Genomic DNA, 72,089 nt, shown 5'->3' on the forward strand with positions numbered 1-72,089 from the left:
GATTTAGCCATATAATTGCTTTTTTTTTTTTTCAAGGATAAGTGGTATATCTTAACTATACCACTCTGGGAACATATAATGGGTTAAAATATTTTGGAAGAAGGGGATGAAAAATATTAGCAGTCATAGGTTTCATAACAACATGAATGACCGCTGTGCCCCATACTTACAGATATCAACCTTTCAACTACCAAAATCATGACATTTAAAACATGGGAACAGCCTCGAAAAAAGCATGAAGTGTCTGCAAACACCCACTTCTATACTTTGGTATATGGTATTGTCTTGACAAAGTTGTACTGGGGGCACAAATTATTAGGTGAGTATTTTGACCACATAATTTTAATGCAGATTTTCCAACACCAAATTGTATAATCTTGAATACTTACTAGATTAAGCATCAGGGGATGGGTATCTGTGTAATGAGGGGGGTGAGATGTAAGAATATAATCACCCTCAATCAAGTTGTGCCGAATTATTAGGTAGCTAGGTTTTCTCAGGCAAAATGGGTCAAAAAATAGATTTAACTGACTCTGAAAAGAAAAAAAAAATTGTTAAAAGTCTTGCAAAGGGAAGTAGCACTTATGAAATTGCTGTAATATTTTCGAGCGTGATCACAGAACCACAGAACATGTTTAGAATAAAAGACACACGCCAAAGACAACGCCCAAAGATTTGAGAACCACGGCCGCCCCCTTCCAACCACCTCTGCAGGAGGACACCGAGGTCTAAGATTAACCTGAGGAGTGGGAATGTGAACACCGCCTTTTACCGAATAAGGGTTCATTCCCATGACCGTTCCGTATTTGTGGACCACAAAACACGGTCCTTTTTTTCACGGATGCAACCGTGTGGCATCCGGGTGACATCCGTGTGCCTTCCATTTTTTTTTTTTGCGGACCGCAAAACACGGAAGCAGCTAGATAGATAAATAGATGGATAGATAGATATAGATAGATAGATAGATAGATAGATAGATAGATAGAGGGATAGATAGAGGGATAGACAGAGAGATAGAGGGATAAATAGAGGAATGAATGAATAGAGGGATAGATAGAGGGATAGCTAGAGGGATAGATAATAGATGAGAAAGACATATAATGTCCTACTCTCCTGCATTTTGTAATCTTGCACCCTTTAGTGCCTTTCATGTGGCACTCAGCGGTGCTTAGCCTTGTATTTAGCCAAAAAAATAAATAAACAATTAAAAAAAAACACGTGAGGTCACCCTATTTTTTGTAGCCAGCTCGGGTAAAGCAGACGGCTGCAGCCTGCAGACCACAGCTGGCAGCTTCACCTTGGCTGGTAATCCATAACAGAGGCCACCCAACACTGTTATTTTAAATTAAAAAATTAAATAAATAACTTAAAGCAAAAAACGTGGGGTCTCCCCCAAATTGGAACACCAGCCAAGGTAAAGCGGGCAGCTGTGCTCTGGTATTCTCAGACTAGGGAGGTCCGCGGTTCTTGGACCCTCCCCAGCCTAAGAACAGCAGGCTGCAGCCGCCCCAGAAATGGCGCATCCATTAGATGTGCCAATCCTGGTGCTTTTCCCCAGCTCGTCTGGTGTCCTGGTGCGGTGGCAAACGGGGTAATATATGGGATTGATACCAGATGTGTAATGTCACCTGGCATCAAGCCCTGGGGTTATTGATGTCACGGCATCTATCAGATACCCGACATCAGTAACCCAGTCAGTAATTAAAAAAAAATAGACGACAAACAAATTTTTATTTGAAAAAAAACTCCCCTGAGCTAACATCATGAGTTCAGCTCAGGTCACTGCAAGTTATGACCAGTGCTGACTTTAGGAGGTTAGCAAGGTACATTACCTGCGGTGATGGAAACCGCTGCACTCCTGACATCAGCGCTCGTCACTATGCTGACACACTGCGGGCTCATTGACATCACCGTTCCGTTTGTCCTGTTCAGTTCATGTTTTTTTGCGGACCCACGGACAGGACCATCTTTTCAATGTGTTCTGTGTAGGAACCCACATCGTTTTTTTAATTATTTATTTTTTTGGCTAAATAAAAGGCTAAGCACCCTTTAGTGCCACATGAAAGGCACTAAATGGTGCAAGATTACAAAATACTGGGGACTGGGACATTATATGTCATTCTCATCTATTATCTATCTATCTCACCATTTATTCATTCATCCCTCTATTTATCCCTCTATCTCTCCCTCCATCTATCTATCTATCCCTTTATCTATCTATATCAAGCTATCCATCTATTTATCTATCTAGCTGCTTCCGTGTTTTGCGGTCTGCAAAAAAAAGGAAGGCACACGGATGTCACATGGATGCCACACGGTTGCATCCGTGAAAAAAACGGACCGTGTTTTGCAGACCGCAAAAACGGAACGGTCATGGGAATGAGCCCTAAGCCTTAGAAACTATAGTACAATAAGCCGGTCTAATGGAGGACACTTACACACCCGGTCCGTCTTCCTCCTTATAGACCATATTTCAGATGGAATAGCGCTCGGAAAAACCGACAATTACCTTACACTCAGGAAAAGGCTTGGGGCTAAATCGAAACCCAAAATCCTGAGGAGTGGGAGGTTATCCCTTCTTTGACCCGAAAGATTTTTAGCCGGCAAAGAGGAAAAATTGGAGGAAATGTGTACACCCTGGTCACTCTCCTCCAAACGACCAGGTGACTGCAGCTTCTGAGGAGACCAGACCTGTTTGAGGTGGGATGGACAAACCCCAATAAAATGGCCCGCTTGACCACAATAAAAACAGGTCTACATCCCACGGTAAACAGCGGGAAGCACAGCACAAGAGGAGACACTTCCAACCTGCATGGATTCATCCTTCGCTACCTGTGGGAGCTCCACCTCAGGAAGGGTTAACGGGCACCTGGTCTTGATGGATCTCTCCCTGAGGCATCTATCCACTGTGATGGCAAGGGACATAACGGACTCTAGCGACGTAGCACAGAGTACTGGAGTAGGGAATCCCTGAGCCGACCAGGCAACCCCTGGACGAACTGACTTTTGAGAGCCAGATTGTTCTATAGGGTGTCTGTGGCCCATCTCCGAACAGTTCTCTTCAGCCAGCAGTGCCCACTGCTAGAGATTGCGGAGCTGGGATTCCATCAGGTTCACCATAAGCCAGAGACAGAGCCTCAAAAAACTCATCTACCGACTGTAATGTCTCAGAATCGGTTGGTAGACAAAGGGTCCAGGACTGGGGATCTCCTCACAAAAGGGAGACAATGATCCCCACTAGCTGCTCCACGTTCCCCAAAGCATGAGGATGGAGCATAAAATACAACCTGCAAGCTCCTTCAAAGACCTTGAACTTATCGCGACCCCCAGAGAACCTATCCGAGAGCCCGACCCACCTTAGGTTCAGGGTAAGACTGGGCCAAAGCTAATTGGCCCGTGATGTGCTACAGCTATTGCACCACCTGAGTGCGCAGATCTCCAACCTCTTGCGAGACCGTCTGCAACAGGTGTGCCAATCCTGCAGCCTGAGCTGTTTGGGCACGAAAAAAAACCCCAAAGCAGTAAGGCCGGTTATTATGTCATGACTGTGACGGAAAGGGGGTGACTCTTAAGTTTGAGTCTGAGCTCCCAACGTCTCACTATCTTATGTCCTTAGCCCTGATGTTAAGACCCCCTCCACAACCCACCACCCAAGGGGACGGACCAGGACAGAAGTAAAGAAAAAAAGCCCCACCGACAAATACAGACAGAATGAAGTAACAACAAGTCTCATGCACACCTATAACCAACACCAGGGGATGACAAAAGGTATGCAGGGAGGCTTAACAAGGAAAGGAGAAAGTATGTAACTAAATGGACTACTTTCACACTCCAAAGCAGCAGACAGCAACTCCAACCACCTCCTCACAGCTCCAGACCTAGCTCTAGACTGAACAGAATAACCAGCGCCCTCTGCAGGGAGCAGAGGGTTTTTATCAGGTAGAGACTGAGCCGAGGGTCATTAGCATATTGCATCCGATGCCATACGCTAGTGGGAGCAACGCCTTAGACAATATTTAGCATCGAGTATGAGCTGTGCCGCCCCTGGAGCAGGCGAACTGCTCGGATCCGGGGTTGCTGTGGCTTTAGGGTCTCTGGACTGTGGGGCTTGCGGCCACTTCAAATGTAAAGGTGGGGGGGTTATTTACAAGGGATAGTTCGTGACACCACCTGTGGTTCGCAGTAAGGGGAGTACCGCCGCTGCCGATGGGAGTACCCAGGGAAGATGGAGTGGGGCAGCCAGATGGTGATCCCTTCACGGGTAGGGGAGACCCTGGAGATAGGTGGCGGATAGCGTTGTGCAGGCTATGCGGGCAGGCAGGATGCGCAGTGTACTCACTCAGGCTGTGTGGACATTGGTGCAATCATTAAGCAGACTCTGACACAGAAGTAAACCAAGTCTCTGGGTGCCGCTGCCACTCGGGGGAGCTCATCCGGGTATCCGTCCCCACTGGTACTGCTTAGTGGTCCGGAACCTGCCTCCATGCACAATTGTGTAGATGTTCCTAAGTGACCCTTCGGCCTGAAGCTGTCAGGGTCCCGCTCCCTATGTTGAAATAGTGGAGCTGTGCTCTCGATGGCTGACCAAAGTTACTACGGGTCGATCTCCTCAGCTCTGGACCCTCTTCTAACCCCAGTAGTGTGGCAACGTCTGCTGCGAGTTCCTCACTATTGGTGACAGGTGTTGCCGGTAGGACTCTACGTGTTCGTGGTAAGGGTATGGGTGCTACTCTAGGCGCTGAGGTGAGTGCAGTGTCATTAAGCCTTTCCTGTTCTGGTTCCTCCACGGGTTGCGGGAATGTTATTACAGGAACTATAGCGGGGTTTACACATTACGATATCGTTAATGAATTATGGTCGGGGTCATGGTGTTTGTGACGCACATCCGGCTTCATTAACGAGATCGCAGGGTGTGACACTTATGAGCGACCTTAAACGATCACAAAAGCGGTCAAAATCGTTTGCCATGGAGAGGTCGTCCTGAAACAAAAAATCGTTTAAGGCTTATTAGCGATGTTGTTCCTCGTTCCTGCGGCACCACACATTGCTGTGTGTGACACTGCAGGAGCGACGAACATCTTCTTACCTGCTTCCACCGGCAATGCGGAAGGAAGGAGGTGGGCGCGATGTTACGTCCCGCTCATCTCCGCCCCTCTGCTTCTATTGGACGCCTGCCGTGTGACGTCGCTGAGACACCGCACGAACCGCCCCCTTAGAAAGGAGGTGGTTCGCCGGCAGGAGCGACGTCGCAGAGCAGGTATGTGCGTGTGATGCTGCCGTAGCGATAATGTTTGGGCTCAGGCTGTGTGGACGTTGGTGCAATCATTAAGCAGACTCTGACACAGACGTAAACCAAGTCTCTGGGTGCCACTGCCACTCGGGGGAGCTCGTCCAGGTATCCGTCCCCACTGGTACTGCTTAGTGGTCCGGAGCCTGCCTCCAATTGTGTAGATGTTCCTAAGTGACCCTTCGGCCTGAAGCTGTCAGGGTTCCGCTCCCTATGTTGAAATAGTGGAGCTGTGCTCTCGATGGCTGACACTTGGGATTTCAGTGGGCCGCATAAGCTGAAAAGCCCTATCTCGTTGTCTCGTTGTGTTGGTGCCTTCGAGCTCTGAGCTCTTGGGGAAAGTTCATAAAGAGACTATCCTCCACAGGTGAATTATCAGGTTGTGTGAAGCTACTCCCTGATCTAGGGTCCTGTACCCCGCCGTGCTCGGTACCGGTCCGCTTACTGGACTTTCCGGTGCCGACGGATCTTCAAAACTAAGTCAGTACACCCTTTTCCAATACCCTACGACCGGGTCTCTGACTCCTCTGGTCCCAGACCACCGTCTGCGACCCAACCAAGGTCACACAGGGAGCTACAAGTCCCTCAGCTCCTCACTCTCTGAGGGCTACTACTGTTCTGACTTTCTCCTTCCCACCAGTCTGCAGACCCCTAGGCAAGTGGCCCTTTTCCAGCTAGATCACCCAATGGTGTGCCTGACAGGGTGTGGTGTGAGGTGTTGTTATGATTTGAGTGCTGATGGAAGCAATACCAGTGTGTAGGAACCCAGAACCATGGAGGGTGAGTTCTGCACCATGAGAGACAGGGGTGCAGTTCCCAGTGACACCCTGATAGAGTCAAGGGCGTCACATGAGCCATTTTAATTTGGCGCATTTTCAGACTCCCTTGTCTAAACTGACTTGTATAGGTCCACTGTAATGTATCACTACACAGTAGAATCCTGGAACAAGGTGCATCCCAATGCTATGGGTACACTGCATTTTTTATGGTGGTTTTTTTCTGAGTGGCTCCACTCCTAAAATGGCTGGAAAAAGTGCTCACAAAACGCTGACTTAATTCATATTCATTTCTATAGAAAACATACTTGCTTGTCACAGGTTTAGTCTTTTAAACATCTTTTAACCACTTTAAGTTCCCAAAGTCGCCAAGCAGTTACAAGAAGTGACCTGACCATTCTTTAGGTGTTTCCTGCTATGTAAATGCTCTATACATTAAAATACTGTACATTAGTGGGAAGGGTCACAAGAGGCTGAGGGGTCTTTTGGAGCATTTTCCCAGCATTTGTGCTTCAAAAACTGCTAGCACCTTCCTCATTGTTGAATGCAGTAAAGGGGAATCTGTCAGGTTCCCTATGCCTCACAACTCAGCAGCATTCATGTGTATGCCAAAATTCCCTGTTTAACCAGCCCTGTATAATGTTTAAAAAAAAACACATAAACTGCGCCGTTCCTATGCTAATGTGGGCCTCTGACTAGTTGAAGAGGCAATGTTTCCCCAGACTAGTCGGCCCTGTGGGAGTGATGACATAATTCGGTGTCAATGCAGCGCCTGGCATTCTCGCGGATTTGTGTGGCTCATTTCGGCAGTGTCACTGCGCACCAGAAGCTGGGTGTACGCTTCCCGACTTCTCGGAGGCACACCGCGCATGATCACAAGTGTAGAAGCTGTTCTTCTCATCATACGCAGTGCGCCTCTCTGAAGCCGGGATGTGTACACCCTACATCTGAAGCACAATGAGGCTGCCGAAATGAGCTGCACGCATCCGCGAGATTTCCAGATGCTGCGGTGACACCTACTCATGAAAATCATGTCATAATGCACATAAGGCCGTGATAACATGGTAAGAAGGCGACTAGTCTAGGGAAACAACGCCCCATCAACTAGTCAAGGCCCTAATTAGAATAGGAACAGCTGTGTTTATAAATGTTTTTTTTAAATATTATTTTTAGTAGATAACATTATACAAGGCTTGTTAGGAAAGGAATTTTGGCATACACTTGTGAATGCTGCTGGGTTGGCAGGCATAGGGGACATGACAGGTTCCCTTTAAGAAAAAAAGTCTTCAAAACACAAAAACCCACTGGAGGACAAAAACTTTGAAACAACATTCAAGAAACCCAAAAAATGCTAAAAAAAAATCCTGAAGTGTGTGCTTGAAAAATTTGTTGGCTTTGTCCTTCTAAAAAGGGACATGGACACACCTGAAAAACCCTTGAAACCCTTGAAAGAGCATGTCCTAATGCCGTTTCCACTAAAAAGATAGTAATTTGTGACTTTTAGAAAAAGAATGCAGTGTGAACATACCCCAAGGTGTTACAGGCAAAGAAAAAAGTGTTGGAAGCTATGAGACGAAAATGAACAACCAGAATGGAGCAGTGCAGCTGCCTTCTCGCCCTATTATTCCTCATTCATATACGTTTCTGAGGTCCGCGGTCCCCAGTCTCCTCAGCTGCAAAATGGGCAGTAAGTGTCGGGTCAGAGTGTAAGCTCAGCATGCGCACAGCAGCATCAGGAAGTGCAGTGCCATAAGGCAGGTCAGCAGCATCAGGGAGAGCAGCATGGAAGGGAGGACAGTATCATCAGGGAGGTCAGCAGCATCAGGGAGGGCAGCAGCATCAGGGAGGTCAGCAGCATCAGGGAGGGCAGCAGCATCAGGGAGGGCAGCATCATCAGGGAGGGCAGCAGCATCAGTGAGGTCAGCAGCATCAGGGAGGGCAGCAGCATCAGGGAGGGCAGCATCATCAGGGAGGGCAGCAGCATCAGTGAGGGCAGCAGCATCAGGGAGGGCAGCATCAGGGAGGTCAGCAGCATCAGGGAGGGCAGCAGGGAAGGAAGGGCAGCATCATAAGTGAGTACAGCAGCATCAGGGAGGACAGCATCAAAGGGAGTGCAGCAGCATCAGGGAGGGCAGCAGCAGCATCAAAGAGGGCAGCAGGGAAGGAAGGGCAGCATCATAAGTGAGTACAGCAGCATCAGGGAGGACAGCAGCATCAGGGAGGACAGCATCAAAGGGAGTGCAGCAGCATCAGGGAGGGCAGCAGCAGTATCAAAGAGGGCAGCATCATCAGGGAGTGCAGCAGCGAAGGAAGGTCAGCAGCATCACGGAGGGAAGCAGAGAAGGAAGGTCAGCAGCATCAGAGAGGGCAGCAGCGAAGGAAGGACAGCATCATCAGGGAGAGCAGCAGCATCATCAGCGAGGGCAGTATCATCAGCGCGGGCAGCCTCTCCTCCGGCTCCTCCTCACACAGCTGCACTGGGCCCCACCGGACACTGCCCTCCTCCCCGGTCCTTGGCCCCCATCCCTACACCAGGACAATACACGCGGGACTGAGGAGGAAGTGGAAATACCAGGAAGGGAGGAGAAACGAGGAGGCAGGAGGGGGATCAGGGCCCCGACCAACCGGGGTGTGGAGAGAGAGAAGGCTGCTGCTGGCGGAGGAGCTCAGTGCGGCCGAGGTCCAGCCCGGAGGTGAGTGCGGGGCGTCATTCTCACATCACGGAGGACAATGCCGCCCGCTGTGGGGGAAGAGTAGTCCTATCCGGCAGCACAACATGTCCGTCATGTCCCGGCATTGTGCGATGTGCGCTCCTGCTCCTCAGTGAGCGGGCTCTCGCCTCACACCGCACACACATGGCTGCACCGCCCGGACCTGTGGGGACAGGACATCTGCCATGGCGGGGGTATATGTGTGTGTGAGAGGCTGCAGCTGGATGGGAGTGTATATCCATATAATATATGTATGTGACGAGCTGTGTACTACGTGTGTACAGTGTATACTATGCATATAATACGTGTGTACAGTGTGCATACTATGCATATAATGTACTGTATATAACTAGCTGTGTACAGTGTGTATACTATGCATACAATGTACTGTATATAACTAGCTGTGTACAGTGTGTATACTATGCATACAATGTACTGTATATAACTAGCTGTGTACAGTGTGTATACTATGCATATAATGTACTGTATATAACTAGCTGTGTACAGTGTGTATACTATGCATATAATGTACTGTATATAACTAGCTGTGTACAGTGTGTATACTATGCATATAATGTACTGTATATAACTAGCTGTGTACAATGTATACTATGCATACAATGTACTGTATATAACTAGCTGTGTACAGTGTGTATACTATGCATACAATGTACTGTATATAACTAGCTGTGTACAGTGTGTATACTATGCATACAATGTACTGTATATAACTAGCTGTGTACAGTGTGTATTCTATGCATACAATGTACTGTATATAACTAGCTGTGTACAGTGTGTATTCTATGCATACAATGTACTGTATATAACTAGCTGTGTACAGTGTGTATACTATGCATATAATGTACTGTATATAACTAGCTGTGTACAGTGTGTATACTATGCATACAATGTACTGTATATAACTAGCTGTGTACAGTGTGTATACTATGCATACAATGTACTGTATATAACTAGCTGTGTACAGTGTGTATACTATGCATACAATGTACTGTATATAACTAGCTGTGTACAGTGTGTATACTATGCATACAATGTACTGTATATAACTAGCTGTGTACAGTGTGTATACTATGCATATAATACGTGTATGTGACTAGCTGTGTACAGTGAGTGTATACTATGCATACAATGTACTGTATATAACTAGCTGTGTAGTGTGTATACTATGCATATAATACGTGTGTACAGTGAGTGTATACTATGCATATAGTGTACTGTATATAACTAGCTGTGTACTACGTGTGTACAGTGTATACTATGCATATACTTGTACTGTATATAACTAGCTGTGTACAGTGTGTATACTATGCATATAATACGTGTATGTGACTAGCTGTGTACAGTGTGCATACTATGCATATAATGTACTGTATATAACTAGCTGTGTACAGTGTGCATACTATGCATATAATACTTGTACTGTATATAACTAGCTGTGTACTATACGTGTGTATACTATGCATACAATACGTGTATGTATTAGCTGTGTACAGTGTGTATACTATGCATATAATACTTGTACTGTATATAACTAGCTGTATACTATACGTGTGCACAATGTGTATACTATGCATATAATACATGAGACTAGCTGTGTGCAGTGAGTGTATAATATGCATATAATACTTGTACTGTATAAAACTAGCTGTGTATTGTGTGTACATGTATAATTATATATCCGCATACATGTACAATACTAGTTGTATAATATGTATACATCACAATTAATGTATACATCCATATAATGTTTTATATCGATATATACCCACTGGACACACCACACACATGTATACTATACATGTACTGTGTGTGTGTGTGTGTGTGTGTGTATGTATGTATGTATGTATGTATGTATGTATGTATGTATGTATGTATGTATGTGTATATATATATATATATATATATATATATCTATAGATGTATATTAGAGCTGTATATACGTTTGTACATGTGTATAACAATTTCTATAACCGTACAATAAAAGTATATAGCTGTAACTATATATAAATCCATATCTAGTGCTATAATTTTACTAAATATATACTGTACTGTGTGTATATATATATATATATATATATATATATATTATACACACAATACGTGTCCATATTTACATATCTGGTTTGTATCTAGCACATGTGATCTGTGTGTATGATATATAACATGTCCATACTGTGCCTGTGTATAATACTGTACTATACATGTCCGTATTGATATATCCTCTAGTCCTATAGCGTACATGTGTGCGGCCCGTGTAGTGTGTATTTATCTCCATCATACAGTGATGGGCCGTGTATAATGTGCAGTGGTCTGTCTGTATTGGTATATCCTTGTATAACACGTGTGATCATGTTACATGTATGGTGTGGCTCATTAATGATCCTAATCAGCAGTATGACTGTCGTGTAGGTGTGCACTGCAGACAGGTATATGGTGTGCACTCCTTTGTGGTTTGTGTGTCGTGCTGGTGGGGTGGGGTGTGGTGCAGCATCCTGTCACCGTCAGCTCTGCACTTTATTTCTGCATTTGATAGTGTAATAATTCCATTGCTGTTGTTGCTGAGATCCATGAAGGTGTTTGTGACCTATAGAGGAGGCTGGATATGGTATACAGGTGCCTATTCATAAGTCAGCCCCGCCTCCATGTCATGTAAGGTGTTCTTTAAAATCACTAAGATCATGTTACAGCCTCTGGAGGATAATAGCTAGTAGTCTCCAGTCGTTGCTGCTTTGTAGAGGAGCTAATGGAAAGAAATCAGTGGGAATCCGACTTGATTTGTTATCTGGAGTATGTGACCTTCACATGTAACGGTACGGTGTAAGAATAGTAGCGATGGTTACAGAATCATTTCCTCGTGGTATAGAGGCCCTGGAATTCCGATGCGTGGCAATTTACATCTTTCTGGTATTCCTTTCTTCTCTCGGAATACATGAATGATTTTTGACATTGTTGAATTTTGTTCCTACCTGTATGTTCTAGAATATCTACATGCTACATGGCTAAATCTAAAACTTCTGATTGTCAGAACGGCGACAGCCAGTGAAGTGATACTTCGTTGGATTCTGAGTCTCTTGCCTACGTCTTGCTGCTCTCAGATGATGTAGCAAAAACCTGCTGACATTCCCTTTTTTAGGGGATATTTCAGCCATCTATTTCTCATGTATTTGTTCTTACGTGGTTTTCACTAATCGAACACGTGCACATTCTAATCTTTGGAGCCATTCACATGTCTTCACAGATCTTGTGCCTGCAAAAAAACAATGCAGACATGCCCATTCTGTATCCTCTTACATCAAAATTATTCATACAAGTCTCATACGAAACCACTGATGGCACTCGGAAGGCATCAGTGTGCAGTCCGTCTGCTGTCCTTGGTTAACACTGTAAGGCTATGTGCGCACTTTGCATCGTCCTAGTTGCAGTTCAAAACGCACCCTCTGCCAGTAATTGATTTTGCCCAAAATTGCTTTTGACCACAAATTAGCGCTAAAAACGCATGCGTATTTAACGCGTTTTCGATGCGTTTTTAGCGCTTTTTACATGCTTTTCCATTGCGTTTTGAGAGATGCGTTTTGAACATAAAGACACTGATAAAGTTGAAACAGTCAAACACAATGAAAAAAGGGAAAAAAAAGAACTCTATATTTATTTAAAAAATAATGAAAATAGATATATTTTATAAAATTATAGCGGTAATATAGTATTTATCGCTAAAATAGCAATAAAATTTAATTTTTCTAAAATATAATTGTTGGAAAATGTGTAAATGTGTAATGTGTAATGTAAAGGGACATAACAAATCTGTATTTTGATGTCCAAAACGCATGATTTCTGCACCTGAAAAGCAGTTAAAACGCTAGAATTTTGATTTTGCTTGCGTTTTGACATTTCTCATTGACTTCAATGTTATCAAAACACTGCAGAAATGGCAAAAGCAATTGACATGCTGCTTCTTTGAACGCATGGTTTTTGCCACAAAATATGCAAATTAAACGCAGCGTTTGGAAACGCAAAGTGCGGACAGAAAATCATCATTTTCCATAGACTATTATGGAAAATCAAAACGGACCTAAAAAGAACCTGAAACGCAGGTGGAAACACAAAGTGCGGACATAGCCTAAGGCCCTGTGCGCACACTGCGTTTTTACTGCAGAAATTTCTTGAGAAAATGGTTACAATATTTCTGCAGACATTCCCCAGCAAAACCTATGGAAAACAAAATTAGCTGTGCGCACACTGCGTTTTTTTCTCAATAACATTCTTTCTGCAGAATTTTTTGAGAAAAAGAATGAGCATGCTACTTCTTTTCTGCAAGTACCTGTGATTTTTCCCATTGATAATGGTAAAAAACCTCAGGGAGCAACCTGCGGAAAAAACGCACAAAACCGTGGTAAAAACGCATGCGTTTTTCGGTGTGTTATTGGTGCGTTTTTTGACCACAAGTGCGCTAATCTTTCAGACTGAAGACATTTCTTGAGAAAAATCCTTTTTCTAGTGTGAACAAAGCCCCGGGCTCATTCAGATGAGCGTACAGGTTCAGTGATGAAATGAGCCATTTCTTAATGATTTTAACCTCCTGAATTCAAATCTGAAAATTAACCTTTTTAGTTGGCTCTTGTTTGTGATACCAAAGAGTTTTCCTTTTACTGCTACATATAATTAATGAATAAAAGTTTCAGCACTTTGAAACATTATTATTTTTGCAAATATAAAGATGCCGAATATTTCATGTCTTCTTTCTGATATTTATTTAGAGGAAACTTGGCAACAATTCAAATAACTAAAACCTGTTTAAACTGTATAGCGAATTATAAACAGGTACAGAAATTGCTCAACACTATTTGGCCCTCATTCAGTGACAACTCTTTTGCATCTCTTGTACTCCTGCATCTCTGAAAATTGTCTACCAGTAATCTGCAAGCATTGATGGATTCTATTTTCCTTGCTATCTTTTCTCCATAGCTGCAATATCTGTGGAATCTCTCACCGTGCTCATCTCTCACTGCTCTGCAGTTTGGTGGTAAGATGTCTAGATGCGAATGGAAGAAATGTCCAGTAGAGGAACAGCTGCCGGATGCAACCCTCACCTCTCTGCTGTACCTTGGCTGGTTATTAAAAATAGAGGGGATCCCATGCTTGTTTTTTAAATTTTTAGATTTTAAAAAATAAAAAAAATAAATGGATGTGGTGTACTCTTCATTTTTCTAAAACCAGCCATGGTAAAGCAGACAAATGGGGGCTGATATTAGGGTGGGAAGGGCCATGGTTATTTGGCCTTTTCCAGCCTAACAATAGCAGCCCACAGTCGCCCAAGAAATGGCGCATCCATTAGATGCACCAGTTCTGGTGCTGGACCAGCGCTTCCCGTTGCCCTGGTGCGGTGGCAAACAGGATATTTGTGGGGTTGATGTCAGCTCCAGCTGGCATTAAGCCTTGGTATTAGTAATGAGCTGCGTCCAAATACTGCATGTCACCCGATCCTGACTGTACCGCACGCAACCGCATGTGAACTGTGGTATGCTGATAGAAAGGATCCTGTTCGTACTACTGAGCATGCCCAGAAACCAGCCTGGCGTCAGAGCTCTCGCTCTCTCTCTGATCTGAGCCAGCAACGCGGATTACCCTGTGATTGTGCACATCGTATAATGATAGTGTGCAGAGACCAGACTAGCCTCTGAAACAAGCGACACTGATGATGCTTCGTTTCAAGAAGGGCAGAGGCTGTGTCAGTGACTGCAGCCTCTTCCACCCCCTAATGATGCTTCGTTTGAGGATCCCAGCATACTCCCATCAGACGGGGAGTAAAAAAAAAAAAAAAAAAAGCAATAGCAGTTGGATGTGTAATACAACCATATTAAAAGTTAGTTTACATAACCCCAATAAATAGACAGGGATGATAATTTGTGTAGCCTTCAGACCACCCCTTTAAGAGACCTAAATAATTGGTGTATTCTCATATAAATGGCTTGCACACCTTCACACAGGCGGACAAGTACGTCCCTTGCCAGGAAGGGGTTAAGCTTGTTTTTAGTGAGTGGTATGCACCACAAAGGAGAAGCTGTTCTCTTGGAACTCTGTGGTATTAATAGCCTGTAATAAGGACAAAGAGACTTTCCAAACAATGTGCACTAGAGCAGGGTTCCCCAACTCCAGTCCTCAAGGCCCACCAACAGTGCATGTTTTCAGGATTTCCTTAGCATTGCACTGCTGTTGGAACCAGCACCTGGGCAGGTAATTACATTAACACCTGTGCAATACTAAGGAAATCCCAAAAACCTGCACTGTTGGTGGGCCTTGAGGACTGGAGTTGGGGACCTTTGCACTAGAGTTGTGGTGCAGCTGTTACCCCATTTATTTGTTTGTTTTAGAATTTGGCAGTCATCATTTTATTTGACCTATGAGTTGGAATGCCCGTAAAACCCTGATGCTTTTCAGCACCACCCATGATTTATTTATCCTTAATTTTCCAGCAGTTTGTATTGCGCATGCGCTAAGGAGGCTGCCGTGCGCAGTACAAATGGTAGCTGCTAGAATGTATGGTCCTGGTAGGTGTGACGTAAATTCCGTCACGTGTTGTCAGCGTCACTTCCAGTCCGGAGCGCAGCACGCCTTGCGACAGAGCTGCTGGGACTCAGGAGAGATGTGACATGCGCTCCCCATCTTTAGCCCTTATGCAGTGTATCAATGAGAAGTTGCAGGTGAAAGACGGCAAAAGTGGTGGGTTTTGGGGGTCTATACTGCTTTGGGTGTGCCTGTGTTGGGGTTTAAGGGTGTCAATAATGTTGCAAGGGTGCCAGTGGTGGGGCTTAAGGCGCGACAATACAAGGGGATGCCTTTTGAATGCGGGTGGGGGGGAAGCCTGTGGTGGGTGTTTGGGGGGGGGTCTATAATGTGGGGGGATGCCTCTGGTGATATTTTAAAGATCCATAAAGCTGTGAGCTTTATATATATATTATATATATATATATATCAGTTTAGACCAAAAGTTTGGACACACCTCATTCAAAGAGTTTTCTTTATTTTCAGGACTCTGAAAATTGTAGATTCACATTGAAGGCATCTAAACTATGAATTAACACATGTGGAGTGAAATACTTAAAAAAGTGTGACACAACTGAAAATATGTCTTAGATTCTAGGTTCTTCAAAGTAGCCACCTTTTGCTTTGATTACTGCTTTGAACACTCTTGCCATTCTCTTGATGAGCTTCAAGAGGTAGTCACCAGAGATGCTTAGCACTTGTTGGCCCTTTTGCCTTCACTCTGCGGTCCAGGCTCACCCCAAACCATCTCGATTGGGTTCAGGTCTGGTGACCGTGGAGGCCAGGTCATCTGGCGTAGCACCCAATCACTCTCCTTCTTAGTCAAATAGCCCTTACACAGCCTGGAGGTGTGTTTCTGGTCATTATCCTGTTGAAAAATAAATGATGGTCCAACTAAACGCAAACCGGATGGAATAGCATGCCGCTGCAAGATGCTGTGGTAGCCATACTGGTTTAGTATGCCTTCAATTTTGAATAAATCCCCAACAGTGTCACGAGCAAAGCACCCCCACACAATCACACCTCCTCCTCCATGCTTCACGGTGGGAACCAGCCATGTAGAGTCCATCCGTTCACCTTTTCTACAAAGACACAGTGGTTGGATCCAAAGATCTTAAATTTGGACTCATCAGACCAAAGCACAGATTTCCACTGGTCTAATGTCCATTCCTTGTGTTCTTTAGCCCAAACAAGTCTCTTCTGCTTGTTGCCTGTCCGTAGCAGTGGTTTCCTAGCAGCTATTTTACCATGAAGGCCTGCTGCACAAAGTCTACTCCTAACAGTTGTTATATATAAAAAAAAGCTCTCAGGGCTATATCCATATCCCAGTGGTGGAATTCTGGGGGTGATGCCTGTGGTTGGACTTTGAAGGGTGAAGGGTGTGCGATGCTGGGAGATGCCTGCAGTTGGACTTGGGAGAGGGGGGTTTATACCATGCTGGTAGAAATACTGTGGTGGGATTTTAAGAGTGCATTTTTTTGTGGTACTTTTTTATGCATGCAGTTTTTTAGTGAAATCAATGGCTGGAATAAATACAAATCGCATGAAAAAAAATGCACTAACAATTGACATGCTGCTTCTTTTTTCTGCACCCAAAACTACAAGGAAAAAAGAAGCGACGTGTGCACAGCACTTCAGAATTGTCAGTGACTTTGTTGGCATAACGATAGACATGGGCCGCGCAAACGGCACCAAAAAATGCATCAAAAACGCACCGTGCGCACAAGGCCTTATTCTTCAAGAATGACCGCACTAAATGAAAAAATGTTAAAGGAAAACTCCCTTTGGACATATTTATTTGATTTGGGCTTAGTACATGAGCCATATATATGAAGCCAAGTACAAGATTGGATTCTGTCCTGTTGGATCAGGAAATCCTAAATCAAAGGGTTTTTTTGGCAAAGGATTTTCTGATCTCATCCTATCCTTGGCAATAAATATATGATGAAGCTTTATATCTAGGGAGGATTATAATTTATTTTTAATAAAGCAGTGAGAAAATTAGCAAATACACATTTGCAAACATTGAAAAAGAAAATGATTTATCTTGCAATTTTCACATTGGCCAATAGGGCTGTTATTGATTTCTATTTGTTGTCCTTTCAGGAAGAGTTTGCAGAAGGCTCATTATCATCCTAGCTGGAATCGCAGGCCAACATCCCCATTAGCAATACGTCATTTTATTAGATAGGCATTACAGATATCAGAGAAATGCTGTAATGTCCGCAGGCCAGGTTTCCAGCAGAGGAATGGTGCTCATTGTTTGCATCCTCCTTGCTTTGGGAGAAGATGCAGGACAACCTTATTAGATCAGTTACTTACATGAGACTTTTTGCCTCCTTCACCTGTGGAGTTCTGTACCTGCTGTTATTTGCCCATATCTGCACCTTTTCACACAATTGTTTTGCATTAGTCATTTTGTGGCAGTGTCTTATTGAAAGATTAGGTATTTCCAAGGGTAATTACATTAGGACAGATGATGCACGAATGGAGACGCCGTATGGTGTTTCTCTTACACAAGCATTTTTCTTGGTTTGTCACCTCTAGCCAGATCTACCTATCAAAGAGCAATCATTTTATTAGTATCCTTAGGGTATGTGCACACATTCAGAATTTTCAGCAGACCTTTCTGCTGACAAACCGTATGGCAGGAAAAACGCTGCATAAGGCTATGTGCCCACGTTGCGTTCTGTCCTTGCAGAAATTTCTGCATCATTTTGAACAGCACACGTGCACTTCAAATCACTGCAGAAACACTGCGTAATGAAAAAGCCGATTTCATGCGCTCTGGATGCAGCCCCTCTCATAGACAGAGCGGGGGCTGCATGTAAAGCGCACGAAAGAAGTGACATGTCACTTCTTAGAATGCAGCGATTTGGCAGTAGCTGACTCGCTGCTTTCTAATACGCCACGTGCGCACGGCTCCTGCATAATCTTCATAGATTGTGCTGGGGACGCAGCATGCATGCAGTTATACTGTGGTGCAGTTTGCAGCGTAACTGCATGCAAATACGCTACGTGGGCACATAGCCTAAGGCTATGTTCACACCGGACGTTTTTGCATAATTTTTGTAATTGGATTTATACAAATCCATGCTAATAAGTTGCTTATTCCAATACCTGCAAAACCTATGAGATTTCAAAAATCTCGTACTCACACAAACACCTGCTTTTTTCCTGACTTAAATGGCAAATTTTGCTGTTTTTGAAAGAAGGAGCTTGTCAATTCTTTTAGCGTTTTTACTCCTTTTAATCACCTTTTGAAAGCAATGAGTGCAAAAAATAAAGCAGCTGTTCTTTTTGGTGAATGAGACTAAAGGGGGCTTTACACGCAGCGACATCGCTAGCAATGTTGCTTGTGAAAGTACCCGCCCCGGTCGTTTGTGCGTCACGGGTAAATCGCTGCCCGTGGCGCACAATATCGTTAGGACCCGTCACAGATACTTACCTTACTAGCGACGTTGCTGTGGCCGGCGAACAAACTCTTTTCTAAGGGGGCGGTTCATGCGGTGTCACATTGATGTCACATGGCAGGCGTCCAATGGAAGCGGAGGGGCGGGGAGCAGCCGTCTGAAAGACACGCCCACCTCGTTGCCGGAGGACACAGGTACGGTGGGTGTAGTTCGTCGTTCCTGGGGTGTCACACGTAGCGATGTGTGCTGCCTCAGGAACGACGAACAACCTGCTTCCTGAAACAGCAACAACATTTTGAAAAGGAACGACGTGTCAACGATCAGCGATTTGGTGAGTATTTCTGATAGTTAGCGGTCACTCATACGTGTCAAACGCAACGACGTCTCTAACAAGGCCGGATGTGCGTCACGAATTCCGTGACCCCAGCGACATCTCGTTAGCGATGTCGTTGCGTGTAACGGGGCCTTTACTTTATATAAGCATGTAGACAAATGACACACCAAAATAACACAGCTTCTTTACTGCCCAGAGATCAGGTTTTTTGGCCCCTACCCCCCCCCCCAAAAAAAAATGCAGCAAAGACGCCCTGTGTGTACATAGCCTGTTTTTGTGCTTTTTTACTTCAGGTTTTTCCCCATTCATTTGAGTGGATGAAAATTCTGCACACACAGCTCTAGCAAAAATTAAGAGACCACTGCAAAATTGTCAGTTTTTTTGATTTTTATCTTTATAGGTATATTTTTGAGTAAAATGTAAATTTTTCTTTTATTCTATAAACTACTGACAACGTCTCCGAATTTCCAAGCAATACATTTTGTATTTATTTTCTGAAAATGAGAAATAACAAAAAAATGCATCGCTTTCAGACCTCAAATAATGCAAAGAAAACAAGTTTGAACAACAATACAAACTCAGGAAGAGTTCAGAAATCAATATTTTGTGGAATAACCATGATTTTTAATCACCGCTTTCAGGCGTCTTGGCATGCTTTCCACCAGTCTTTCACACTGTTTTTGGGTGACCTTATATCACTCCTGGCGCAAAAATGTAAGCAGTTCTTCTTCGTTTGATGGCTTGTGACTATCCATCTTCCTCTTGATTACATTCCAGAAGTTTTCAATGAGGTTTAGGTTTGGAGATTGGGCTGGCCATGACAGGGTTTTTATCTGGTGGTCCTTCATCCACACATTGATTGACATAGCTGTGTGGCATGGCGCATTGTCCTGCTGGAAAAACCAGTCCTCAGAGTTGGAGAACATTGCCTGAGCAGAAGGAAACAACTGTTTTTTCAGGATAACCTTTGCGGCTTGATTCATACGTACTTCACAAAGTTTAATCTGCCCAATTCCAGCCTTGCTGAAGCTTAACGAAATCGTCACCGATCCTCCACCAAATTTCACAGTGGGTGCAAGGCTTGTACGCCTCTCCAGGTCTGTCTATCCATTAGATGACCAGGTGTTCGGCAAAGCTGCAAATTAGACTCACCATAGAAGATTACCAAACTCCAGTCCTCTATGGTCCAATCCTTATGGTCTTTGGCACACTTCAGCCTGGCTCTCCTTTGCTACTCATTGAAGAAAGACTTTTTTCTAGCTTTACATGACTTGAGCCCTGCCTCTTGGAGCCTGTTCCGAACTGTTCTTGCCATGCACTTCACCTCAGCTGCCATTTGCCATTCCTTTTGTATGTTACTTGATGTCATCCTGCGTCTGCTGAGTTACATTCGAATAAGATGCCGGTCATCCCAGTCAGTGGAAAGTCACTTTCGCCCTCTGCCGGTCTGTACTCTGGTTGGAATTCAACTGACACTGGAATGGAATGGCTGTTAGACATGTAGAGAAGCTGATTTTTGTAAAAATGTGCAGTGGTCTCTTAATTTTTGTCAGCTGTATATATAAAATCTGCAAGGAAAAAGGAAGCAGCAAATGCATTTTTGTTTCTCTGATATCTCATTCTATGGTTTTTAGTGGGCTTTTTGTCTGCTAATTTGCATGTGATTTTTCTGAATCAGGAAGTATAAGGGTATGTGCATACGATCAGGACATCATGCGTTCTGGATGCAGCAGGGGCTGACCTGCGGGGCCGTGAGTCTCCTCCACAGGAGAACGCAGCTGCTCGTGACCACAATCGGGATTCAGGCAGTTGCCGTCTCTCGCTGTATTCTTCCTACAGAAAACGCTTGCGACTCCACAGCAAAGAATTGACATGCTTGTGTTTCGGAAAGCTGCACCGCAGGTCAGTTTACACTGTGGGAAAAACAAGCATAATGGGCATGGTATCTAGAAATTCCATCCACTGTGCTTGTACTGTACAATGCAGCATTTTGGACCTAGGGAAAACAAGAGTCCAAAATGCTGCAAACACCGATCGTGGGCACGTACCCCAAGTTTAACATGGCCCCGCTGACCAGTGGGTAAAGAAATTGACACATTGCCAAAAAATTGCTAATTTTCTGGTGACGGGTTCCATTAACCCCTTCACCCCCGGCCACTAAAACACCCTAATGACCGGGTCATTTTTTGCAATTCTGACCAGTGTCACTTTGACACTTTATAACTCTGGAACGCTTCAACGGATCCCGGCGATTCTGACATTGTTTTTTCGTGACATATTGTACTTCATGTCAGTTGTAAATTTAGGCCGATACTTTTTGCGTTTATTTGTGAAAATTTAGGAAATTGTGCAAAAATTTTGAAAATTTTGCAATTTTCAAACTTTGAAAATTTATGCCCATAAATCTGAGAGATATGTCACACAAAATAGTTACGAAATAACATTTCCCACTTGTCTACTTTACATCAGCGCAATTTTCGAAAGAAATTTTTTTTTCGTTAGAAGGGGTCAAAGTTCATCAGCAATTTCTAATTTTTCCAACAAAATTTACAAAATAATTTTTTTAGGGACCACATCACATTTGAAGTGACTTTGAGAGGCCGAGGTGACAGAAAATACCCAAAAGTGACCCCATTCTAAAAACTGCACCCCTCACACTGCTCAAAACCACATCCAAGAAATTTATTAACCCTTTAGGTGCTTCACAGGAACCAAAGCAATGTGGAAGGAAAAAATGAAAACTTAACTTTTTAACACAAAAATGTTACTTTAGCCATAACATTTTCATTTTCACAAGGGAGAAAAGAGAAAGTGCACCCTATAATTTATTGTGCATTTTCTCCTGAGTACCCTGATACCCCATATGGGGTAAAAATCAATTGTTTGGGTGCACGGCAGAGGTCGAAAGGGAAGGAGCGCCATTTGAATTTTTGAACGCAAAATTAGCTGCACTCATTAGCGGACGCCATGTCGGGTTTGAAGACCCCCTGAGGTGCCTAAACAATGGAGCTCCCCCACAAGTGACCCCATTTTGGAAACTAGAGCCTTCAAATAATTTTTCTAGATGTTTGGTGAGCACTTTGAACACCTGGGGGCTTCACAGAAGTTTATAACGTTGAGCCATGAAAAGAAAAAAAAAAACATTTTACCACAAAACTGTTGCTTCAACTAGGTAGCTTTTTTTTCACAAGGGTATCGGGAAAAAATGCAACATAAAATGTATTGTCCATTTTCTCCTGAGTACGCAGATACCTCATATGTGGTGGAAATCAAATGTTTGGGCACACGGCAGAGCTCGAAAAGGAAGGAGCGCCATTTGAATTTTTGAACGCAAAATTAGCTGCACTCATTAGCGGACGCCATGTCAGGTTTGAAGACCCTCTGAGGTGCCTAAACAATGGAGTTCCCCCACAAGTGACCCCATTTTGGAAAAGAGAGTCCTCAAATAATTTTTCTAGATGTTTGGTGAGCACTTTGAACACCTGGGGGCTTCACAGAAGTTTATAAAGTTGAGCTGTGAAAAGAATTTTTTTTTTTTACCCCAAACTGTTGCTTCAACTAAGTAGCTTTTTTTTCCACAAGGGTATCAGGAAAAAATACACCATGAAATTTATAGTGCATTTTTTCCTGAGTACGACGATACCTCATATGTGGTGGAAAGTAATTGTTTGGGCGCATGGTGGGGCTCAGAAGAGAAGGAGCACCATTTGACAGCAAAATTTGTTTGAATCATTAGCGGATATCATGTCACGTTTGGAGACCCCCTGAGGTGCCTAAACAGTGGAGCTCCCCCACAAGTGACCCCATTTTGGAAACTAGACCCCTCAAGGAGTTTATCTAGATGTTTAGTGAGCCCCAAGGGGCTCCACAGAAGTCGATAATGTTGAGCCATGAATACAATTTTCTTTTGTTTTACCACAGAACTGTTACTTGAACCAGGTAGCTTTTTTTTTTCACAAGGGTATCAGGAAAAAGTGCACCATAAAACGTATTGTGCAATTTCTCCTGAATACGCAGATACCTCACATGTGGTGGAAAGTAATTGTTAGGCGCATGGCGTGGCTCAGAAAAGAAGGGCACCATTTGACAGCAAAATTGGTTGGAATCATTAGCGGACGCCATGTCACGTTTTTAGATTCCCCCCCATGGTGCCTAAACAGTGGAGCTCCCCCCACAAATTACCCCATTTTGGAACTAGACCCCTCAAGGAATTTATCTAGATGTTTAGTGAGCCCCTTGTACCCCCATGGGCTCCACTGAAAGTTAACGTTGAACCGTGAAAATTATTTATTTTTTTTTCATTTTTTTTTTAAATTTTTGCAGCAACAAGGTAGCTTTTTTTTTTTTCTTTTTACAACGGTATCAGGAAAAAATGCACCATAAAACGTATTGTGCAATTTTTCCCGAGTATGCAGCTACCTCATATGTGGTGGAAATCAATTGTTTGGGCGCATGGCGGGGCTCAGAAGACAAGGAACGCCATTTGACTTTTCAAACGCACAGACGCGGTGCACTGATCGGCCGCTGCAGGAGGCACGGTCGGATGAGATACAAAAAGCGCTGGGGATAAGGAAAAAAAAAAAAAGTCACGCCAAAAATTGAGCAGGGATGCTGATCCGCGCTCAGCGGGACGCACGGACAGATGCGATACTTTTTTTTCCGTATCCCCGACGCTTTTTGTATCGCATCAGTCCGTGCGTCCCGCCGAGCGCTGATCAGGGATGCACATAACGGATCGGCATCCCTGCTCAATTTTTGGTGTGACTTTTTTTTCAGTATCTCTGATGCTTTTTGTCACGCCAAAAATTGAGCAGGGATGCCGATCCGTTATGTGCATCTCTGATTAGCGCTCGGTGGGACGCACGGACAGATGCGATACAAAAAGCGTCGGGGATACGGGAAAAAAAAAAGTCCCGCCGAAAACTGACCACGGATGCAGATACGTTATCTGCATCCCTGATCAGCGCTCGGCAGGACGCACGGACGCGTGAGGTGTAAAAATGGACAGGGGATAGAGGAAAAAAAAAAAAAGTTATACTCACAGTACCCAGAGGATTAGCAGGAGGAACAGCTTTACAGGAGCAGCAGGCAGGAAGTTGGACAGCTCAGCAGAAGACCCAGGAAGAAGGACCCAGCGATGGAGGCAGATGTGATCGGGCCAGTGAAGACCTCAGAGGACCCCTCCGGTGAAGACAGGTAAGGGGACGTCGGGGGGACAGCAGAGGGGGAGGGGGACAGTAGAGGGGGAGAGCAGTGGAGGAGGGAGATACCGGAGGAGCTGCAGAATAGAGATCACGGGGGAGGACGGCAGATCGGGATGGCGGGGGGCAGATCGGGATGTCGGGGGGGGGCAGATCGGGATGTCGGGGGGCAGATCGGGATGTCGGGGGGCAGATCGCAGGGGGGCACGGGCAGGGGCCATTACCGGAGCGCGCAGGAGCAATCACAGGAGCGCGCAGGGGCTGCAAGGTGAGCACAATACTCACCGCTCCTGCTCCACGTGACAGCAGCGGCAGCAGCAGCGGTGGCGTGGTACCACTAGTACCAGCCAGTCCTGCACGCTGCAGACATGTTGGGGGAGGGTCCCCAGACCAGCACAGGCCTGGGGAGGGCGGCCACCTGCAAATCAAACCGCCCCACTGCACACTGATTGGAGCGATTGCGCGTCATAGCACGATCGCTCCAATCAGTGGGGGCGGCATGTTTGAGATCCACCTATGTCGCTGTCACACACAGCGATGTGCGCTTCACAGCGGGAGAGCAACAACTAAAAAATGGTCCAGGACATTCAGCAACAACCAACGACCTCACAGCAGGGGCCGGGTTGTTGCTGGATGTCACACACAGCAACATCGCTGCTACGTCACAAAAGTTGTTCCTTAGCAGCGATGCTACTAGCGATGTTGCTTTGACGTGGCCTTTAGGCAGGATTAGAGATATGCACCCAGAACTGCTCGTGGCTCTAGGTGCATGTTTGACCTGACAGGTTGCCTTTAAGGGTATGTGCGCACGTTGCTTTTTACCTGCTTTTTACCTGCTTTTTTGCTGCTTTTTCTTCTGCGCTGTTTAATGCCAAAATGGATGTGTTCTTCTATTCAAGCAAAGTCTATGGGAATTTGGGTTTCTTGTTCACACTATGTTGTTCAAAATGCTGCCTTTTTGTGGCAGAACTTTGGTCAGAAACTCAGCTTTGCAGTGCAAAACCCAAATGGCAAAAACAATTGACATGTTGCTTCTTTGAAAAGCTGAGTTTTTGACCAAAGTTCTGCCACAAAAAGGCAGCATTTTGAACAACATAGTGTGAACAAGAAACCCAAATTCCCATAGACTTTGCTTGAATAGAAGAACACATCCATTTTGGCATTAAACAGCGCAGAAGAAAAAGCAGCAAAAAAGCAGGTAAAAAGCAACGTGCGCACATACCCTAATATTGTTTGTAGCTTGTATTGTGGAATTTGGTGAATAATCTGCTTTAACTGATATTTGAACTAATTTTGGAAACAAAACAAACAGTTCTGGAGCCTTTCAGGGTCATGAGAACATTCCTTGTAGCTACTGACAATTTTTTTTTCTTTTTGTCTTCAAAACTGCATCAAAATTGTAAACACTGTAAAGTTGTCCTAAAAAATGCATGGCTGCTTCTTCCAAAAACAGCTATCAAAAAGGTGTAATATTGCAGCTATACCCCATTTACTCAAATTGGGGAGAACTGCAGTACCAGATCCAATCCAAAGATAGATGCTTCCTTTCAGATACAGCACAACACCTATGTTCTCCAATAGTGTGCTATTCTTTTAATCCCTTCACCACCTTTATATTTTCATCAAAGGTCGTATCCCTTGCTTTGATGCGGGTTCACAAGCCGAGCCCGTATCTTTCCCTGCACATGTCACAACTGAACAGATCAGCCGACATGTGTCTCTTACGCCCTGTGCGCACACTGCGTTTTTACCCGCGGTTTTGCTGCAGAAATTTCTTGAGAAATGTTTGTGATCTTTCTGCAGACATTTCCCAGCAAAACCTATGGGGAAAAAAAATAGCTGTGCGCACACTGCGTTTTTTTTTTTCTCAAGAAAATTCGTTCTGCAGAATTTCTTGAGAAATTTTTTTGAGAAAATGTGCATGTCACTTTTCCGCAGGTACCTGCGGTATTTCACTCCATTCACTGTAATGTAATCGCAAAATACCGGGGATATACCGCAGGTAGCAAATTTTGTGCGGTATACCCTCGGTATAGCCGCGCTTTACCTGCGGTAATGGTCATCACTGCCTGCGGTTTTGCAGGAAGTGATGTCATTATGACAGGAAGAGGAAGCGGAGCAGAGAGTAAACACACACTTCACACTCCCTGGATGCCGCACGGAAGCACTTCCGTGTGACCTCCAGGTGCCCGTGCAGTGTGTGTCCCGCTCCAGCCCCGCGGCTACCCGCACAGCAGTGTGTCAGTGTCTGCCCGCAGTATCAGCAGCTTGTCACCCTGCAGTGCGTGCAGCCGCGGGGATGCCGAGCGCTGCTCTCAGGAGGTTAGATGAGATCATTACCTGCTGTGACTATCTCCTGCTCTCCTGACGTCAGCGTGGTCACTGCCATCTATGCCCGTCTCGTAGGCGGCCCGAGACTGTCACTAGCGGTGATTTCACGGGCTCTCGAGATACTGCTGAGAACGCGGCGGGCATAGTAGTCAGTGACAGGGCTGACGTCAGTAGTGCAGGAGATTATCACAGCAGGTAATGATCTCATCTAACCTCCTGATGGCAGTGCTCGTCATCCCCTGCAGTGACCTGGGCTGACCTATTGATGTTAGCTCAGGTCACTGCATTACTCTCCCAGCCAATGGGGAACATTCTGTTCTTCATTGACTGGGACATTGACTATGGTATGGATCGTCGTGGGACCCCCTTATTGGATTACGCCAGACCTGGAATTGATTGTTCTTTTCAATAAATTGGTGAAAGAGGGAATGTTTTGGGGAGTGTTTTTTCAAATAAAACTTTTTTTGTTGTCTGTTTTTAATTTCTTACGGACTGGGTTCGTGATGTCAGGTATCTGATAGACGCCTGACCTCACGAACCCCAGGGCTTGATACCAGGTGACATTACACATCTGGCATCAACCCCATATATTACCTCGTTTGCCACCGCACCAGGGCAACGGGATGAGTTGGGGCGAAGCGCCAGGATTGGCACGTCTAATGGATTCGCCACTTCTGGGGCGGCTGTAGCCTGCTATTTTTAGGCTGCGGAGTGTCCAATAACAGTGGTCCTCCCTAGTCTGAGAATACCAAGCCACAGCTGTCCGCTTTACCTTTGCTGGTGATCCAATTTGGGGGGGACTCCATGTTTTTCGTTTTAAATTATTTAATGTAAAATAACAGCGTGGGGTGCCCTCTGTTTTGGATTATCAGCCAAGGTGAAGCTGCCAGCTGTGGTTTGCAGGCTGCAGCCGTCTGCTTTACCCTAGCTGGCTACAAAAGATAGGGGGACCTCACGTCGGTTTTTTTTTTATTTATGTTTTGGCTAAATACAAGGCTAAGCACCCTTTAGTGCCACATGAAAGTCACTAAAGGGTGCTTAGAATATGCAGGGGGGTGGGACATTATATATGTCTTTCTCATCTATTATCTATCTATCTCTATCTATTCATCTATCCATCTTTCCCTCTATCCATTATCTGTCTGTCTATCTATCGATTATCTATTATCGATATTATTTATTGCAGTTACAGCATAAAAAAAAACACGCAGGGACCAACCTGCGGAAAAACCGCAGCAAAAACGCATGCGTTTTTACTGTGGTTTAGGTGTGGTTTTTTACCGCAGGTGCTGTAATCTTCAACTCCCAGAGGTTTCTCAAGAAATTTTCTTGAGAAAAATCACTTTTCTAGTGCGCACATAGCCTTAGAGATCTACCCACGGCTGTTAACCAGTTAAATCCTGCTGTCAAACTCGCATCAGCGAGGAGCCCGTCATTCCCCTTTCACATCGGCGGCCCTGTGACGTGATCGCGGGGGGGGCGCCTTGGGGTTATTATGACAGCAAGGGAGTCAGCTGATGACCCCTATGTCTCTCATGAAGAATTTTCTGTGAATGCCAAATGTGAGCCGGTGTTCATAGGAAGTCTGCATTTCTGCTATACAGAGCGGTGCTGAAACACTGCTCTGTACAGCACAGGTGATCGGATGATCGCAGCTTACTAGTAAAAACAATAAAAAGTGAAAAAAGCCCTTAAAAATATGACAAAATAAAAAACCACAAGCTCAAATCACCCCTTTTTGCACCAATGAAAACAATACCATAACATAAAACCCCCCACATATTTGGTATCGATGCTTTCAGAAATTCCCCATCAAAATATAAATAATTGAATCCATGAGAAGAAAAATCAAAATGCCAGAATTACTTTTTTTCCCCTTCACCACGTCAGTGCCACCAAAGCAGTGGCGCTGTCATAACTTCTGGAAAAAATCATTACCGGTAAGTAATTAATGTAAGATTTTTTTTTTTTTGGTCGCCAGAACATCGCAGTAACAGACAATAACAACAACATTGCATAATTAAAAACGTCAGCTTAGGGCACAAAAATTAAGCCCTCACACAGCCCCAGATCCTGTAAAATGAGAAGGTTACGGGTCTCATAAAATGTCGCAAAAAGCTAAATTTGGTTTCTTTGAGGTTACTGAATATTTTTTTTTCACCATCTTAAATAGATAAAAAAAAACTTAATATATTTGGTAGCTACAAACTTGTATTGACCTGAGGAATCATATTGCCAGATCAGTTTTACCATATAGTGAACATGGTAAATTACAAATAATAATGATCGTTTTAAAAAAAAAAAAAAACAACAAAAAAAACCAAACATTGTGAAATTGTACTTTTTTTTTTTGCAATTTCACTGCACTTAGATATTTTTTTAGTATTTTTTCAGTACATTATGGGGCAGAATGAATAGTGTCATTCAAAAGTACAACTTGTGCCTCAAAAAACAAACTATTATATGGCTATATTGTGTGACAGTCCCGACACTTTACCTGACTCATCCCGATTGCTCTGGTGTGGTGGCAATCTGGGTATAAAGGAGTTAATGTCAGCTCACAGCTGCCACTAAGCCCTAAATTAGTAATGGGAGGCATCAATGAGACCCCCATTACTAATCTGTAAGTGAAAGTAAATAAAGGATTTTTTCGCCATTTGTGTTTTATTTCAAATAAAATACAAAAACACTCTCTTTTCACCACTTTCACCCCTCTTTTCACCCCAAAAAACGCTCCTGCAGGTCCGATGTAATTCACACGAGGTCCCACAACGATTCCAGCTATGCTACATCTGAATTTAAAGTGAACGCCATAGAACATGTCTGCCCGCTGTGAGCTCCAGGCAGTGACTGAGCGAGCCCTGCGATCAGCGGTGACATCACTCAGGTTAGTTGTGGACACAGCTGGAGGTTCCCACGGCCCTCCACCTGTGACTGCAAATAAGGTGACCTCAGTAAACTCAGTGACTTCACCTCAGGTGAGGTGCCACAGATATTCCAAGACGTAGTTGGATTGCAGCTCGGATATGCTAAGTACTGCTGTTTTATTTGCGAATAGGACGGCCGTGCTAAGCAGTCACATTACAGTAGAAGGAAGTGGCCAATCTGTAACCAGCTGACTCCCGGGCAGAAAAATGTTGTACATAAAGCACTTGTGGATCCAGCAATATTTCTGCCTCCCCTTCACATAAAACTCGGGCTGCTGAAAAATGTTGTGAAAGCAATGAACAAGGAAGCAGAAGCTTTTCATTATTTGAGACAAATGTATCCAAGAATAACCGATGCCAAGATTAAGGAAGGGATCTTTGTTGGTCCACAAATACGACACATCATGAATGACAAGCACTTCGAAGAGCTGCTGGTAGAACTTGAGGAAATTGATTGGAAATCATTCAAGGATGTTTCCGAGAATTTCTTTGACATCTTTCAAGCACCAAACTAACATGGAATTGGTTGACAACCCTCTTGATGCTTACAAAGCGATGAAGTGCAACAGGTCATTGCAAATTAATTTTCTGAATTCACCATTGGAATTCTTCCTTGAAAATCTTGATGTAGTGAGGGATGAACATGGTGAATGATTTCACCGACATATTGTCACGATATAAAATAGCATTAACAAGGCTACTGGAATCCGTCCATGGTAGCTGACTATTGCTGGACACTAATACGGGATGCACTGGACGTTGAGTACAAACCAAAATCAGAAGCAAAACACTTGGTTCAGTTGAACTAATGCTGCGGGGAACATGTAATGCTTCATAATCAGTAAGCCTTTAATATATTTCTCAAAATGTCTGTGATGCTGACGATCAGAAACTATATTTCTGCTTAGCCCTAATGCGTTTATCATAATCGCTTCAAATTTTCAAGGAATTTTCTAAAAATGTTGTGGTCCAGTGAGATTGGCTTTTGTGTGGGAGACTGAGACTCTACTGCTAAGTATAAATCAACTTCTCTACTTGTGACCGTTTTTTATTTTTCTTCAGCCCTGATGTGGACACAAGCTTTACCTAACCTGCCTGCAAGCTCAGCATTAATTTCACAGATGGAAAGAAGTATGCAGCCACTTAGTTATCTTACTGATAGGAGCACAGCACTTATGAACGCTCTCCCCTATGATTTAAAGCACAACTACTGGAGTGGCGCTTTAATTGTAGTTTCTTTCTCATATACTCACCCTTCAGTAGGTTCATCCTTTTCTGCACCGCTTCGGTCTTGCGGTGCCATCTTATGCGTCACAAACAAACGCTCAGCACATTTCTATGCGAGACAGTGATGCTCTCATAGACTTGCATTGAGATGTGTTCTCCACTTCACTCTATGAAACGCCAAGGTCAGAAAATGATGGGAGCACAGCTGGAAAAAGATGACGATGGCGGCAGGGGAGTATAAGACAAGGGGCAGGGGACTTGCATTTAAAGTATTACTCCAGTGGGGAAATAAGAAAAAAAATGTTGAATTGGTGCTTTAAAGAAGCATTCAGGGAGATCTGGCACTGCAGTGCTTACCTTACTGACGACGGACTATAGGACTCATACATTTTAGTGAGATAACCTATTGCTAAAATTTATGTGTCTAAAGGCCGCTTTACACGCTACGATATCGCTAATGCGATGTCGTTGAGGTCACGGAATTTGTGACGCACATCCGGCCGCATTAGCGATGTTGTTGCGTGTGACACCTATGAGCGATTTTGAATCGTCGCAAAAACATTCAAAATCGCTCATCAGTGACATGGGGGTCCCTTCTCAAATATCGCTGCTGCAGCGTGTACGATGTGGTTCGTCGCTCCTGCGGCAGCACACATCGCTCCGTGTGACACCGCAGGAATGAGGAAGCTCTCCTTACCTGCCGCCGCCCGCAATGTGGAAGGAAGGAGGTGAGCAGGATGTTACGTCCCGCTCATCTCCGCCCCTCCGCTTCTATTGGGCGGCCGCTTAGTGATGTCGCTGTGATGCTGCACGGACCGCCCCCTTAGAAAGGAGGCGGTTCGCTGGTCACAGCGACGTCGCAGAGCAGGCAAGTAGTGTGACGGGTCCGGGCGATGTTGTGCGCCACGGGCAGCGATTTGCCCATGTCGCACAACCGATGGGGGGCGGGTACCCATGCTAGCGATATCGGTACCGATATCGCAGCGTGTAAAGTGGCCTTTAGGCTGGGGCCACACAAGCAAATAAACAAAATCTGTCTCACTCTCATCTAGAAAAGTTTTTTTTTTTCACTTGTCATCTGTGTGCAATCTGTTTTTTGCAGCTATTAAAGGGGTTGTCCTCTACTTTAACATTGGTAGCCTATCCTTAGGATAGGTCATCAATACCTGATCGGCTGGGGTCCAGCACCCACACTGATCAGCTGTTCTCAATGGTGGCAGCAGACAGCCGGAAATGCTCTGTGTGGAGCCGCTCTGTCTTTTCATTGTGGCCGCGAAAGGGCACTACACATCCGCCTCCCGTTCAAATCAGTAGGAGGCGGATGTGCTGAATATGGGTGAGCATTTCTGGCCAGCTGCTGCCGCCGCCAGCACTGAAAACTACTGAGGATAGGCTATCAATGTTAAAGTAGAGGACAACCTCATTAGGGTCTATGCGCACTGAGAAAATGTTTTTCTTAAGTAAAATCCGCACCCTCTGGCAGAATTCCGCACCCGTGGCAAAAAACGCACTCAAAATCTGCATGCGGTTTTACCGCGGTTTGTTGCGGGTTTGTTGCGTTTTTTTTCAGCGGGTTGGTCCCTGTGGTTTTTAACCAATGGCAAAACCGCAGGTACCTGTGGAAAAGAAGTGACATGCTGCTTCTTTTTACTGCAGAAATTCTGCAGCAAAACCTGTATGAAAAGAGCGCAGTGTGTGCACAGCATTTTGGATTTCTCATAGATTTTGCTGGGGAAAAACTGCAGAAAGGTTATGAACAAAAACCGCACCTTTTCTGCAGCAAAAACCACTGCAAACCCGTGGTAAAAACGCAGTGTGCGCACAGGGCCTTAATGTTTTACAGGAACATTTACAGTGTGGCATCTTACAGAATTGTAATGTATCTGTAAAAATCGGATGCCATACTAATTTGTCTCTATTTTTTTATCGTATTCCCTCGCTCTGTATTACTCGCCATCTCTGCTGACCCTTAAGATGATTCTATGGAGATGAAATTGTTGTGACAATGAAAAAAGGAAAAATGATGTAGCAGACACATTGTAAGATCCGGAGATATTTATGGAATGTAACAATATGTTCTTTTAGTTGATATGTGCTTGCTGACATCAAGTAAATTATGTTAAAAAAAAACCCAAAAAAACAAAGGAGGTAGGAAAATATTTTACCTCATAGAAAGAATCAGCTGTGATCCCAGGCTGTCTTGGCTGTATACTATTTTGTGTCCTCCTCTTCCCAGGAGCTGTGGTCAGACACGGCCATTCCACAGTACATAGCAGAGACACTATATAAGATTATCTCAGCACAGGAACATTTTATATTACATCCAATTGTGGACATTATTATTCCAAGATCTATTGATCATAATGTACTTCGCTCGTGGGACAATCCACTTTAACAAGCAGTAATCAGAGATCCTGAAAAGTCTAAAGAATTGAAAGCTGCAGACTTTTTACAATAATCTTTACTTCCAAATCCTAATAGACAATCCTTGTAAACCTGCTGTGCTCTTCAGCTGTCTGACATATCATGGACAAGTTTGCTTGTTATTGGAAAGGAGATAATAGTTCTAAGGTCCAAAATTGTCTGGTTTGTGCGCCAACCATTGTGCATGAGGCCAGAAGCCAAAACTCCAGCGCTTAGAGTGTCTGTGGGTGGCATAATACTGCTGGGTGTATGGGCACCTTCTTGGATCTATTATTTTTGTCTTAAATATTAGTAAATTAATGAATCACTTGTTGTGATCCAATGTAAAATAGTCTTAAAAATAAGTTAATTTACATTGCTGCAGTGTGTCTCCCTGTCTCCTCCAGAGTCTTTGTTAGACACCTCTGACATTTTGGAAATCCTCTCGCTACCTTTTCCTTCTGAGGCTTTTTACGGTGCAGAAAACATGTGGTAACCTTCCATGAACTGGATGACTTCATTACCATGCATTGTAAGCTAGGGCAGGCTGTGTATATAAACCAGTGGGTGTATGAGATGACAAATTTGGAATGAGAGTAGAAAGAAAATATTTTCAAGATGAATGTGCTGATAACGTAGCTGTTTTTCATATTTCTAGAAGGGTTTTACACAATAAATAGTTGCTAATATAGTGTAAGCTCATAACGTAGTCATGTAAAGTTAAAGGAAATCTGTCAGCAGGTTTTTGCCATCTGAGCATAATAACCGTTAAGTAAACCTGATTCCCCTATGTATCACTTACTGGACTGCTCGGTGTAGTTTTCATAGAATCCCTGTTTTGTCTGATGTAGATGTAGCAGAGCCAAGTGTTCTCCTCTTTGTATGACTCGCCCACAGCCCTGACTGGCAGTTTCTTGTGTACACTGTGCATTGTGGGCAAGCTGTTAATCAGTATTGAGGACAGGGTTACACAGATTAGCATGAAACACTGCACATGAGACCTATCCTGCTTGATAACCTCCCGTTGATGAAATGCTGTTTGTATTGAAATTGTAGCACACAGCCTTAAAGTGATACATCTGTGTAATCAGGCTCTCTTGCCCTATATTATGCTGCTCCCAGAATAAATGGCAAAAACCTGCTGACAGATTCCCTTTTAATGTCAATGTAAAAAGTAATAAAACATTATCAAATGTATAAGGAAAAGTTTTGATGTCCAAGAGGAAAAAAAATGTCAGATAAGAGATTGAGAAAAAGAAAAGTCTCAAGAATAATAGAACAGAAAGCACTAGACTGACCCATCGGATCAATTGTAATTTTTTTTTTTTATATATATATTTTACAATTTCATTTTATTTTTTACTTGGTCCCTATAAGTGACTTTAACTTTTATTACGCTGATCATTGGTATAATGCATTGCAATGTTCAAACATTGCAATTAGTGATGAGCGAGCACTACCTTGCTCAGGTATTCGAAACAAGCAGGTCGGATGCTTGGACGGGCTGGTCTCGAGGACTGAGTATAATAGAAGTCAATGGGGAAACTTATTTTTTTTTTTACGAAAAAATGCTAAAGTTACCCATTGAGTTCCATTATGCTCAGTACTAGAGTCAAGTTCGCTGAGCGTCCAACTTGCTCTGTTTGAGTACCGAGCACCCGAGCAGGGTAGTGCTCGGTCATCACAAATCGCAATGCATTACTTCTGTTAATGTGACAGAACGCCTTTTAGATCAAGCTCTTGGCATGGTCTAACAGGACATCATAGCTGGCCGACCCAGAGGTCATTATTTGACCTCGGGTTGCCATGACAATGGGTGGGTGCTGATCGGGTTGTAGAGCGAGTTCATGCCCACTCCTAGTCTTCTAAATTCTACAATTGCTATTGATCGTGGCATTTAGGGGGTTAAACAGCCAGGGGAGGCAGAGTAACTGTGCCTTGCTACGACAGCCAGGGCTCGGCCATCAGTTACGTCGTGCTCCAGGTGGCAATCATGTGGGCACAGCTTATGCGCCAGCCAGATCACCATGACATACCTATACGCCATCGGTCAGGAACCCCTTCCCAACCATGACGTGTATATAGGCCAAATGTCATGAAAAGGTATAAACTCTCTATACTTAGAATTTTTTTCTTTTGTGGATTTTGTACCTCTTTTTTTTCTCTGCTTTGCTCAGAGCTTTAAAGGAATTTGTCAGCAAGTTTTTCTTTTGTAATCTGAGGAGAAGGAGTCACAACATCCTCAACCCTTATTAAAATGTAATTTTTATTAATAATTATTAAAATAACCCCATAGACACACAAACAAATAACCAAACAAGGTTAGGTAACCTCTCAATTAGTTGATACCAATACAAAGGACGGAAGGGAGGGGGAAGCCCTGGTGACCCTCAATAGTACCGGTGTCCCTACCTAACAACGGAGGGTGTGACACCTTAAATTACCGGGCGCATCCGTTCCTCGTCGACTAGCCCTTTTCCTCACCCTAAAAGGTAAAGAGGGAGAAAGGGGGGGGGAAAGGGGAAGAACTGTCCCAAGAGAAGGAAGGGAGGAGTTAATGTATATAAATATATACGTCTTTTATAATTCCTGACCCAAGATAATTTAAATATACAACCACACAATGGAAAGCACGATTTAGCTCATATAATCTGTCACATTATGATACAGTTAGGTCCAGAAATATTTGGACAGTGACACAAGTTTTGTTATTTTAGCTGTTTACAAAAACATGTTCAGAAATACAATTATACAGTTAGGTCCAGAAATATTTGGACAGTGACACAATTTTCGCGAGTTGGGCTCTGCATGCCACCACATTGGATTTGAAATGAAACCTCTACAACAGAATTCAAGTGCAGATTGTAACGTTTAATTTGAAGGTTTGAACAAAAATATCTGATAGAAATTGTAGGAATTGTACACATTTCTTTACAAACACTCCACATTTTAGGAGGTCAAAAGTAATTGGACAAATAAACCAAACTCAAACAAAATATTTTTATTTTCAATATTTTGTTGCGAATTCTTTTGGAGGCAATCACTGCCTTATGTCTGGAACCCATGGACATCACCAAACGCTGGGTTTCCTCCTTCTTAATGCTTTGCCAGGCCTTTATAGCCGCAGCCTTCAGGTCTTGCTTGTTTGTGGGTCTTTCCGTCTTAAGTCTGGATTTGAGCAAGTGAAATGCATGCTCAATTGGGTTAAGATCTGGTGATTGACTTGGCCATTGCAGAATGTTCCACTTTTTTGCACTCATGAACTACTGGGTAGCTTTGGCTGTATGCTTGGGGTCATTGTCCATCTGCACTATGAAGCGTCGTCCGATCAACTTTGCGGCATTTGGCTGAATCTGGGCTGAAAGTATATCCCGGTACACTTCAGAATTCATCCGGCTACTCTTGTCTGCTGTTATGTCATCAATAAACACAAGTGACCCAGTGCCATTGAAAGCCATGCATACCCATGCCATCACGTTGCCTCCACCATGTTTTACAGAAGATGTGGTGTGCCTTGGATCATGTGCCGTTCCCTTTCTTCTCCAAACTTTTTTCTTCCCATCATTCTGGTACAGGTTGATCTTTGTCTCATCTGTCCATAGAATACTTTTCCAGAACTGAGCTGGCTTCATGAGGTGTTTTTCAGCAAATTTAACTCTGGCCTGTCTATTTTTGGAATTGATGAATGGTTTGCATCTAGATGTGAACCCTTTGTATTTACTTTCATGGAGTCTTCTCTTTACTGTTGACTTAGAGACAGATACACCTACTTCACTGAGAGTGTTCTGGACTTCAGTTGATGTTGTGAACGGGTTCTTCTTCACCAAAGAAAGTATGCGGCGATCATCCACCACTGTTGTCATCCGTGGACGCCCAGGTCTTTTTGAGTTCCCAAGCTCACCAGTCCATTCCTTTTTTCTCAGAATGTACCCGACTGTTGATTTTGCTACTCCAAGCATGTCTGCTATCTCTCTGATGGATTTTTTCTTTTTTTTCAGCCTCAGGATGTTCTGCTTCACCTCAATTGAGAGTTCCTTAGACCGCATGTTGTCTGGTCACAGCAACAGCTTCCAAATGCAAAACCACACACCTGTAATCAACCCCAGACCTTTTAACTACTTCATTGAATACAGGTTAACGAGGGAGACGCCTTCAGAGTTAATTGCAGCCCTTAGAGTCCCTTGTCCAATTACTTTTGGTCCCTTGAAAAAGAGGAGGCTATGCATTACAGAGCTATGATTCCTAAACCCTTTCTCCGATTTGGATGTGAAAACTCTCATATTGCAGCTGGGAGTGTGCACTTTCAGCCCATATTATATATATAATTGTATTTCTGAACATGTTTTTGTAGCTAAAATAACAAAACTTGTGTCACTGTCCAAATATTTCTGGACCTAACTGTATATATATATATATATATATATATATATATATATATATATATATATATATATATATATATATATATATATATATATGTATGTATATAAGAGCCACCACACACAGACCCAGGACAGGGTCTACAACTGTCCCATTCCTTGTGTCATCCCACTCATGACCAATAGACAACGCCAGAAGCGTCTTACCTGGGCCAAGGAGAAAATGAACTGGACTATTGCTCAGTGGTGCATGGTGTTGTGTTCAGATGAAAATAAATTTTACATTTCATTTGGAAATCAATATCCCAGAGTCTGGAGGAAGAGTGGAGAGGCCACAATCCAAGCTGCTTGAGGTCTAGTGTAAAGTTTCCACAACCAGTGATGGTTTGGGGAGCCATGTCATCTGCTGGTGTAGGTCCACTGTGTTTTATCAAGACAAATTTCGGCGCAGCCGTCTACCAGGAAATTTTAGAGCACTACATGCTTCCCTCTGCCGACAACCTTTTTGAAATGGAAATTTCATTTTCCAGCAGGACTTTGCCCCTGTCCACACTGTCAAAAGTACCAATACCTGGTTTAATAACCACAGTATCACTGTGCTTGATTGGACAGCAAAGTCGCCTAACCTAAACCCCATTGAGAATCTATGAGAGAAACTAGACCCAACAATGCAGACGAGCTGAAGGCTGCTATCAAAGCAACCTGGGCTTCCATAACACCTCAGCAGTACCACAGGCTGATCGCCGCATTGATGGAGAAATTCATGAAAAAGGAGCCCCGACCAAGTATTGAGTACATCTACTGTACAGACTTTTCAGTAGGAACCAACATTTCTGAGTGTAAAATCATTTCTTCAGTTGGTCTTATATAATAATCTAATTTTCAGAGATAATGACTTTTGGGCTTTCATTGGCTGTACATAATCATCAACATTAACAGAAATAAACACTTGAAATAGATCCCTCTGTGTGTAATGACTCTATATAATATATGTTTCCCTTTTTGTATTGAATTACCAAAATAAATTAACTTTTTGATTATATTCTAATTTACTGAGATGCACCTGTACATCATGGAAATCAGTGTCTTTTCCTACATTATTCTGCTCTTAAAAGAGGTAACAAAAGCCTGGTGACACATGCCCTTTAAGCACAGGCATATTCTTTTGCATTTGCTACAATTAGTATTTTCTGGTGTATAAGACTACTTTTTAACCCCTGAAAATCTTCTCAAAAGTCAGGGGTCGTCTTATAGGGTATATAATTAGGTAATTTATAAGCCCTCCCTCTCTCCAAGACTCTGCCTCTCAGATCTCGCAGTGAGGTTCCCACAAAAAATATTCTTACCTGTCCTCCATTCCTGCGGTGTCCTCAGCTGCTTCTTGCAGACCGCATGCACTTGGACCTTTTTGTGATCTCGTCCAGTGCACGGAGCCGCTGCTGCAGGCTGCCATCATGGCTTTTACTGCCATTGTCTGCTTTACGACGGCAGTGCAAAGCATTCAACTGCAGTAAAGTGCTTACAGCAGCGGTGGCCCTGTGTATTTTATGCGATCATGGAGGGGTCTATGTGCCTGCGGTCTGCTGCACTCCATGATGATCATGTTCGGAGTAGTGAGCTGCTGCTGCTGTCAACGCTTTACAGCAGTTAAATGCTTTGTGGCACCGCTGCCGCAATGCATTCAACTTCCATAAAGCCATGATGGCAGCCTGCAGCGGTGGCTCCATGCACTGGACGAGATCACTGAGAGGTCTAAGTGCCTACGGTCTGCTAGAAGCAGCTGAGGACACCGCGGGAACGGAGGACAAGTGAGCATAATTTTTGTGTGTAAACAGTGGCATAATAGGGGACAAGAAGGGGACCAGTAGGAGGACATTACTAAACAATGGGCACATTACTAGAGGCCTCAAGGAAGGGGCACAAGGATGGGCACATTACTACAAAGGAGAACAAGGATGGGCACATTACATTTTATTGGGATCTATTGTTATTTTTTAAATTTTCCAGTAGCTGCTTCATTTCCCACCCTAGGCTTACGCTCATGTCAATAAGGTTTCCCAGTTTTTTTGTGTTAAAATAGGGGCCTCGGCTTATACTCGAGTATATAAAAGTTATCCCAAACTATATTTTAACTGGAAAAGTTGGGGATCATCTTATACACCGGAAAATACGGTACTCTGCAGGAAGGCTTTCATGAGTATAAAGTGCTGACTAGCATATTCATAGGGTACCAGGAGTCTGATTTCAAAACATAGGATATTTGTCAAAATACTAAATGATAAATAAAAGCCCTCCAGTAGATTTCTCTTAATTATATACTCTGAAATTGGATTACTCCAGTAACATTGACCCTTTAACGCTCTATAACTTATTCATCATAAGTGTTTGTTGATAAGTACTCTCTGACAGATATATAGGTCAAGCTGATTGGGCAGATACTGCCGTTGTACCTGCGTGATTAGTTACAGGAGGGGAACTAATGAGCCATGCTTATAACAAAACAGCGGAGGTCAGTGTTATCACCCTCTGAACAGTTTTTTTTTTAAATAAATATATACAGTATGTGTGTGAGCGTGTGTATGTGAAATATATGTGTGTGTGTGTGTATATGAAATATATATGTGTGTGTGTGTGTGTGTGTGTGTATATGTCTGTATGTATGGACTCATGTATAAACACACACACACGCCAGAACAAACAAAAAAAAGAGCCCTCATACGGCAAATGCAAAAGGTATGGCTCCCAGAATGTGAAAAAAGTCGTGTGTGTGTGTGTGTGTATATGTCTGTATGTATGGACTCATGTATAAACACACACACACGCCAGAACAAACAAAAAAAAGAGCCCTCATACGGCAAATGCAAAAGTTATGGCTCCCAGAATGTGAAAAAAGTCGTGTGTGTGTGTGTGTATGTGTGTATATATATATATATATATATATATATATATATATATAACAAGTAGAAGAAGGATCCAGCAAGGCAGAATGACTCCAAAGGGCAACAAAAGTTTTTTTTTTTTTTTTTTTTTTCTCTGACTTTATTATCTAAGAATAAAAAATTCCAGAGCTCTTGACAAGTTGTTAAGCGCAAGGTATATGCAGTATGGACTACGCGTTTCGGCGGACGCAGCCGCCTTCTTCACGGTCCCAAGACAAAACTCATATATAATATATATATATGTGTGTGTGTGTGTGTAATATATAGCACAATATTAGGAAGTCATTAAAAAAAATAGCACCATGATTGTACTGATGTAAAGTAACAAAGTAACGTCACTTATTCTGCGCAGTGACCACTTTTTTATATCCCTCAAAATGATGCCATTAAAAAGTTCAACTTGTCCTGCAAAATAAACACTCCCCTCTGTGGCTAAATAAACTGAAAATCAATGGCTCTTGAAGCAGTATTTAAAAAAAAAGGAAAAAAAAATAGGGAAATAGTTGTTATTGCTATTATAGCAACCTATACTATAAAATAATACAGTATTTGTTTTATTTACACCAATGGATTTAGTTGAAAAGAAAAGACCAAAACCCCCCCCTCAAAAAAAAAAAGATTGCTGGATGTTAAAGGGGTTGACCACTACATCTGTTATTGATGCTTATTAATATCTGATTGGCGAGGGTGCGACAAGTGAATAGGGTGGATCTGTAGTACCTGGCTGTGGCCACTATGGTTTTGATGGAGCTGCTGTGTCCCGGCAGCATCCAAGTACTTACGGCCAGTAACAGCTGATCGGTGCCAGTTCTGGGTGTTGTTCCCCCACTGGTCAGATATTGATGGTTTCTTTAAAGGGAACCTGTCATGTCCCTTATGTGTTCTGACCTACAAGCAGGGTGAGGTGTGGCCTAGAACCTCCTTCCTACCCATCCCTGTTTTGTAATATTGTGTAATATGAATTTATGAAAAAAACATTTTATAACTTACATGTTCCCTATGTAAATAGGAGAGGCTCTAGTCCCCTGGGCATTGCATCACCCCGCGGGCGTTTGCGTGCTTTCTGTGGATTTGCATGAGCGACATGCTCTTGTGAAGCCGGCAAGTAAACACCCGGATATGAAGGCTACACGAACGGCACATGCAGGATCTCCAGGAGCTTTCCATGGTATTACGCCCCTGTGGGTAGGATACCATGGATTTACAGGTCAGCTCCTGGAGATCCCTTGCTTGCCGTTCGTGCAGCCTTCATATCCGGGTGTTTACTTGCCGACTTCACAAGCGCACTGCGCATGATCAGAAGACTCCTGCGCTTCCGACCATGCACAGAACTCGTCTAATGCCGGCAAGTAAACACCCGGATATGAAGGCTGCGTGAATAGCAAGCGTGCATGCGCAGGACCTCCGAGAGCTGATGGTGACATCGCTCATGTAAATCCATGGTATCACGCCCACAGGGGTGTGATACCATGGAAAGCATGCAAACGCCCACGGGTCGAAGCAACACCCAGAAGACTTGACTCTCTGTAGATTTACATAGGGAACATGTAAGTTATAAAACTTTTTTTTATAAATTCATATTACACAATATTACAACACAGGGATGGGTAGGAAGGGGTTACTAGGCCACACATCACCCTGCTTATAGGTCGCATAAAGGATCTGACAGGTTTTCTTTTAAGACTACAATGTAAAATGTTCAGTATTTGAGACCTACATGTGCATATTTCTAGATTTGATATCCTTTATTAAAAATAAAGTAACATGTCTATTTTTTTATCTAGAAAATTGATTTTCTATCAAAGTGAACACTGACAATAACCCCAAAGATGGCTGCCAATAAGCCTAAGGGACAGAACTCACTGGCATTGCATAAAGTCATCATGGTGGGAAGTGGTGGTGTGGGGAAATCCGCTTTAACCCTTCAGTTTATGTATGATGAGGTAAGTGTACACATATTTCTGCACTTTTAATTTGTGGCATGAAAACTTACAGCTTCTATATACTGTAATGGCATCACATTGACCATCTGCCCAGATCCCTAATGGAGCATTGCTTCAGTATTTAGGGACTGCTTATTATATACAGGAGAGAAACCACTCTCGCCTCTTAGGGAAGATGAAGACTATATTCAGTCTGTGTGGGCTCTCCTCTTTTACACTAAACGCATAGACCCTGGTGTAGGAGCATGCTAGGGAAACCAGATTATTGCTTTACAAACATTCAGCACCATTGTTAATCATTTTTTGCTATGTTTTCCTTGTGCACTTTTTTCTGTTACATTAGTGGCAGCAATGAGAACAAGTTTTAGCCATTTTTCATTGGTTTTTCTTTTTTTTTTTACTTTATTACATTGTTGTGTTTTTGGTTTTGTTTATTTTTTTTTTTTTTTTTCAGTTTGTAGAAGACTATGAACCAACCAAAGCCGATAGCTACCGCAAGAAAGTTGTGCTGGATGGAGTGGAGGTCCAGATTGACATCTTGGACACCGCCGGCCAGGAAGACTATGCAGCCATCAGAGACAACTACTTTAGAAGCGGGGAGGGTTTTCTCTGTGTCTTTTCCATCACAGAACAAGAATCCTTTGCTGCTACTGCAGATTTCAGGTGAGCACGCACCATTTCTTATCCCAAATACTCCTGACATTAAAATTCAGTAAGGCTACAGAAGGATCGTAGAACATGGCTAACATAAACTGCCTTCTTAAAATTATATACTTTATTAAACCACATTAAAATTCAATCTGCGTATAACACATTAAATATATCAGAAACATTTCTAGTGCACGGGTAATAGGAGGAGGAAAACAATGATAACATCCTACAATAGATCCGCCCTCCTGTGCACTACCTGACAGCGGATGTCGGCACCCTACAGTTGCAGTATTGGGCTCCCACTCCCTGTTGACTGTCCCTGAACTCCCCTGACTCCCCCTACTAGATACAGTGAGAAAAAAGTGCCAGTGCCTAAATAAAGGGCATCCAGTGCCAGGGAAAATGAACCCATGCCTCAACGTGTTTCCCCTTCAATTCATCAGGAGGCTGAATTCATATATGTGTCATTCAGATGCTATGATAGCAGGATGATGGTAAGCCGACCTCCACTGTCAGTGCACAGGAGGGAGGATATATTGATTATCACTGTTTTCCTCCTATTACCTGTGCACTAGAAATTTGTTCTGATTTATTTGTTGTGTTGTATGCAGATCGAATTTTAATGTGATTTAATAAAGTATATAATTTTAAGATGACATTAAAATTCTCTTAAATATATGGCAATTCATTTGTCACATTTCATTAAGATGTAGACTGATGACATGATCTAGCTTCTTCTATCATGCAAACAACTATTCACTTTGATGATACATTCAGTATGTCGCCCTTGCCTGCATATCATATACAGGAGCCAGTGAGTTGCACCTAGTTGTGAGGATGACTTGCATGCCTTCAGGATGAAGTTAATGTTCTAAACTAAATGTCCACTTCCCTCCCTTGCACTCCAGAGACATACTGATAAACCAAACAATTCCTACGAAACTTCACATGATGTGTTTATAGGAGAAAACCAAGATCTAGGGAAAGTAGCCTGTTCTCAGGACCCCTAACCAGAGAGTGCCTGAACAGACCACCTCTCGCTCTGCCTGGTGTAGCACTAGTTATAAATATAAATATGTCGCTCACGTAGATTGATGAAGATTTCAGCTGCCGTTTTTGCTGTGATCTTTTGCTTATAGCTTCATTTTCACAAAATTCTATGCTACATGCCAAGAAATGTTTAGTAAATTCAAGGGTGTAGAATAACTGCAAACATGATTAAGAAAGTTAACGGTACAGAAAGTTACCATGTTTCACATGTCCCGCTAAGTAATAAAAGCTTAGCAGTATTTTAGGTGAAACAGAGTGACTCCAAAGGGTCTTTGTTGCTTTCAGAGGATTGTGATTATATCAATATTGCTTCATGTTTCACTTCATGCTCATGGCACTATACTATTCTGGGAAAATGGAATTAGCTACAACGTAAGGAGGAGGCGATGGGTGATGGATGGTTAGTTTGGGGTAAGGGCCTGTGTACTTTGGGTGAAAGGGCAGATTGTCATTTACAGCTCATGCAGTGAGGACTTGTATTCAGTGAGCAAGGACATGGATGGGTGGTAGTCTACAGCTCAGGTGATGAGGTATTTTAGGTTAAAGGATGGGGTTGATAGTCATTTATCATTCATGTTGGAAGAACCTGTATTCTGGGGAGATTACTGAGGCAGGTGGTGCTTTAACGTTCATGTGGTGAGGGTCTGTTTGTCTCGGAGGGATTTGAAGGACAGTAGTTACATGACAAGGGTCTATATTGTGGGGGACAAGCTGAGTGTTTGTTACAGTGAGGGCCTGAGCAGTGACTGTATTAATGATTATCTGGCCTGGCGTCTGTATCCATTTTTGACCCAGGTAAAGGAGATCTTATGTTCTATTTGTAAGTCAAGTTTCGTCTGTTTTGGGCATGACGTATATAGACGAGTGGGGCATAAGGAAAATAACGTTACTCAGTACACTAGACTGCTTTTTCTTCCCGTCTTCTGAACACAAACAATGACACCATGTCAGATCCGTCACACAACAGACATTAATTGTACTTCACGACCCCCATTAACCTATGATGGGATTCATAATTTTCCATTGTTCTGTTGGGAAGGTTAGTTTAATATGCTACACTATTCTAATGAAATCTGAAGGACCTGATGACCGCGGCTTCACACATTGAGGGCAGTGTGTGCACAGCATTATATTCTCATCATTTTGAAACTGATTGCATTATTGGGGGGCACTTGGCTTGAAAAAGATGAGTAAAAACTATTTTGTCAGATTGTAGAGAGATATTTATAGATACAAAATAGAAGTTCATGAGTGATTTGTAGTGAAATCAATACAAATGTCTCATAAGTGTATACTTGTTCAGAGAACAGATCCTACGTGTGAAAGAAGATGAGAATGTTCCTTTCCTTCTTGTTGGAAACAAATCAGATCTGGAAGATAAGAGACAAGTTTCTGTAGAAGAGGCGAAGAGCAGAGCTGATCAGTGGAATGTTAATTATGTTGAGACCTCGGCAAAGACACGGGCCAATGTTGACAAGGTACGTCAGAATGGAGCCTGGTACTTTTATTATGGCTTGTTTTATTTCATTGTGTCTTTCTAGAATCAGAAACATAAATTCCCTATTCCCACCCATAATATAGTGATCTTGCCTCAGCCTGTAATGTAAGGCTTATGTGCAAATAATACCACAAAATTTACACAATGGAGAAATTTGTGTCTTTTCGTGAGTGCATTCATAAAATAGTAGCTTTGCAGCAGTAGTGTCATAGTGTCAAACCAATGGATCTCCAGCTGCTGACAAATTAACTTTACACATGCCAGGACAGCAGGAGAGCCATAGATTGTAGATCCCTGATCTTCAGTTAGAAAAAGGGTAGTAGACTATTACAGAGAGCTGTATAAAGGCTTTCTGGAGCTTGAGCATACATGTAATATATGATACACGAGGGATAGAAAAAAAATTTCTGTGTGGGAAGTCTATAATGTCCCCTTATGTCTTTTGTTTTTACTTGTGTATAATACAACGCCCCGCTGCTGCTGCTTCCGCCCACATTGGAGTGAATATTCAATGATCATAATGAACAGGGGTCGGAAGCCAGTGACAGCAGCGGAAGAGACGGCAGTGCTGGAGAAGATGAGTATAGATTTTTTTTTTTATACAAACACGGATCACATCCGTGCGGGCCGTGTGACAACCGTGATGCCGGAGAGAAACGGACATGTCTACGTGTGGAGCACACGGGCACATGTATGCTCCACACGGACACACGATTCATAGCAAAACACGCACGTGTGCGCAGACCCATTGATTTTAATGGGTCTACGTGTGCCCGTGTCTCCGGCACGTGAGGAAACGGATCAAACACGTACCGGAGACACAGACGTGTAAAGGGGGCCTTAAAATATTTTTGCTACAGGCATAAAAACATGCAATGAATATTCCACTTCGCTTTTTATATTTATTTTTCATTTATCCAAGTTCCTTTGTTAAGGTGATCTATGTTATTGCAGGTCTTCTTTGATTTGATGCGAGAAATTCGTGCCAGAAAGATGGAAGACAGTAAAGAGAAAAACGGCAAAAAGAAAAGAAAAAGCTTAGCCAAGAGGATAAGGGAAAGATGCTGTATTTTATAATGAAGGCACTGTTGATTCCTCCTTTTTTTTTTTTCTCCCCCTTACTCTTTTATTGATAAGAACCATTACCTGTTGGCATGCCCCACGCAACTCACTCAGCTGAGCATCTGTGCTGGTCATTACAAAGACACTACAATATACCCTAAGCACCTCGGCACTGCTCTGGAAAGACATTCAACTTCACTGACACAAAAAGGGAAAAAGAAGAAAAATTACCTCTGTGGTATCTGGAAACAGTCCATTTCCCCAAATAAGTTTATTTTAGTTTGTGCACTGTTTCTGAATGTACACATTGTGCGAGAACACTTACCATAACAGCTGGGGTTAGGAGGCATTCTGATAATGGTATATGATTATTCTCCTGTTATTACAAGGATCAGCAGCGCTCTGTAGCAAACTAGGGTCAAACATCATACCATAATGGCTTTATAGTTACCTAGGTCAGTCTGCCTCTGTCATAGCCTCAAATACTCTGTAGCTCTGAATATGCCTTAAAGTAGACCTGTCAGACATCAAGGGGCTGTTCTAGATTAAACATGTAATTTCGAATTTGGTAATATGAACTGATAGGTTGGAAATTTCTTCAGCCTAGAGATGAGCAGACCCGAACAGTAAAGTTCTGTGTTCTTACCGAACATAAACTTTTCCCCCCCAAAAAGAATCAGTGTTTGAGTTTTGAGATCGGGTACTTTTACGTATGCTGACTACTTGAGCGTGCATCATTGTGCTTGGGTACGCTCAGTGCTTAGCCCAGTGCGAGCCACTTGCAGTGGTTGAATGTTTCGCACTGGGTGTAACAACCGCATGATCGGATGTAGTGGGTAGAAAAAAAGTGAAAAAACCTTGCCCCCAGCTCTCTTTATGGCTGACCGTATGTGGGCAGAGACCTGAATTGTCCAATTAGTGATATCCAGTGGGATTCAGGTCAAGTTCTGGTCCAGAACTGAATTTTATCCAAAGTCCGGCTGAACCCGCCAAACCAAACTTTCACGGGTCTGCTCTTCTCTACTTAAGATTACTAATGGCTGCATACATCTGGAAAACACCGCTTTAGGTAATTGGTAATTAAAGTAAAATTGCAGCTAACCTTTTGAGACTTAGGTTCTGAGTTACAAAATCCATCCAGCTTAAAATGGCTAGTGTGATCAAATTGTTGTTATTGTGCGCATTCAGCTATTGTGCCTAACACACCTTTTGCCAGCATTTCATAGTTATAAGGCTTTCATCATGTAATCATATATAGTTTATTAACTAAGAACACTCCCATTTTCCTAAACATTTGTTCATTTTAAAGGGAACGTGTCACCAGGTTTCCAAGATCTAATCTTGTGCCACCAGGATTCCTGTTGCTTAATTAAGGTTCTAATGATCCGTTTCTACTACCTGCTATTGGTGCAGAAATGAACTTTATACATCACTGTCCCTGTAAATCTCTCTGAGCTGAGCGGTCCGATGGGCTGGCCGCCTTTGCACCTGCTTAATGAGCCCCTCTGTAGTTGATTGACGAGCTGGGTTAGCAGGCTCACAGTAACACAAAGCTTGGTTTGTACTCCCCTATTAGCGATGATTACCAGGAAAAGCAATGTATAAAGTTTATTTCTGCAGGCAAGGCTGTAAGGTAGGGATTGTTAGGATCCCCATTAGGCAACATAAGTGGTGGCAGCAGCTTAGACCAAGGAAATGTAATACTATTCCATTTTGAGTATTTTCCAATGCCATTGTAAGCACGTCTGGTGCTTGTTTGTTAAAATGCCAGATTCTAGATTTATATTGCAAATTGCTATGGTATGTAATAAGTTAGGCGTAAGAATGGTTTATCCAGCTAACTCTTCGTTCTATTAGAAGACCATAGTAGCTGAAGATCTAAACTAAAAATCATACTTCTATAAGTAAGGGTTACAATTAATACATAGACATACATTACCCAACTATGGATGTAGTAAAATAGACCCATGAGGGCCATGAGTAGTCAAATATACAGCATTTTGAATGTAATCCCTGGAGAAGAATACAAAATGGAGAAAAAACATTAGTCCATCAATATATATATGAAAAATAAACTATAGATTGTATGATATAGCACTAAAGGCCCCGTCACACACAGAGATAAATCTTTGGCAGATCTGTGGTTGCAGTGAAATCATGGACATATTGTTCCATTTGTATACAGCCACAACACTGGCACTGATTGTCCACAATTTCACTGCAACCACAGATCTGCCACAGATTTATCCCTGTGTGGTATCACATTCACATTTTTTATTGGTTCTAAAAACACTGTGGTCAGATGGCTGGAAGTCATAGAAAAAAAGTCTAAAAAAGCATCAAAATATACCGTAGCAGTGATGAAAACTTTGGATACAGTATTATTCCTTATTGGAATGTGAATATTATAGATTCTTACTGAGGGCAGCAAAACTACAGACAAACAAGGAGAAAGGAAATTTGTGAAACAAACCAGAATGTGTTAAACCTTAGATTTCTCGAAGTATATATTTTATTCTCACGATACCTAGTAATGAGCAAATATACTCGGCACTATTCATTCCTCGCACAAATTGTATGGTATTTGGGATATTCGTTAGTTGATGAGTATTTTGGTTCTCACCTCGCAAGATTCGAGCTCTCCGCACCACGTTTGGCACGTGATTTTCAACCACTAAATGTTCTGGCATTCCTTGCCAATGACTGCAATGCCGTAGCCATCTTTGCTACTGCCATTACTGTGATTGGCTGGCATCTGGTTTATATAAGACCCGCCAATACCATCTTGGGCGCACTTGATCGCAAGGGAGTTTTTAAGGATTAGTTCACAATACCGCTGCTGTCTGTCCGTGGTAGTACGGAGAAAGTTCTGGAGTAGGGAGACAATTTAACAGGCATTTAGGCAGGGTTGATTGCGCTACATTACCTGCTGCTAAAAATCTTACAAACAGGCACAATTCACAATACCGTTGCTATCTGTCCTTGGTAGTTCACAGAAAGTTCTGGAGTAGGGATTAGAGACTTTTACTGGCATTTAGACAGGGTTGATTGTGGTACGTTACCTGCTGCAAGATCAAACAGTTCCTTTAAAGGGATAATTCCAAGATATTCTATTCTGTAATCAGAGTACACTTAGTTGTGTACCTAATTTTAAAATGTGCAAGTCATGCATTAAGGGACGAGGAAGTGTCTGTGTGACAGGGCAAACTGTGTCTGCTTCTGCGGGAGCACCCCAAACCTTATCTCGTTCTAGCTTCCTGTCCCAATTAGCAGAGGGCATGGTACATCACTGTTGAAGCCAGAACAGTGCAAGTAGGTTGTGGATTGAATGCCTCCCACCTGTTTGCCAGCCCCACCTTCTCTTCCACACAGTCCAGTCTCACTAGCCAAAAAGCTGGACCACATAATACCTATCCTGATCCTCCTTCCTTCCACCATGAGGAGTCACAATAGACAAGTAACACCACGCTTGGACACTCCAAAGAACTTTTACCTTCCCTTTTATGGCTTCTCCTGGCCGCTCACTGTGCACATTTTAAGAGGGACATGAGGAGGTGTGGTGTGGTCGTGCACAAATATTTGAGCAGCCACGGTCAGAAGAAGCTAGTGGCAATTACTGTCTCAAGAGGAGGATGATGACACAGTTGCCATCATGTCAGTTTAAGATCACAACTCAGGAGGAGGACCAGATTGATAAAATTAAAAACGAGATGCTCGATGATGAGGCCAATGACCCAACTTGACAAGGTTGCATGCATAGTAGTGAGCACAGCAGCACAGGGGGGGAGGAATCCTTAGCACCGAAACAGGCAGGAAAAGGCCATGGATTGACCAGAGGGAGAAGACTGTCAACTGTTCCCCATACCACCCTTACACAGCCATATCATAGGCCAAGGGTCCGATGTTCCCCAGTCTGGCTTTTTTTTTTACTAAAAGTCCTAAAGAGAAAAGTACAGTTATTTGCAGCATCTGCCTATATCAAGCTGAGCAGAGCCAAGAGAACTACCAATATGAGCACCACCAGCATGCTTAAGCACGGCAGCCAAGCACCCCTCTAGGTGGTTGGAACACCTGGGTAGAAAACCAGTGTCTGAATGTGAAACTACTGCCACTTCCCTGGGCTACGTGCTTCTCAATCCACTTTCTGGGGAGCTGGTGCAAATGCCTCTTGCCCAGAACCTGTGATTGCACATACACAACCAAGATCAGCAACCACGTCCACTTCATTGTCCCAGCGCAGCGTTCAGATGTCCCTCCCCCAGACTATAAAATGGCAATACGCTCTACTGAAACTCATCTCTTTAGGTGATAAATCTTATACCGCTGCAGAGCTGTTGAAAGGTCTAACAGCTCTGAAGCTTGGCAAGCTGGAACACGTTCCATACCTGTCCCACGTGCTTAACTTAGTTATACATTGCTTTCTGAAAACGTACCCAGACTTGCCGAAGTTACTTGTGAAGGTACTCACCCATTTCAGAAAGTCTCATACTGCTACCACCAGTCTGACAATACTGCAGCAGTGCTTTCAAATGCTACCTCACCAAATCCATTGCGACCATCCCACACACTGGAACTCAACATTACACATGTTGGCAAGGCTTAGTGAGCAGCATAGTGCAGTAGTTAATTTACCAGCTCCAACATCCTTTTTGGATTTCCAATCAGCTTCTGCATATAACAACTGACCAGTGGGCATGGATGTCTGACATCTATGAGGTTCTCTAAAACTTTGAATACTCCACTTAGATGATGAGTGGTGATGACGCCATGATCAGCGTAACCATCTCGCTGCTGTGTCTACTAAAAAGTTTGCTGCTCACTCTGAAAGAAGAAGCTTTGCATGCCGAGCAGGTGGCTTTGGAGCAAGAACGTTTACTGGGTGATACTACCCAGCCCAGCCTCATCCCATCTTCTCAACCCTGACTGGGTGATAATCAGGAGGAAGATGCTGAGTAGGAGGAACAGGAGTTGCTTGTCTGTGCTACAGGGGGAGCTACCAACACCAGCTTCTTGTCTGTTCAGCGTGGATGGTTTGAAAAGGAGGAGAGGTGGAGGAAATGATGGATAGTCTTCATCCTGGTGGGGATACTTAGTAGTGTGGCACACATGGCAGAGTTAATGTACTATTATTGCCTTTTCAAAGACCCTCACATGATAAGCATTTTGGCCACCACCAAATACTTTCTCGACCTACAGTACAATTAGAAATGTCCATCTCTCCTTATGGTGCTAGATAGAGCTAAAAAGAAGCAACAATACCAGAAGGCCATTGTTGACCAGTTGCTTCAAAAATTTCCGTAAGACAACGCTGGCAGCAGAGGTACCGCTTTTTTGGACAAACAGGGATTAGAGAGGAGGGACACGCACACCGGGCAGGGGCACAGTATCCAATACCTGGGACGGTTTCATAAAACCGTCCTTGCACCAAGATCTGGCTGTGTGTGGTATTCTGAAAAGAGGGATAAGTTGACGAAGATGTTGAAGGAGTATCTAAGTGACTGTACCAGCATCCTCTGTTATTCCTCTGCCATATAACTATTGGGTGTCCAAGCTGAAAGTGTGGCACAAACACTTCTACGCCTTTGAGGTGCTGGCCTGCCATGCCGGTAGCGTCTTGTCTGATCAGGTTTTTAGTGCCACCAGGGCCATCATAATAGAGAAGCCCATCCGCCTCTCACCGCAAAATGCAGGCAAGCTGACTCATATAAAATTGAATAATGGTTGACTTCCTCAGACTTTACCACCTCATCTGATGACACCAAGCAAACCTACAGTCATCCAAAATATTCAGTTTTGTAAGTTGTGTTAATGTGCATCCCTGTACAGTATTCCCCCAGGGGTAATTTTTTTGTCCACCCTTGCACATAGTGCATAGGCTCTATCACTCTAGGAATGACACTCTTTACGAATGGTAACACAATGTTTTATGAGGCCCTCCTCAATGCCTCTTACAGCATGTATCAGAGATTCTCCTAATTTCTTTGTCCACCCTTGCACATTGTGGAATACTAGCATTGTCACACTCGGTCTTACGAGGTCCTTTACCAGCTTTGTACCAGTTCCTGTCACCTGCATAATATGCTCCACAGATCTCTTCTTTCGCTGGGTGAGAATCTGTCACGTCTGAGCTAAATTTTACTTAAACAGGTTACACTCATTCAGGAATACCCACAATAGAGGAGCTTGCTTTCCATAACTTACTTGTAAAGATGATAAAAATTGTTTTTTTGGATGCTCAGCTCAATTTTTGGACACGTGTTTCAGGCCTGCCAGACAACACTGAACATTTTGAAAAGGTATAGATAAGAGATCCATGTCAATGCAACGGATGCATGATGTGTGCAACCTCTCTGCATTTCCAAAATCTAAGTATCCAACAAGCACAGATTCACCTAAAACAGGTTTCGTGCCAGCACGACTTGGTGACCAAATGAAGAATTGGTGGAGGAAGGTTGAACTAGATGGACCTAGGTCTTTTTTCAACCTAAGTAACTGTGTAACGACAACCACAATAACGGAGCTCACTTTCCATACCTTTTTTCTAAAATATGGTCAGAATTGTTTTTCTGGCTGCTCTGCTCCATTTTCATGACACAGGTTTCATACCAGCATGACTACCATGATAGAGGCTCTTTCTTTCCATTACTACTTTTTTTAGAGGACAAAAATTTTATTCATTTTTAATACAGCAATTATGGTAAGATCTTTACTATCTACTTATGCGGACGTCACACGAGACGATATATCGTGTGATTTGTCGGCGGAGTCACGTCGTAAGTGACGCACATCCAGCATCGTTTGATATATCGTAGCGTGTGACAGCTACGAGCGACGGTGAACGAGCAAAAATACTCACCTTATCATTGCTCGTTGACACGTCGCTCATTTTCAAAAAGTCGTTTCTTCTCTGCGCCGGTTGTTCATCGTACCAGGGGCAGCACACGTTGCTCCTTGTGACACCCCGGGAACGATGAACACCGCTTACCTGCGTCCCGCCGGCTATGCGGAAGGAAGGAGGTGGGCGGGATGTTTATGTCCCGCTCATCTCTGCCCCTCCGTTTCTATTGGCCGGCCGCTGTGTGACGTCGCTGTGACGCAGAACATTCCACCCCCTTCAGGAAGTGGATGTTCACTGCCCACAGCGACGTTGCTCAGCAGGTAAGTGCGTGTGACGGAGGTTTAACTACCTTGTGCGCCACGGGCAACTAATTGCCCGTGACGCACAAACGACGGGGGCGGGTACGATATCGCACGATAGATCGTCTCGTGTGATGCCCGCATTAGTCTTCACTAGGCACATGAACAGCTTTCTTTTCATTCATGTTAAGTTCTTGCTTTGTTCCATCTTATTGGATTTATGGCTGTCAAATGTCATGATCATCTGATGAAAAGGAATGGTCCTTCTGCTCACATACATCTGTTCCACAGTCCACAAAATTATAGCATTTTTCCAAGCATTTATTCACAGATTTGTTCTGAACTTTTTTTAAGAATTAAAAGCAATGACAAAAACAAAAATGCTACCTGTGAACAGAGGGGTTTTTTCTCTCCTTTTTTTTTTCTCTTTCTTTTGCTTTGCCTTGTATACAAGTCATCATACAGGCCTATGAAATCAAATTTAGGTTTGGTTTTGTAGCTTTGTCCCTTTGTAAAAGTGGCATTATATTCTGACATTATTCCCAAAAACCAGCTGTAAGTCAGAAATACTTCCAGGTATCTTACCCATGCTGTTCCCATTTAGTTTTAGCACTTTTCCATCCATTTCAGTATTTTTACAGCCGTTCCAGACATCCTAGGAAGGTCCATCAGATAAATATTCGAGTTTCCCGTTGACTTGAATTAGGTTCATTATTCGGTACAAATTCACAAATAGCACTCGGCACCAATAATCCGTACCCAAATATTTTCCTATCCGTCAATCACTATTCCCAAACTATCTCAATTGGGTTGAGGTTATATGATGCTCATTTTGATGGCAGTACTCCATCCCTATCCTTCTAGGTCTCATAGCTCTTACATAACCTGGAGGTCTTTTTGGTTCATTGTCCTGTTGCTACACAAATGATGGTCTTACTATGTGCAAACCAGAAGGGTTACCATGTACTTGCACAATGTTTAGGTAGGTAGCCATTCTATGTATGCTTTAAGTTTGGAATAAATCATCAACAGTGTCATCAGTAAAGCACCCCTATACTAGCATGCCTCCCTTCTTTGCTTCACATTGGGCACCACACATGTGGAAACCATCTGCTCACCTTTTATTTTGTCTCCACAAAATCATGGCAATTGGTGCCAAAAGTCTAAAGTTTAAACTCATCAGAACGCAGAACAGATTTCCACTCCTCTAATGTCCAGTCCTTGGGTTGCTTGGCCCACACAAATCTTTTTGTTTGCAGTCTTCAGTCATGGGTACTTTGCAGCAATTCGACAATAAATGCCAACTTTACACACTCTTTTCCACACAGTTAATAAGTGTTTCTATTACTTGATATATGTGCATCATTTATAAGGGCTATTGTGTGACGTGCTGTCAGTTTTCTGTTTGTGAAGCTGGTAAATCTGATTAATTTGTGCAGCAGAAGTAATTGAAGGTCTTACTAGTCTGGAGAGGTGCTCCTGAGAGCCAGTTACATTATAGCGATTTGTTGTCTTTGATTGCATTCGAGCATACCTTCAAGTTTCTAGCATTCTTCTTGATTGACGGACCTTCATGTCTTAAAGAAATAATTGACTTGCCATTTCTCTTAGTTGAGTGGTTTTAGCCATATTCTGGCTTAGGGCTCAGGACTGTAAGTATCTGTGTACCACCATCATTGCGTCTACAAAACACACCTGATGTCCATAAATTCACTCTGAAGGCCATTTATACCAAAAATAAACTCTTGAGGTATATTTGTTCATTGGAAGCCATTTGAGGTGTTGACCTCATGAAGAAGCTTGAGCAAATGCCAAGGCTGTGTAAAGTTGATATCAAATTTAGAGAGGTACTTTGAGGAATCTAATATTTCATGCATATCCTGGCTTGTTTCTCAAGTGTTTAACTTCTTTTTCTATATTTATTCCTTAATGTTTGCAGGGTTTACAAAAGGGCACCTAAATAGGGTCATCCCTTTTAGGCAGACATTTTTTGAAAAACACTCAGTTTATTTTATTATTTTGACCATTCTATCTTACTGACCTGTTTTCAAAATAATGTTTGCATGGCTGGATGGATGTACCCAATATTCATATTAAAAAGCAGGCAAGGAAAAATGGTAAAGTGTAATGCTAATATGTGCAATTTACTAACACTACAGCTAAACAAATTACTTTTTTATATTATAATTTCTGTATTTTTTCCTAGCACAAATTTTTATCTTTAAGTTAAGCTTTACAAATTCACTATTACTCTACCACAATTTTATACTATTACGTCTATTTTAGCTAACAAAAGCCTTAATGTTTTCTTGTCATCTTCGTAATATTGACTATGTCCCTATGTCAGCATTACATCCATTATCCACCATAGATTGTTCTCACATTTCATTTTTTTGAGAATTTGCTCCACATTAGATTTGCAGAGTTTTGTAGTGATTTGTCCCTCTTGGCATATTTTACATGCAGGTATGATGAGTTTTTTTGTGTACTTCAGTCAACTTGAGGAAATGAGGAAAGTTGCCTTTACTTTCAGGATTTCAGGAGCTTGAGTCCTGCTAATATTGTTTCATGACTTGATAAGCCAAGAAATGCTGAATACATTGAAGCATAAAACCCTTCCAATGCTCAACTGTATATAAATGGTAATTTCATTGTTCATCACATATCATATCCAGGAAGCATTAAATGGGATTTGGGGGTAACTATAGAACTTTTATTTACTTACTGTGATTTTCTTTGTTGTAATCTAAGGTTTCTGACCACTAATGCTTTAGGCTGAGGCTACACAGATGTCTGAAGTAGCAACATGATTTTGCTAGATATTTCTTTGGGATACACTCGATGGCTAATTCCTTTCATTGTGATCGGCCATGTATCTTACCTACAAGAACATATATGAATCCTCTACATCTCACTTCATCTGTATAGTCACAGTCTTAAGGCGGGGGCTCCACGACAATTGTACCTGCAACATTTTTTGCGTGACCAAAGTTTGCTAGGTATCGCTGCTACATTACAGAGCAATACAAACGATTAAGGTTGCATTGCCTTGTCAAGGGTACTGCGACCACCACAAGCAAGGAGGTCAGCTAGTTGGATTTTTAAGACTACCCTCAGAGTCGCAATGCGACCCCATTGACTTGTATTGTGCTGTGATGTAGCAGCGAGGCCTGGCAAACTTTGGTCACTTGACAAGTGTTGGAGAAAAAGTCGCTGCGTAGCCCTAGCCTAAAAGTGCTCTTGATGCAGGCACACAGCAGAGGCAATCATTCGGTTTGGTGGACCACTATTCATGAGACTGTATCTTGTGAATTCAGCTGGAATAAGTGCCTCATGCATGTAATCCCTGAAGTGATATAGATAGATAGTTCTCAGTACTAGTCAATTAAGCTGCTTTCTCATGACTACCTTTTCGGCATACACAATATCCGCCTTTCCTGTGTGTAGGCAATGAGTGCACTTTAAATAGCTTTGCAGCTATGATGCTGGGTCCTGTGGTATTATGAAGCTACATGTTTCTGTAAACAATAGATAGGCTGATTCCACTGCCCAGTTTTATATTTTTGCCATAGAGCCATTTCAACTCAAATAAAGTTCATTTTTGTAATTATGTAGTAGTTGTATTTATTTTTTTACAAAAATACACTGAATTGTCACTTTATATCAGACACTCGACTTGTAGCGCATTGGATCTCTTTTGGCCTTAAGAACAGCAGCAGTTTGTTGTGGCATGGATTCCGGAAAACATCCAAATCCTTCAGTAGGAATGCGAGCAGAATAATTTCTCACAGGTGGAATAATGGACCTGTTCTGAAAGGTCTATTCTAACTTGTCCTAGAGATGCACTGTAGGATTAATATCTGGTGACTGCAAAAGCCATGAAAGAACGGAAAACTGAATATCTTGTTTCTAACACCAATCCATGACTGAATTAATAAATTGGTTTCATAATTGTTAAAGTTGAAAATAAAGACACCAATTCATTACGTGCACGTTATAATAATGTGTTGATCCAGAGATGGGCAAAAACCCCTTGAGGCAGATTTAAAATAAACAAAAAAAAAAACTTCCAGACTCCAAATATAGTAGAATCAATATGTGGATCAGCTATCTAGTACACATAAACCGTAATACATTTTCAAATAAAGGCATCCAGGTTATTCTTGAACATGCTTAACCCCTTTAGGACATTTGACATACACTTAGAGCATGGTTGGGAAAGGGGTTCCCGCAAAATGACGAAAATGTATGTCATGGTGATATCTGCCTACATGATCACCACCAGGAGCTCGATGTAAGTTATACGCGAGTTCCGGCTGTCACAGCCAGGGTGGTAACCGCACTGCCCCTGGTTATTTAACCCCCTATATGCCTTGATTGCAGCATTTAGGAGGCTGGGAGGAGGCCAAACTAAGTCCAGAGTAACTTTGCTTCCTCATTATAGTGAATGGATCCATCCGGGTTTTCACCTGAATCACTTATTTCGGAGATCTAGATGGAAATCCTAATGTAAGTGCTCAACATAGAGCACAGGAAAAATGAGAACTGATACAAAATATTCTAACACAAATTGCCACCAAATAGTATTCACCTAAACACACAAAAAAAAACAAGTCCCCACTTACATCTGTCATTTAACGGAAATATATGGAATTTCTATATTACTGGTAACATAAAGGCTCTGGAAAAGTGCTATGGCTCCCCCAAAAAAGAAATCCAGCAAAATCTGCACTCCCAAGTCAAAACACTTCCCCCCCCTTCTGCACACCACAATGTGTCTAAACCACAGTTGGCGTCCACATGTATGGCATTGTTGTAGTGAGGAAAGCCCACTTATTTATGGGCTGTGTCTCTCCAGAAGCATGAGCTGGGCAAATGTATCGGTACTACAATGTACTGGTCACACAAGTGCTTATTTTAATTCTGCAACATTCACTGCGTTTGACACCATGGGTGTTTTCCAGAGACTAAATCGTCATTACACCTGTAGATGAGTTCAGAGAGGTGTAATTTTCAATAACTGGTTACTTGAGGGGATTTCTATTGTTCTAGCAATTAGCGACTCTGCAAATGGAGTCCGCAAATTTTGTGGTCTAAAAATCAAATGGCGCTCCCTCCCCCCCGAGCCCTGTTGTGTGGTCAGTTTTGTACAGTCATATGTGGGGTATGCCACGTTCAGGAGAAACTGTGTTAACTCATTATGGGGCCTATTTTTATCTATTCCCTTGTGAAAATTGGAAATTTGGGGTAAAACCACATTTTAATAGAAAAAATGTAATTGGTTTTTGTTCATACCCAATAGTATAACATTTTGTGACACACCTGTAGCATCAATCTGCTTAATGCACAACTGGATGAATTAATTGGGGGTGCAGTTTGTAAAATGGGGTCACATGTAGGGGGAGTTCTGCAATTATGGCACATCAAGGACTCTGCCAATGTGACATGACACCCGAAAACCATTCCAACTAAATCTGAACTCAAGTATAGCGCTCCTTCCCTTGTTCACTTTGCACTGTGTCTCAAAAATAGCTTTTAAACACATATGGGGTATTGGCATGCTCAGAAGAAATTGCAAATTATACAGTCTATTATCTCCTGTTACCCTTCTAAAAATGAAAGATTTGTGATTAAAGCAACAGTTTTGTGGTAAAATGTTTGTTTTTTTTTTATTTTCACAGCTTAAAGGGAACCTGTCATCAGAAATTTCGCCCAAAAGCTAAAAGCTTCCCCCTCTGCAGCTCCTGGGCTGCATTCTAGGAAGGTCCCTGTTATTATTGTGCCCCATGTGAGACCAAAATAAAGCCTTTATAAAGTTCTACCTTTTTGTATGCAGCTTCTGTAAATCTGTCACGGGGGCGGGCTCTCTGCCGTCCGTTATTCTGCCCCCTGGTCCTGTATGCCGCCCCCATCGCTCCTTTCCATATCTGATGCACCGCCCACTGCTCCAGCCATCCCCGCGCATGCCCAGTGCCAGTCTCACAGGACTGAGCAGTGTGACCGCTGGTGACGTGTGCGCAGGCAAGTGATTATGGGCGGGACTGTGACTGTTATCAGCAAGTACCCGCCCATAATCTCGTGAGCGCGCAAACCTCTCCAGCGGTCACACTGAGCTCAGTGTAGATGCTAGACTGTATGGGCTGCTTCCAGGGATGACGTCCCTTTGTCATGTGATAGTATTTTGAACACGCCCCTATCACATGACAAAGGGACGTCATCCCTGGAAGCAGCCCATACAGTCTAGCATCTACCCTGAGCACAGTGTGACCGCTGGAGAGGTTTGCGCGCTCACGAGATTATGGGCGGGTACTTGCTGATAACAGTCACAGTCCCGCCCATAATCACTTGTCTGCGCACACGTCACCAGCGGTCACACTGCTCAGTCCCGTGAGACTGGCACTGGGCATGCGCGGGGATGGCTGGAGCAGTGGGCGGTGCATCAGATATGGAAAGGAGCGATGGGGGCGGCATACAGGACCAGGGGGCAAAATAACGGACGGCAGAGAGCCCGCCCCCGTGACAGATTTACAGAAGCTGCATACAAAAAGGTAGAACTTTATAAAGGCTTTATTTTGGTCTCACATGGGGCACAATAATAACAGGGACCTTCCTAGAATGCAGCCCAGGAGCTGCAGAGGGGGAAGCTTTTAGCTTTTGGGCGAAATTTCTGATGACAGGTTCCCTTTAATGTTGTAAAATTCTGTAAAGCACCTAGGAGTTCAAAGTGCTCACAAACATCTAGATAAAGTCTTTCAGAGGTCTATATTCCAAAATGGGGTCACTTGTGGGGGAGCGCCACATTTTCGGTACATCAGGGGCTCTCCAAACACGACATGATGTCCGATGTCTATTGCAAATAATTTTGCTCTTAAAATTCAAATGGCGCTCCTTCCCTTTCGAGCCCCATCGTGCATCCAACTGTAGATTTCCACCACATGTTTGATATCTGCGCACTCAGGAGAAATTGCACAACAAATTGTAAAGTGCATCTTGCTAACCTTCTGAAAATGCAAAAATTGGGGCTAAAGTAACATTTTTGTCGGAAAGAGTAAAATTTTCATTTTTTCCTCCCACATTGCTTTAGTTAATGTGAAGCACCTAAAGGGTTAATAAACTTCTTGGTGTGATTTTGAGGGGACAGTTTTTGTAATGGTGTTAAATCGGGCTGTTTTCTGTCACCTAGGCATCTCAAACTTCAAATGTGATGTGGTCCTTTAAAAAATGGTTTCGTAAATTTAGTTGGAAAAATGAGAAATTGCTGATTAAACTTTGGACACTTTTATCTTAAAGAAAAAATGTTTTAGAAAGTGTGCTTATGTAGAGAACACATGTGGGAAATGTTATTTATACTGTGTGCAGGATTATAGGCAAATAAGTATTTTGATCACATGATACTTTTTATACATGTTGTCCTACTCCAAGCTGTAGAGGCTTGAGAGCCAACTACCAATTAAGTAAATCAGGTGATGTGCATCTCTGTAATGAGGAGGAGTGTGGTGTAATGACATCAACACCCTATATAAGGTGTGCTTAATTAGGCAACTTCCTTTCCTTTGGCAAAATGGGTCAGAAGAGAGATTTGACGGGCTCTGAAAAGTCCAAAATTGTGAGATGTTTTGCAGAGGGATGCAGCAGTCTTGAAATTGCCAAACTTTTGAAGCGTGATCACTGAACAATAAAGCATTTCATGGCAAATAGCCAGCAGGGTCGCAAGAAGCGTGTTGAGCAAAAAAAGAGCAAAATAACTGCCCATGAATTGAGGAAAATCAAGCATGAAGATGCCATTTGCCACCAGTTTGGCCATATTTCAGAGCTGCAACGTTACGGGAGTATCAAAAAGTTGTGCCATACTCAGGGACATGGCCAAGGTAAGGAAGGCTGAAAAACGACCACCTTTGAACAAGAAACATAAGATAAAACGTCAAGACTGGGCCAAGAAATATCTTAAGACTGAGTTTTCAAAGGTTTTATGAAGTGATGAAATGAGAGTGACTCTTGATGGGCTAGATGGATGGGCCAGAGGCTGGATCAGTAAAGGGCAGAGAGCTCCACTCCGACTCAGACGCCCGCAAGGTGGAGGTGGGGTACTGGTTGGGCTGGTATCATCAAAGATGAACTTGTGGGACTTTTTCGGGTTGAGGATGAAGTGAAGCTCAACTCCCAGACCTACTGCCAGTTTCTGGAAGACAACTTCAAGTAGTGGTACAGGAAGAAGTCATGATTTTCATGCAGGACAATGTTCTATCACATGTATCCAACTACTCCACAGTGTGGCTGGCCAGTAAAGATCTAAAAGATGAAAAAATAATGACATGGTCCCTTAGTTCACCTGATCTGAACTCCATAGAGAACCTGTGGTCCCTCATAAAATGTAAGATCTACAGAGAAGGAAAACAGTACACCTCTTGGAACAGTTTCTGGGAGGCTGTGCTGGTTGCTGCACGCAATGTTGATCATAAACAGATCAAGCAACTGACAGAATCTATGGATGGTAGGCTGGTGAGTGTCATCAGAAAGAAAGGGGACTATATTGGTCTCTAATTTTTGGGGGTTTTGTTTTTGCATGTCAGAAATGTTTATTTCTAAATTTTGTGCAGTTATATTGGCTTACCTGGTGAAAATAAACAAGTATGATGGGAATATATTTGTTTTTTATTAAGTTGCCTAATAATACTGCACAGTAATAGTTGCTTTATTAATCCATGTTAAAAGGTGACGTTAAAATACAGACAAGGGACGCGTTTCGGAATATACTTCCTTATTCACAATTCTATACAGACTAACATAAAACAGTTCCTTTTAAAGGCAAGGTAGAATGGATCAGGAAATGACATTATATGTTAATGAACCACAAAAAAAAAAAAAGGGCTGACAATTCAATACAAATATAATAGATCATTTTTCAAATTCATACCCATTGGATATCTTGTGTGCATATAATAAATCCATTTGGCCTCTCTATAACGTAATAATTTCTTTATATCACCACCCCTTTTGGGAAGATTAACTCTTTCACTAGCATTCACTTTCAAACTACTACAACTCCCATGATGTTCCTTCAAAAAATGTCCTTCAGTCTTTGCTCATGACAAAACTATGTAGGATACTAAAAACTGACCTTGATAGTACAATATTGCAAAACGATCTATATAAGATGTCAGAATGGGCAGATACTTGGCAAATGAGATTTAATGTTAATAAATGTAAAGTAATGCACCTAGGACGGAATAATCCTATAGCTGCATATACATTAAATGGAAGTAAACTCGGGACTACAGAACAGGAGAAGGACTTGGGTATTCTCATTACAAATAAGCTGAGCAACAGCACTCAATGTCAAGCAGCAGGTGTATAAGCAAAGAAGATTTGAGGGTGTATAAAAAGAGAGATTAGATCCCGTGATGCCAATGTATTGTTACCCCTCTATAAATCACTTGTAAGGCCACATCTGCAATATGGGATCCAGTTTTGGGCTTCACATTTTAAAAAGGACATTCAGAAGTTTGTTCAAAGGCAACAACTAGATTATTGCAAGGGATGGAAGGCCTCCCATGTGATGAGGTTGAAAAAGTTAGATTTGTTTAGCTTAGAATAAAGACATCTCAGAGGAGATCTCATTTATATGTATAGATACATGTGTGGTCAATATAAAGGACTGGCACATGACTTATTTCTTCCAAAGACAGTACTAAGGACCAGGGGGCACTCACTGCGAGTGGAAGAAAAGCAATTCTGGTAGCTAAAGAGGAAATGGTTTTTTACAGTTAGAGCAGTCAGACTGTGGAATGCCCTACCACAAGAGGTAGTAATGGCAGATACTATAACGGCTTTTAAAATAGGGCTGGATGATTTCCTCAGGACACAAAACATTGTAGGTTATAAATGACTTAATGAAAAAATGTAGAACTGGTGGAGGAAGGTTGAACGAGATGGACCTAGGTCTTTTTTCAACCTATGTAACTATTATGTATCTAAAAGAGTGAACAAGTACGGTATGCTTTGTTTGAAAGGATTGGCAAGAGAAAGTCTCTTTATGTAGAGAACATGGCAGAATGGGCAAAGATTGCAAAATAGCTTCTGCGTAAACTATCAGACTTTTAAAATAATATCCTTTGGACTGACTTTACCACATTGGAGATGTTTGACCATATTTCTGTGCACCATTTTTGTGAAAAAAATAACAATATATTATCAAAAACACCTCACATCAACTATCAAGCACAATAGTGAAGCAAGGAGTCATGATTTGAGCTTGTCTTGCAACCATAGAACCTGGGAACCTTCCAGCCACTCAGGTGATCATGGATTACACTAAGTATTCTAGAGTCAAATTGAAAGGGAACCGGTGACCAGATTTGGTGACTATAAGCCGTGGCCAGCACGACTGAGCTTTTATATATATATATATATATATATATATATATATATATATATATATATATATATATATATATACAGTTAGGTCCAGAAATATTTGGACAGTGACACAAGTTTTGTTATTTTAGCTGTTTACAAAAACATGTTCAGAAATACAATTATATATATAATATGGGCTGAAAGTGCACACTCCCAGCTGCAATATGAGAGTTTTCACATCCAAATCGGAGAAAGGGTTTAGGAATCATAGCTCTGTAATGCATAGCCTCCTCTTTTTCAAGGGACCAAAAGTAATTGGACAAGGGACTCTAAGGGCTGCAATTAACTCTGAAGGCGTCTCCCTCGTTAACCTGTAATCAATTAAGTAGTTAAAAGGTCTGGGGTTGATTACAGGTGTGTGGTTTTGCATTTGGAAGCTGTTGCTGTGACCAGACAACATGCGGTCTAAGGAACTCTCAATTGAGGTGAAGCAGAACATCCTGAGGCTGAAAAAAAAGAAAAAATCCATCAGAGAGATAGCAGACATGCTTGGAGTAGCAAAATCAACAGTCGGGTACATTCTGAGAAAAAAGGAATTGACTGGTGAGCTTGGGAACTCAAAAAGGCCTGGGCGTCCACGGATGACAACAGTGGTGGATGATCGCTGCATACTTTCTTTGGTGAAGAAGAACCCGTTCACAACATCAACTGAAGTCCAGAACACTCTCAGTGAAGTAGGTGTATCTGTCTCTAAGTCAACAGTAAAAAGAAGACTCCATGAAAGTTAATACAAAGGGTTCACATCTAGATGCAAACCATCAATTCCAAAAATAGACAGGCCAGAGTTAAATTTGCTGAAAAACACCTCATGAAGCCAGCTCAGTTCTGGAAAAGTATTCTATGGACAGATGAGACCAAGATCAACCTGTACCAGAATGATGGGAAGAGAAAAGTTTGGAGAAGAAAGGGAACGGCACATGATCCAAGGCACACCACATCCTCTGTAAAACATGGTGGAGGCAACGTGATGGCATGGGCATGCATGGCTTTCAATGGCACTGGGTCACTTGTGTTTATTGATGACATAACAGCAGACAAGAGTAGCCGGATGAATTCTGAAGTGTACCGGGATATACTTTCAGCCCAGATTCAGCCAAATGCCGCAAAGTTGATCGGACGGCGCTTCATAGTACAGATGGATATGAAACAAGTAAGACTATATTGAATATCCACATATTTGATCATATATACACACAATCAACTTATTATTACATAGTCCTGATAATCCACATATTATAAATTTCTATCAGGACAATCGCAGACATAAATGAGAAAAAAAGGGAAAAGGAAGCGATCAGGCAGTCCAAATTGTGTGAAAGTATTTTATTATCAAGTGAAGGGTTAAAACACCATAAAAAACTAATAGCCGGGTGACCAGGTGACAGATCTCTTGGTAATGCCAAATTGTTACAGGTAAATAATTGCGAACAAAATCAATCAGACTTATTAAACAAAGTGAGGTTGTACCATAGGAAAAAAACGATGTATTCCTATAAAATGCTGATTATATCAAAATTACCCCACAATTTTCAATATATTTACATGTAGGCCAGCACATGTATATAGAATATCTATGTTTTACCATATATATATATAGCTATGCAAAGGATGTAACATATAATGGGGTGGCTAAAGATTGATGAAGCGACCTATAATTTAGCACATGTATATAGAATATCTATGCTTTACCATATACAAATAGCTATGCAGAGGATGTAATGTATAATGGGGTGGCTTAGAGTTGATAAAGCGACCTATAATTTGGTGGCAATTTGTTATAAAAGACTATAGCCGCATCCATGAAAATTCAATTAACGCTACACTGCAGCTCCGTTACCGCTGACAGCAACAACCAGGTCATCAAATACATGGTAAGAGAATAGATATGATTGCAATAATATCTAGATCGTACTGCTATATTTAGACAATAAGTGTCTGTCAGTATCTAGATAGAGCTAGCAGATGATAGCAGTATATTAGAACAGATCGCTGCAATCCATATGTTGGCAGCAGCGAATAGTGAATACCGTGATGCCGATATGTCATTAAAGAACACAATTACCACAAGAATGCAGGCTTTTCTATATACACACCCACATTAAATTAGTGCGCTCATATATACACATTAGTTCGGTAGTAGTTTTTTATAAGGACTATAGCCACATCCATGAAAATTCAATAAACGCTATACTAAAACTCTATCACAGCTGACAGCCACAGCCAGGCCATCAAGTGCATGGTAAGAGGATTTAAATAATTTTTTGATTTCATTGATATCTAGATCATGCTACTATATTCGGACAATATGCGGCTGTCAGTATCTAAATAAAGCTAGCAGATGACAGCAGTATATTAAGACACACTGCTGCAACCCATGTGCTGGCAGCAGCGAAAAGTGAATACCGAGATGCGGCTATGTCATTAAGGCAAACACAACTACCATAAGAGTGCAAGCTATTCTATACACACACCCACAATTAATTTAGTGCGCTATAGTTGCATAGAACTAGCATGTGCTGGCATACATATATATGGTTATGCGAGAGACATAATATATAATATCAGGATGGCTAAGGTTGATATTACCTGATACAAGTAGTGATATATGGCAGGTCAAATATACCCGGTTACACAGACGCCCGTTACGCCAGTTCTCCAGTCTGGCGCTTCCTCTCTGCTGCGATCTCTGTCCTGTTTCTTCCCAGGCCAGTCTGGATGACGCATCTACGTCATCCACACAAGCCGACATTGCTGAGGGCAGATCAAAGTACTGTAATGCACAGGAGCGAGAAAAGGTTAAAGACTGCCCGCGAATTCGCACTACACTACTTTAATCTGCTCTGAGCAGGGCAGATGAAAGGGCGCCTGCTCAAGACCTTAATGCCGGCTAGTGTGCATGATGTAGAACACGTCATGCACATGGGCTTCCTGAAGGAGGATGGCGCCAGACCAGAGAGAGGAGGTGCCGAACCAGAGAGCAGCAATACCCATCGGACCCGACCACCCCCTTGAATATTATAAAAGTGTTTTTTATGTTCTATACACAGCCTGGGCTCTCTTATATACAGTATTCTGGAATGCTGTATATAAGAGCTCAGTGGTGGTGGCTGCAGCTTATAGTCGCCAAATCTGGTGACAGGTCCCCTTTAAGGCTACCTAATCAAAATCTAATGCTTTGCCAAAACTTGGTCACAATGATTCCTCAACCCAATTCACATGCTGTGACGAAAACTTAAGAGACCTGGGCATAAACAAATGCCTGCAAATGTCAATGAACGTGTAAATAAGAGTGGGCTAAACTTTATCCAGAATGATGTGAGGGACTGTCAGTCATACAGAAAACAATTGAACTTATTGCTGCTAAAGATATTTCTAAAAGCTATTGATTCATAGAGTGTACTTATTTTTTCACAAACTGATTTTACATTTTGACCTAGTTTTTGTCAGATTTCAATGATGGTGTATTGAGTCTTTTTTTTTTTTTTACTGTATGTTTATTGCCTTAAAGGAGTTGGTAAAGAATTGACAAAGAAAAGGGGAGAACAGGTGAACATAAATAATTCTTCTAATAAATATATACACTATTGCCCATTATTGTTTTGACATGTTCCACTGTAGCCTGGTGATGGCGTTATAAAACACACTACTCACAAAAAGTTTGGGATATTTGGATTTCAGGTGAAATTTCAGGATGATCCTAAAATGGACTATAACCCTTACGGGTGAACTTAATGTGACCTGTAAACGTTTGGATACACATGTCCAACTGTTCAATGTTTCAGTTCTTTTTGCAAAATTTGCTGTTCTCTAACAAGGAGTTTAACGGCAAAATTCACAACAGTTGTTTCATCCAATCACCCAATAAATGTTGAGGTTCAATTAGAATTGGTATTTAAACAGTCCTCCTCATCATGCTGTTCACATTTTTACATCATGAGACCAAGACACTACCTTCATAATTGAACAACGGTATTTTGCCATTGTGAGGCTTCAAGCAGGATGTTCTCTGACACTCTAAGCTCAGGAACCACTTCTGTCAGAGAGTGTCATTAGCAGGTTGCAACGGAGATACAGAGAGACAAAAAAACAAAAAAGTGAGCCGGAGTATGAGATGGTATACATGGTACTTGTGAGACCATGTTCACACTGGCCATAAGACAAAGAGAAACCAAGGAAAAAATTGTGAAAAAATACCCTGCTGTAACTAAATAAAAGCATAGTGCATATAAACATAGGGTACTTAGTAAACACTGTTTTTGATCAAAAAAAGCATAAAGCTATCCCACCAACGCCAAGGTGTACCCAGTTGGGATAGTACCTACACTCTCTAATATTAAAACCTTACCATGGGTCTAAAATAGGCCTCAATGTGGCTAAGGGCTGAGAGCGACCGGGTCCCAACAGGACACACACAGTCAGGGGGATTCACAGAATGAAATGTCCAGCTCGCTGAGAAGGGGGCCACTCCCTGTTTGTACTGAATACAAAAAAACTACATAAAAACAAAAAAGTGAGCCGGAGTATGAGATGGTATACATGGTACTTGTGAGACCATGTTCACACTGGCCATAAGACAAAGAGAAACCAAGGAAAAAATTGTGAAAAAATACCCTGCTGTAACTAAATAAAAGCATAGTGCATATAAACATAGGGTACTTAGTAAACACTGTTTTTGATCAAAAAAAGCATAAAGCTATCCCACCAATGCCAAGGTGTACCCAGTTGGGATAGTACCTACACTCTCTAATATTAAAACCTTACCATGGGTCTAAAATAGGCCTCAATGTGGCTAAGGGCTGAGAGCGACCGGGTCCCAACAGGACACACACAGTCAGGGGGATTCACAGAATGAAATGTCCAGCTCGCTGAGAAGGGGGCCACTCCCTGTTTGTACTGAGATACAGAGAGACTGGAAGAGTTCACAGAAAGGTATAGAAGTGGACGTCCTTTGACCACATCCCACACTGATAGTTACATAGTTACATAGTTACTAAGGTTGAAAAAAGACCTAGGTTCATCTAGTTCAACCTTCCTCCACCAGTTCTACATTTGGTCACTTAGTCATTTATAACCAACAATGTTGTGTGTACTGAGGAAATCATCCAGCCCTTTTTTGAAAGCTGTTATAGTATCTGCCATTACTACCTCTTGTGGTAGGGTATTCCACAGTCTGACTGCTCTAACTGTAAAGAACCCTTTCCTATTTAGCTGCCGGAATCTCTTTTCTTCCACTCGCAGTGAGTGCCCCCTGGTCCTTAGTATTGTCTTTGGAAGAAATAAGTCATGTGCCAGTCCTTTATATTGACCACACATATATTTATACATATAAATGAGATCTCCTCTGAGACGTCTTTTTTCTAAGCTAAACATATCTAACTTTTTCAACCTGTCATCATATGGGAGGCCTTCCATTCCTTGTAGTAGTCTAGTTGCCTGCCTTTGAACTGACTCTAACTTCTGAATGTCCTTTTTAAAATGTGGAGTCCAAAACTGGACCCCATATTCCAGATGTGGCCTTACAAGTGATTTATAGAGAGGTAACAATACGTTGGGATCCTGGGATCTAATCTCTCTTTTTATACACCCTAGAATCTTGTTTGCTTTTGCAGCTGCTGCTTGACATTGAGTGCTGCTGCTCAGCTTATTTGTAATGAGAATACCCAAGTCCTTCTCCTGTTCTGTAGTCCCAAGTTTACTTCCATTTAATGTATACGCAGTTATAGGATTACTCCGTCCTAGGTGCATTACTTTACATTTATCAACATTAAATCTCATTTGCCAAGTACCTGCCCATTCTGACATCTTGTCTAGAACTTTTTGTTATATATATTATATATATTATATATATTATTATATATATTATGTTATATATATAATATATAATATTATACTATCAAGGTCAGTTTTTAATATCCTACATAGTTTGGTGTCATCAGCAAAGACTGACACTTTACTATCAATCCCATCCACAAGGTCATTAATAAAGAGATTAAAAAGAATTGGTCCTAGCACTGATCCCTGCGGCACCCCACTGCTTACTATGGCCCATTTAGAGAATGTTCCATTTATGACTACTCTTTGTTTCCTATCTTTTAGCCAATTCCTTACCCAGTTGCATATAGTTTCCCCCAGTCCTTGCTTCTGGAGCTTTAGTATAAGGCTATTATGTGGTACAGTATCAAATGCCTTTGCAAAGTCCAAATAAATCACATCAGCTGCATTACCAATATCCAGGTTTGCACTTACCCCCTCATAGAACCCCTACAGGTTGGTTAGACTTGACTTATCTTTCATGAATCCATGCTGTCTGTCAGTTATTATATTATTTTCTGCAACATATTTTTGCATGTCATCCCTTAAAATGCCCTCAAAAACTTTGCATACTACTGACGTCAGGCTTACTGGACGGTAGTTGCCTGGATCTACCCTCTTACCTTTCTTAAATATCGGTACCACATCAACAATCCTCCAATCCTGAGGCACCAACCCTGTTACAAGCGAGTCTAAAAAGATGAGATACAGCGGTCTGTTAATTACGGAGCTCAATTCCCTCAATATTCGTGGATGAATGCCATCTGGCCCTGGGGATTTGTCAATGTTTAATTTACTCAGACGTAGGCGTACTTCATCTTGTGTTAAATTAATTATATCGGGTGGTGAACTTTGATTTTTCACTTGTTGAATGATCCCTGGTACAGTCAGTTCCTTGGTGAACACAGATGAGAAATGCCTATTTAATATCTCAGTCTTTTGTTTGTCATCTATAACTAACTTGTTATTATATTTTAAGGGGCCAATACTATCCTTTGTTTTCCTTTTGGCATTAATGTATTTATAAAAGATTTTGGGATTTATTTTAATGTCATTGGCGATTTTTGTTTCAGTAGCTAGTTTTGCTTGTTTGATTTCTTTTTTGCATTGCCTATTGATATCTTTATACTCCTGCAATGCTATTCCTGTATTCTCAGCCTTCAAGATTTTAAACGCACTTTGTTTTTGTTTTATTATACTTTGTACAGTCTTATTTATCCATAGTGGTTTCTTTTTATTCCGGGACGTTTTATTACCAGAGGGTATAAGTTTTTTACAGGACTCTAGCAATATATCCTTAAACTTTCCCCATTTATGTTCAGTATCCCCAGTTACCATGACTTTGTCCCAATCTACACATTTAAGCTCTTCCCTTAATTTGTTGAAATCAGCTTTCCTAAAATTCCAGGTTTTAGCATTTCCCCTTTGAAATGTTCAATTGAATATTACGTTTAAGCTTACCATATTATGATCGCTGGTGCCCAAGTGCTCCCGGACCTGTAGATCTGAAATTGTATCCGGTCTATTTGACAGGACCAAATCTAGCAAATTATCTCCCCTCGTCGGTTCATCTACCATTTGAGAGAGGAAATGGTCTTGAATGGTAGATAAGAATTTACAGCTTTTAGCAGAACCAGAAGATTCTATGTCCCACTGTATGTCTGGATAGTTGAAATCCCCCATAATAAGAACCCGATTATTATTATTAGCTGCCTTTTCAATTTGTTCCAGCATTTCACCCTCTATTTGTTCAAGTATGTTAGGAGGCTTATAGCAAACTCCAATTAGCATTTTTCCATTATTCTCCTCCCCATGTACATTTACCCATACTGACTCTACATTGTTGCTGTTCCCCCTAATGTCATCATTCAACACAGGTTTTAGGCTAGATTTGATAAATATACACACACCACCTTTTTTGTCTTTCCTGTCCCTCCTAAATGTACTATAACCCTGTATGTTTGTCACCCAGTCATGGCTTTCATCCAGCCAGGTTTCCGTAATGCCCACCACATCATAATCCATGGTTGAC

General features: G+C 42.3%; 1 protein-coding gene across 2 annotated transcripts; it reads left to right on the forward strand.

Annotated features, from left to right (window-relative positions):
- Positions 1–8,331: 8,331 nt before the first annotated feature.
- Positions 8,332–57,440, forward strand: RALA (RAS like proto-oncogene A). Of its 2 annotated transcripts, none has more exons than XM_075315136.1 (5): positions 8,332–8,756; positions 42,274–42,432; positions 42,887–43,095; positions 45,437–45,611; positions 46,586–57,440. In XM_075315136.1, the coding sequence occupies exons 2-5, from the start codon at positions 42,319–42,321 to the stop codon at positions 46,706–46,708; spliced, it is 621 nt and encodes a 206-aa protein (XP_075171251.1). In that variant the 5' UTR covers positions 8,332–8,756; positions 42,274–42,318; the 3' UTR covers positions 46,709–57,440. The 2 variants fall into 2 exon arrangements, with proteins under 2 accessions (XP_075171251.1, XP_075171252.1); XM_075315137.1 differs by lacking the exon at positions 8,332–8,756 and adding an exon at positions 8,847–8,968.
- Positions 57,441–72,089: the final 14,649 nt, after the last annotated feature.

Source organism: Anomaloglossus baeobatrachus, chromosome 6 (assembly GCF_048569485.1).
Source record: "Anomaloglossus baeobatrachus isolate aAnoBae1 chromosome 6, aAnoBae1.hap1, whole genome shotgun sequence".
Lineage (NCBI taxonomy): Eukaryota > Metazoa > Chordata > Amphibia > Anura > Aromobatidae > Anomaloglossus > Anomaloglossus baeobatrachus.

Coding starts and splice junctions, on each gene's coding strand:
- RALA (XM_075315136.1), top strand. CDS start 42,319: ATGGCTGCCAATAAGCCTAAGGGACAGAACTCACTGGCATTGCATAAA. Junction 43,096..45,436: donor GCTGCTACTGCAGATTTCAG/GTGAGCACGCAC, acceptor ATACTTGTTCAG/AGAACAGATCCTACGTGTGA. Junction 45,612..46,585: donor CACGGGCCAATGTTGACAAG/GTACGTCAGAAT, acceptor ATGTTATTGCAG/GTCTTCTTTGATTTGATGCG.